Genomic DNA, 60705 nt, shown 5'->3' on the forward strand with positions numbered 1-60705 from the left:
TGCGTGACTGCATCCTAACAAACGGTCTGAAGAAAACCTGGAGGATTATACTATCAAGTCATTGCAAAGTGTAATGTTATTCACAAAGCAAGGTTCAGTAACTAAAAATTCAGGTTCAATCAAAGCTTATCAACAAAGCAAGCTGCTCTCAGAGGGCTAGGTGTGAGCAGCTCTTGCAGTTTGTCATGTCACACTGTTTAAATAATACAGGTTCATTTTTCATTTTATTTTCCCTTTACTAGTTCATACAAGCAGACACTTGTTTATTTCTCTCTGAAAGTCTTTTCTTAGTGAGAGATAAGTTACTTGGGGAGGGGAAAGGTTACATATTCAAACATGTTGTCAAGGTTGTTGCTAGACTGATGAGTTTCAGCTGTGGATCCTCCAGAAAAATAAATGGTCAGACCTGTACTTGTCTTTAAAATTGGATTTACCAAGAAGTTGCAATAAGGAGACAATTACTTCATTAGTAGCTGCCAAATGCAGCAGAACTTTTCTTTATACTATCCTAGAAGGTGGCACTAGAAACATTAATCTCCTACTCATGTAGTTAAGTACAAATTTGAAGAGGAGATTTGCCACAGAATACAGGTAGTTATGACCAGCCTGTGTGGTTTTCATGTAGGTGAATGAATTACTATCACACAATACACTGACTGCTGCATGTACGTTAACAGACTTGTCTACCTGGGCACATTGTATAAATGAGGTTTTTGTTATTGATGTGTGTCTATTTTTTGCCACTGCACATTGTATTAAAGTTTGTTCCAGACTGTCCTTGCTATGTGACAAGATTAGCCGTTAGAAGACACCTTTCTCATCTACAGATTTGTAAAATGATATTCCTGCATCTCAGTGGTCCAACGCAGGGTATTTAAACTTCTGTAACCAACTGCATTTCACATTATGAAGCCACTAAGAAAAAAGCCCCAAAACTGCTTAACTAGGCAAGCAGAAATTGCCACAAAGTGGCCAACCTCTCTGCAAAGTCCCTGCTCTTAATTAAAAGCCAGCGGATGTTGCAAAGCTCCCTTCAGAGCCAGAAGTGCTACAAACCACATGATTTGCAACATAAGCTTTAGGCTTTTATTCCACTCAAGCCACTACATCTCCGGACAAAAGGAGCAGTAACAGGCAGCATCATTGCAGTGCCCCAGTGCACTTCATGTTGCTGCTCCATTCAGCTCCTAGGAGCACAGCCATGACAATGGCAGACACTCACCCCTCCAGTAGTCCAGTGTATCCCTCCCCGCAGATTCTGCTCCAGACAGGACAGTCAGATTGAGGGTTTCTGGTCCTTTGCCTTTCTAACAAATGCAGAACATGTCTTCTTCAAAGGCATCCAGGCAGGCTTCAGCTCCATGCACTCTGAGAAGGGGAGCTCTCAAGGAGGTGCTGTCAGAGAAGCACATGAATTTCACTTTTTGTGTAACAGCCTGCCTGCCAGCCAGCCAGTCATAGTCTTCAGGACATACCTAGTCTCCAGCCACCTTACTCCAGTTTATCTTCACACCTCCCTTTCCTCTCAGGACTACAGATTTCCCCAGTCACTCACACTACCAACTGACCATGTTTCCTGCCAGGCTGCTGAGGAGGGAAAATGAAGCCAGTATCCAAAACTTTATATGTGTACTTCTCCCTCCCTCTTCTCATCACACTCCAGACTGGCTTCTGCCCAAACTGATCTGCTTTGGTACTTGTGTTTTCTTCCTCCCGCCAGCTCACCTCCAGAAACAAGTGAACCTCCCAAGCGGCCGGCCTTGATGCCTTAGTCACTTCTAAATGTGCTTAGTTATTCTGGCAAGACAGACGTCTCAGTCCTTCACCTCTAGTTTCTTATTTGCTGGCAGCTCTCTGCCCATTCTTTACAAACACAAGAAGTGTTCAGATTGATCATATTTTGATGTGAAATTATCTTTGTTCAGAAACATGCCCAAACCTGAATAAATGTTGAGGAAAAGAACTGTTTCATGTAATAATTATAGAAAATTATCTTCCTATCAAATCCTGTTCTTTTCACTAAGGCAGAGATTGTTTGAATCTGGGAAGTGAGGTCAGGTTCAGATTGTGGGGAGAGTGGTGTGTAGTGATAATAATACTTAGGATTTGTGCAGCATTCCTTATCCAGAGATCTGAGCCCTGTCTGCAGTATATTACAACAGCACGCTATGTTATCTTATGCAAACTCCTTCCTAAATTTCACAATAGCTGAAACAAGAAGGAATAATTAAATTTGTGTGCTATTTCTCTACTGCTATGAAGGCTGGAAAACAGCCATATAATTCCTTCTTTACCTTGCTTTAATCTAAATAAATTGGAATACAGTCTGAACAGATGTATTTTTCTTCCTCACTGCTTACCAAGTATCTACATTAAAAGTAATGGTATGTAAATATTAGCAATAATAAAAAGTATGGGAACAGAGACATAGGTAACAGAACTCTCCTCCTTGAAGGCAGTTACCCAGTTGCAAGCCCTACAAAATGCTCAGTTGCCCTTTTACTACATCTGGTTCAAAGGCCACTAAAAATGGGATTCTTTGCACTGACATCAAAGGGCTCTGAATAGGGCTGTCTGTAACAGGAGGGGAGACAGGATTAACTTCAGCTTTCTGGCTATAGAACGCAAGCAGAAAGTAACAAATAATAACCAGAAGAGAAGGTTTTCTTGAGACCCTACTGAATTCGGCACATTTTTTTCACACATGATCTACTATCTATTAAGTTGCTTGATTCATGACAGTGATGCAGTATGCTACTAAATACACAGTCTTAGCAGCTTATTATGATCTCTTTTTTCAGTAACACTGAAGAACATTTGATTGAGAAGGAATCAAGAGAGTGGGAAAAGAGATACGAATGGTTTATAAATGTAATACACAGACTGGTTCCCTTTACTTAGTATCATATCTGTATTGATCAGGCTTGCCTCTTAGCCTGCTGTGTTGCTGCAAGAATTGGTACCAGTGCCAAAAAATTCTCCACTGCTGCAGAAACCCTACCATACCTTTTAAATACAGGCTTTATTACTAGTGTAAATATATCCTAAAAGATTAGCTTTTTTTTTTAGTGATTTCTCTCAATAACCAACATTATTTAAACACATCTGGAAATTCTTTGTAAGTCATAACAATTTTGTGTAGTCACCTGTATGATGAAGGTTAAATGCTGTGGAATTACTGCTAGGGTCTCTGCTTCACAGGCACATGAGTATATTTATAAAGCAGGGATACAAGGGGCAGAGTACTAAACAAAACTAAGATTATGTTCCTAATTGAAATGGCAGTCCAGGGTTTTAAAATATAAAATCTGGAATCCGAGCTTACTTTTCTTAACATCATCTGTTTCAGCTGCTCCACATTCCAAGACTCCTTCAGTCTTGACCTCATCTCTAAGATATATTCTCTCTTCAGTCAATTAAGAGTTCTCAAATATACAATATTTACACCGGGCAACAGGGTAGATCTGCTGATTGTCTTTCTTAAGCTGCTTGGGTGGCCCTAAGAATGAGGAAGTGCCCTAGCAGAGGGGAATTCCCATTTTGTGTAGAGAGCATAGCTAGGACATCCAGCACTGCAGTGCTGCTCCTGCACAAGGGCAGGAAGGACTATGTTGGAGGTGAGAAGATTAGAAATTACACAGAGAAGGACTGACTCTACACACATGTCCACAGCTCTCCAGATTTTTTCAAAGTATTCCTCCACCCTAGACATCTTGAAATTGAAATAGAAGAAGGAACTTACAAGGTTAAAACAATTCCAAAGGAGAAGCTGTAAAATAATAGAAATTAGTTCACTTGGCTTCCAATCTATGCCAGCTACCTCAACAGCTGCTACTCTTTTTTTTTTTCTTTTTTTAATCAAATGAAAATATAATCCTTAAATTGATTTACAAAACCACTTTGAATCACATGTTAATATCACTGACACTGATATCCAGACATCATTTATTACTACTCCAATTCAAAATCTACCCTGGATTTTAAAAATGTATTTATTGCTATTCTCTTCACCAGCATTTAGGTGTTATATTTATTAAATAAAAAGGTCTCGAGTAATTAGGTAATATGTGACACAAATAACTTGATACTCAATCAATCAATAATTGAGAATCAGGCCCACAATGTCCACAAGTATTAATTTATTTGATGAGAGTCTCTTTCTTTCTGTGAAGTCTATGTCTTATCTTTTAAAACCTACATGAGGTCATTTGACCAAAACCTTGCCCTTCTTTATTTCTGAACCCTGATAGCTAATTTCAGAATATATTTTATTACTTGTTTGCACAGCACTCAGTATCAGTGCTGATATGGCTTCCCCTGCCTTTTCAGAGATTAAACAGCATACGGAACAAAAAGTAGAGAAATGTAGAAGAGGCCTTCAAAATATCATTTGAAAAAACAGCACATTATTTTTTTAGGAAAAAGGGGTTAAATCAATTCACAACATCTGACCTATATATATGATACAGGTATATATTACTAATTTTAAACTTTTTGTTACTATGATAATATTACATCATTATTAACAAAAAATATGTTGCAATGAAAAAATGGAATTAATAAATCAGAATTTGGACTCATGTCATTGTTACTTATCACACCAGCAACATACAACCAGTACTTCCTACTCACTGCAGTGAAGAGTTCTGTTAAACAGTAACTGCACAATAAATCTCTATTTTTTTTCCTTTTTCAGATAAGTTAAAATGCAATCATAAGCATTTATCAAAATGAATCCATTATCAGAGTGCAATATCTAGAACTTTCTGATTTGAAGCAATTAATTTTTTTCTACTTATATAAGAACTGGAAATAATTTCAAACCAAATTTTTTTTCAGAATGTTTTCTCCCAATATTTTTTACAATATCAGGAGTTACACAACTTTGAAACCTAACTGTAACTGCTGATTGTTAGAGAGCATGACACAAGCCCATAATACAGCAAAGCAAGCTATATAAACATTCAGGTCAGTGCAGTTACTCATCCTGAAAGGTAAGCAAGCACTTACTTTCCTAGATCAAGCATGAACTTCAATTTAATGCTGAGTTCAGTAATTTTCATGGGATCTATTTCCCCTTCCCCACTGTATTAGTGATGAGGACATTAGAGACTGCAGTGAAACTAGGCAAAATGAGCAGAGCTAAAATCAACAAGGTACTTTCACAGTTCTGTTTCAGTACTCAAATGTTAATACCTGAGCAAACTATTTGCAGCCATGTCCTCATGAACTGCACTCAGTGCAGTTGGTACAAACCTCAGAAATTTAATGAAATCTTGTATTTTCTAACTGGGTTTTGGAAATAGGGCATGATTAATGCTTCTGATATGTCAATTCTAAATATATATATAGCAAAGTCTATATCTATATAGCAAAGTCTTGTCATTTGCGCAAACTATGAGGAACAAAAGCAATTGGAGTTTCCACACAGAGCCATGTTCTCACAAAACCTGAGAAAAAGGAACTTTCTAGCTATTACCCTGTCTTTGATGGCCATTGTGCTTTTGTTACGAGCTAGGAATATGGTGAACTAAAGTTCTCCCACAAAACCCTCAATCTTTAGAAACTGACAAAGGCGAGGTTTGACAAACTGACAAAACATGACACCTTAATGAGATTTTTTTGAAAGTAGCGTTACTGAATAGTCCACACCAGAAGCTGGAACTGGGGGCAGGGCTTGAGAAGAATGCGATGCAGTAGAGAACAGTGTTCCCCCTTCAGACAACATAGCGTGAGTGATCCTGCAACCAATCTGCTACTCACAAATCAGATTTTAATGAGTGTGTCAAACTGGCATGATGCATAAAAGCAATTTTGGTTGCAGCACTTTCTGTTAATTCTGAAACATTAAGTGAAACATTGTGTTTTGATTTACAATATCTACAATTGAATTTCCTAACCTTTCTCCATGTGCTATCTGTAACATACGTTTCCTATAACAGGATATATTACACATGCTACTGAAAGGAAAGATATACCCAATTCCCTTAACCCCAAACCCTTACCTATTATCACTTAATAGCTGATATGATAGCAAATGGGGCCAGATGCAGAAGTGTTTCTCTAAGCACAAGTATCAGGTATTTCACATAAGATGAAATCCCCTTTTACCTTAATTTTTGCACTCGAAGTAGGTTTGTCCGCAAAGAAGTGTTCATAATTAACCGGGGAAAAAGAAAGTATTAATAAACTGGTGACTTAATTTCACCAGGAAAATAACTGGCAGAGTCCTGAGAAAAAAGGCTGCAAGCAGTTCTTAAACCTGAAGCCCAGATTTGAGTAAAAACTTTGCGTTTTTATTGCACAAGCAATCCTCTGGCCTCTTGGAATTACACACAGAACAGGAGCAGATCGTTTAAAAGTGATGGACTAAAATCAGCATTAGCAGCAACAAAAGAGCTGTGCCTCCCGTTCCTGGGGAAGATGTGCGGCTTTATCCCTGCCTTTTACCTGCCGGGGTGGGAAGCGGGGGGCGGCCAGGGGCGGGGAGCTCGGGCCGTGCCCGCCCCCGCCCCGGGGGAGGCAGGCGGCTGTCCGCGGGTGGGAGGTGTCTGCAGCTGGAAAACAGCAGCTCCGGTTTCTGATCAGATTTGGGGGTGGGAGGTGTGTGTGGGAATAGCCAAGCGATGGATCTTCCCGTCTTTTGACAACACTCTCTCCTTCAGGACTAAGTCTGCACTGGAGGAAAATAACTGCAAGGGAGAACCACTAATCACACCTCTGTGTGGGAACTAACTCCGGGGAGCAGCCTGTGCCGCCAGCCCCAGGATATTCCCTGCCTCCAACCTGAAGTGATTCCTCCTGGAACGGTTCAGTCGCCCCTGCAGTTCACCTTTGCCCGCAGTAAACAGGCGTGCAATTTGGGTTTAATGGAGCTGGGTTTATTGTTCCTCTTTGGACTTACAATTACATCGACTGCAGGTAACATGATTTTCTTTCTTTCTTTGCCATTTCCACGCATGCACACAAAGAAAGGCTGGGTTGGGTTTTTTTCTTCTTCTTCCAAGAGGCTGCAAGCAACAGCCCACTCCGATGCGTGGTAAGTAACCAGGCGCCAAAGACATCATTTGGCCGTATGCAGCTTTAAAAGCAAAGCACTCGCTAGCGATGCACCCCAAGCCTGCGGGGGCTCCGGGTGCGCCCCGCCACGCTGCAGTAAATATAAACATAACGGTGCTTTTAACAGCCCTGAAACTTTCGAGGGACTGGCGACGGTTCGGGTCCTGTTACAAAAGGGGCTGCGAGGCACTGGGGGAGGGGGGTGCTCCCCGTGCCGGGGGGGCGCGGGGGCAGGGGCGCAGCAGGGGGAGCTGAGCGCTGTTGTTGCCTTCCCCCGATACAGGGTCCGCGCTGCCCCGGCCTCGCTCCCCGCCGCTGCCGGCGGGCGGAGAGCCGCGCCCGGCGGCGCTGGGGCAGAAGCAGCGGGAGGAGAGCGAAGCGGCGGCGCTGGCGGCCGGCAGCAGGGCCAAGGTGGACGGCGGGGCGCTGCGGCGGCGAGCCCGGCGCTGCACTTGCTACACCTACAAGGACAAGGAGTGCGTCTACTACTGCCACCTCGACATCATCTGGATCAACACCCCCGAGTGAGTGCGGGCGGGAGGGCGGCGGGACGCGAAATGGCGGGCCGGGCTGCGAAGGGGGCGACCCTCGCGGGGAGGGGCAGGCGAGAGGGCGGTGTGGCGGCCTGGCCTCTGCCGGGGGGCGGTGACGGGCGGGGGTTCCGTGCCCGCCCCCGGGGGACCCCCGAGGCAGAGCCCCGGCGCCGCGGGCCCCGCTGAAGGCGGAGCCGTGCCCCGCCGGGGTCAGGGGCGGTCGGGGGGGGCGGCCGCGCTCCCCAGGTAGCCCGTTGTTCCGCTGCCGGAGCGGGGGCTGCTGGAGCAGGCTCTGCCGGCAGGGCCTCCGGGGAGCCGAACCAGCCGGCGGCGGGCGGGCCGGTACCTCGCCGCCTTCACACCTGCCGGGCCGTGCCCGAGGGGCGCCGGTGAGCCCGAGAGCCTCGGGCAGTGCCGGCAGTCCCAGCCGCTCAGAGAGGTAAGTTGCCCACAGACGCACACAGAACACAGCGGCATGGCTGTGCAGAGGTACTTTGCTGTACGCCGCGTGTGTGTGCTGTCTACAGCCTGAGTGGAATTAGTCACAGGGTCGTTACTTTGTAGGAGAAATCTGTTTTAAATAAACCACTCTCATTGGGAAAAGAAGAACAGTGTGTATGCAGCTGCACTGTTTTTGATAAAAATTCATGCAGAAAAAATCCCCTGACATTAAAATAATAATTTTTTAAACCTCAATATGCCAGACTTAAGATGTTACAAAAGGACATCTTTTACAGTTGTGTTTTATGGGAATGGCAAACATAAGGCTTTGTTTCGACTCATACTAAAAACAATTTTTGAAAAGATAACATTTCCCACGAACTACAAATTCTGGGTTTCACAGAGGTCAGTGGGGGTAAAGCACGTATGCAGAAAAGTAGGGTCTAGTACTAACAATACTTAATGAAGTTATCCAGGAAGAGTGACACGTTGTCTACATCCTAAAAGTTAGAGGCCTCCTTTTCCTAGACTGTTGTACATATCCTGTCTCTCTGAGTAAATAAAACAGTCTTAAGGATTTGTAAAGATTTTCAAAGGCTAATAGGTTTCACTTTTGTATCAACCACAGCAATCAATTAATTAGAAAATTATCAGGAGATCAGATGACTCTAAAAGCAGATTTCTTTAGATGAACTTCAAGAATTAAAGATCTTGGGACTGTACGACTGTGAACTTCTAAACACAACATCAAGTATTCCACCAACTACAGTTTGGGAACACATACTAACTTGGATCTGCCTTTGAATGAATTGCAAAGCTTTTAATCAGATTAAAATAACAAAAGGAATAGGAAAATAGAAAGTAGCAGTAAAATGGGTTAAGTCAAATGGGGTTTAGGGCACTTAATTTGTAAATTCATGTGTGTGTCCTGGCTAGAGGCCATGTCTGATGACAAATCTTTTTAACTTCTACCAGCCTGTAAGTATCATGTATTCACACAAGTCATTCAATTGTTTGAGTTCCATACCTGCACTAATCCATTCTAGGATTACTTAGAATTATTTTAACCAAATATTTATGACTCAGTATATTTAAGTCAGAGCTCACCAGTGAAAACAGGGGAATGACATTCCTTTTCCTCTACACACTGGATAAATAGAATTCTGCTAATTTTAAACACCCTTTTTAAAGGATATCCTGTTTTAAGTCTACAGGAATTTTAATTTCCACTCCAGTGGGAAAAGTAGTGTGCATTTATTCAGTCACATGGAGAAGTTTTTCCTACTTGAAAGTTTTATGCAAATATTACCAAAGAAAGAATAAAGAGTACAAAATAGGTAGCAAGATTTTTTTATGCCATTTGACTGGACATTTATATGCAAACTATAGAATGAATATATTAAATTTCAACATTCATTTTGAGTATTAATTTTAGCTACTGTGCTCCAAAGACATGAACCTGTATAACCAATACTGTTGGAAACTGGGTTAATCAGGATGCTGGGGTTGATAAATAGTGTATAATAGTGGAAAGCAGGGGAATTAGTCCAGTAGGAACAGAATTGTCTCAAATCTGTAAATGCTTATCAGAATTGGAGAAAGGAGGCCCTCTCAAAGTTGGCTGGCTGTGATGACTAGACGGGTGCCCGTGGGCTGGCAGAGCCAGGTGTCTGAACTGGGCTGCCTTGTGTTCCTGCTCCTCTAGTTGTTTCTTGAGTCTTGCCTGGTCTGAGCTAGCAAGGTGAGCAGTGAAAGGGAAAAGATCTGTCCACAGGTGAAACAGATGTACAGATCTCCCTCTAAGCTGACAGATTTTTTAAAACATCCTAGGATTCTTCCAAGAAATGCTTCTATATATGAGGGCAGAGGTAGTAATTGACACATGTACACATGTAGCATTAGGCATTTTGGACCATGTTCAGTGCAACAGAGCAGGGATAAGATTTCATGTCATGTCTGAATGAGCAGGCACTAATTCTGTCCTGATATCCTACCTGGACCAATGTCTCATTAAGTCAGAAGGCACTTACAGACTGACTTACAGTCAGGCCTGCATGGGCAATATCCCAAGAAAGCTAAGCTACTTCTTTTAAATGGAAGTAACCAGTGGATCTGTACAGACTGGCTGTTTGTAAATGGGGCATTTATGTTGCTCTCGTATGCGTATTGTTGAAAGTTTTTCTAAAACTGGGAGGCCAGAAAGATGGCGTTAAAGATTGACCTTTTCCTGACCATCTGTTGATTCTGAACTTTTTTCTGCTGATTTTCTTATGCCTTTTTTTGTTTGGTTTTTCTCGCTACATCACACAGTGCAGTTGCTTTTTATTATTTTTTTTCTTTCTTATTTCTTATTCCTATCACAAATTCCTTAAGTTTTTCTGATTCCAGGTTACTCTCTCCTCCATACTTCAGAGACAAACTTAACTTCCTCCTATGGTTTCTTCCCCTGCTCTTCCCAACAGGAGATGCTGTTAAGCATTTTTACAATATGTTCAAAATGAATCTGGTCATGGCCTTTCCTCCTGTTCTGGAAAAGAGCTTAAGGTTTTTATTGAAGCTGGTGGAGGTAGAGTGATGATAGAGTCTGTTCCTATCCTTGCTGAGAAACCACTTAGATCAGCAGGGTGACAGTTGCAGAAAAGCACAATATTGCAGAATATGCAGCCTGTGACTCGCTGCAGCTATTGCCAATTCATGGAGAAATTCTCTCTGCACGTGTCTGAATATCACTTTATACTTGTCCATGAGGCACTGCTGTTAGTCTAGGCCACTAAGTGCACCAGCATTAGTCTGACATAGTGAGTCTTTTATGCTGGAAACAGTGAGAGCCTTAAGAGGAAAAGATGACAACCTAATGAAAGTCTGGTAAGTCAGCACAGAGAAATGCAATTATGTGATGTAGACAATGGTTGCATAACAAAGTTAATTAAAAGTTGGTAAATTGTTCTCACTGATAAGACAGATTACTGAGGAATTAGTTTGCAATGTATTTTTTTTGTCAAGTGATTAATTATGCTTATCTTGATCTATAGCTACAGACATATTTTAAATAAGAATTAATTGTCTTTTAAACAGTACCCACTGCTGTAATACAGCCACAAGTTGATGCTTAATTCTGTAAGTGAAAGAAGAAAATACAGGCAAGCCTTCTAGATCTGCACATCTTCAAAGGGGTCCTGTATTTCAAGATGAACTGAGCTTGTGCATCCAACAGCAACATGTGGTTTAATTAATGACATTGCTCTATGGGGTTTTAGAGATGCTCAGAATTATTAGTAAAAGATTAAAAGGCGACAACTCTAAAAAAGTGATACTGTCATGAGGTTACAGTATCAGATACTCAAGCAGCCTTTAATTCTGAAGTGAAATTTTAGTGAGGATGTATGGTAATAATGCAGACACTTTTCAAAGGAGAATTAGTGTAGAGCCACATGGATAAAATTATTTCCTCACTCAAACTAAGCATGAAAAATAATTTCTTGAAGAGTCTAAATCAAAAGTTTTTGGTTTTGTTTTGTTTGGGTTTTTGATTCTTCTTTTTTCTAGATGAGGTGTTATTTCAGTATTTGCTGTTATGCTTAAAAGAGGAGTAACTGAAATTCTGGGACCATGTTATGAAGACCAGCTTACATGATGATCTAAGAGTTCTGTGTTCCAATTACATGAGATTTTGGATCAGTAGAATTGGATGGACAAAGTGAAAGGAAGAATGTGATCTAACATCTTTGTGTTTGAAGCTCTGATCTGTACTTAGACCTGTTCCATTTCCTCAGTGGAAGGATTAGGACATGCACTGGCTTGTAGTCTGTTGCTTTGCTCTGTTCGGATATGCTGATAGAGGATATGCTGAGTGTTCCACAGTGTGAGGTTAACATGGTGACACTACCAGGATGTGGTGTTTTGTTACTTTAATAAAGAAGAAACTTGTTTATGTGACACATGCAACTCAGATATGCTTAAGTGGCAATCAGACTCTAGCCATAGGTTGACTCCAGATAGTTCTCCTGTAGAAATCTCTTTCCCTGACCTAAAGTGACCACCTGTTAGGGTGAAAAATGCTTTTCAAACACTTTGATTTTTTGGTCTTTCCTGTAAATGCTGCCAAATGGGCCTTTTAGTGGTCCAGGGCTTGTCAGAAGCTAAACAGACAACAGCAGCTGATTCCACATAAAATCAACTCTTTAACAGTTATGGTTAATGATCTTTGCTAACCACTGGCTTTGGTCACCATCAGTAAGTCAACTTAGAATGGAAACGATTTGTACTGTATTATTGCTTCACTCATAGTTTTGCTCATACATAGAAAGGAAGTGGTATCTTGGGATGTTGTTAAAAACAGAGAACACTTAAGACAAGTAATTGAATAGTCATGTTCTAACTCTATGCTCTGCTGGCTAACCTCTACTTCATAACATCTTTTTGTTACCTGCATCTCATTAAGGATTTAATTTTGTTGAATGAAACCCCACATAAAAGATTTAAATGCTTTTCATCTTTCTGGATATTAAATTGTATTATCAAGTGTTACAGTTACCCTATTTTTTGAAAATTATCTTAATCATTAGATAAGTATAGTTGATGTCTCCTATATTACTGGAAATAAAAGTACACAGCTAAAGATCTCTTATTCAGCAAAACAGTTAGGCATGTGCTTATAATCTTAATAGATCAGACTGAAAATACCTGCTAGCCAAAGGCACGATGATAAAACAGTGGCTGCAAGCCAGGCAGTTCAAATAAGGAAGCTGATCTGTTGGTTAAACAGTATGCATGGTTAACCATCCGAACCAAGTGCCAAAAGTGAAATGATGAATCTCCTATAGATTATATTTTTCTGAATGAAGTTTGCCCTGCATTTTGCAGACTTTACTATCCACATGTTCACTGAAACCTTTTTGTCTTACACGTGTGGATACTACCAAGTTTAGAATATGTATATACACTGTATGTCCTAATATAGCCTGAATGTTGAAGGGTAAAAAGAAAAATCTTAACACGCCAGTAACAACTGAAATAACTGAAATAAAGGTATCGAACCTATGGGTATACTCACTAGTAGAAAAAATACCAAGTATAAAGCAGATAATCTTCCTCATCGTAATCCATTCCTTTTAACTTTTTCCTTTTTTTTAGTTGCAAATTTTTGTGAAAATTTAAATGACACATTGTCAATATCTCTAATCCTAATAATTGGAGTATCTTTGGTGTTAAAAAGCTGCACATTTTTTCACATCAAATGGAAAGTATTTAAAATGGATTTACTGAACATAGTAACAGGCTTCTGCTGTATTATTATGTTTCATCACAGACAAATTTGATTTTTTGGCCTGTTATTCAAACATAGTTATTCATGCATATTTAAATTTTGTACTGACTTCATGCTTCCAGTGTCTTAGTGTCTGAAATACACACAGTTTGCATGCCCTCCACAGTCTAAAAGTAGAATATTTCCTCTTAGTGTTCCTGTAAAACTTATTTTCAGTACTCACAGTGTTGATGTTTTAACAGCAGTATTCTCAGAAAGGCTTGAAATTATTTGGCTCTGCTGAATAAAATCCCGTCACTGCAGGAGTTGGCCCTGCAGAAGATGGGGTCAGAAATGAGACACAGGAGGAGAGCTAGTGCCTTGAAATTTACTACTGCTGCTCATGTGGGCTGATTCTAAGAATAAACAGTCTTGAGGGCTGTCAAACCACAGTCACTTTCATCAGTCTTAAATTTTAACACCAAGTGTTTATTTTCCCCCAGGTTTTTGTTTTCTTTGTTTTTAAACCAGCGGTGGATTTTGAACTATATACACTGTGGAGAGTGGTAGAAACACACACTGGTGTGTGTGTTCTGCAAGATCATGGAGGTACATCTTTTTTGATAACAGTAGCCTACTGGGTATCTAGGAACACTTTACTACTACTAAATCAAGCATGTAGAAAATAAAGGTGTAGCTATAAAGGATAAAAGTGTTTCCTCTGGAATGAATTTTAACTGCAAGAAGCTACTCAGAAAAAGTACAGCTCAAGTGAATGGAGTATATGGTTAAGTTGACAGAAGACCAACAAGTCTTCTTTGAAGAAGGTGTTTTACTTCTTAAATTATTACAATGAGGATAAGAAGGAAGGGATAGTACTGGAGATACACCTACTACATTAAAAAATATGCCTGTTGCAGAAAGAGTTTGAGCCAACTTTCAGAGCAGCCAGTGGTCTCTTCCATCTACAGATGTACACAACAGTACTGCAGTAGCTTTATATGGAAGTATAGAGGGAAATACCTGATATTTTTCCAAGCATCTTTCATTCTGAAGACATTTTGTTTCATTTGGAGGATGTTAAATTTTGCTGCCTTTCCACATTCTTTGTTCTCAGTGGTCCTTACAGGGATCTCTTACATTTTAAGATTGTCTGAAAACACTGGAAACTGCTGGGAGCCTTGCTGGCCTGGATGCCTGCCAGAAAATATATTGCTGAATACTGAAATCACAGCATCTAAGATGATTGCTGCAACCCCCTCATCCCTTTGTTTTGGCTGAAACTCTCAAGTGCCCTGGAGGTATCTGCTGTATTTAAGTGGCTGGGAAAGTAGAAAATAATAGCAGCTCATAGGTCAATTATAACATAGCATGAGAAACTCAGCCACATTACACAAAAATTAAAATAAACCAATTGGGTTTGTCTCCCTGAATTCTGAACCTTCAGTATAGTATAAATGAGGACAGCAGCACTTAGGCTAATTAGACTTGGAGGTAGTAATCATTCAATGGGCAGTTTTTCTGTGGGAAATTTTCACTGATATCACTGGTTCAGAATGGTTGCTTCACCATTACTCACTACTTGTCTTTTTCAACAAACAACTACCTATCTCTGTTAATTTAATGGCAAAAACTTGCTTCAAGAGATAGCTGACTTTTAGTGGGCTATTTCAGCATCTAAGTATTCAATATGCAAATCTATGCTTTTTTCTTTTAAAATTCCAGGAGAAACATTGGCTGACCTAAAGTTTGCTGTGTGTTCCTTCCATTGCATTGCATTTCCATCAAAAGATTCTTTCAAGTGACAAGAGCACATTTTGCTTTCATTAGTTTTGTGCGGCTCTATATTATACATGGAATTATCTACAGATAACAGATCTGTTGCACTGATTAATCATAATTTCATTATATGGAATAATTCCAGGTTCTGGAGAGTTGTGTTAGCATCTTATTTTTTGCATACCAAGTATGCAACAAATAGCTTGTACTGAAGAAGAAGCAGATGCCTCACCTGAGATGGAAAGGAAATAAACTTTTGGCCAACAGAAATGTTTGGTGACAATTACATGTTGACAATAATTCCTATTAATCATGTAGAAACTGTGATTCTACTTGCCTCATTTTGAACCTGAGCATTGCAGCACCATAAGAGAAGAACAAAAAGCAGCATTTGTTAATCACCCATAACAATCTAAGATTAAGCATGCTGCTAGGCAAATGCTTCTGATACTTTTAACTGAATCTCTTCAGCATCTCTTCTCACTTCTGAAGTGCTGGGAAAGAGGCATGAACTAACTTGAAACCCTAACATTTTCAACTGCTGGAATGATGACTATACACACACTAACATTTGCTTAAATGTTGTGATTTACGAGTTGCATCACAGTAACTGACAGGCAAGAAAACATCAAAACATCTGTATTTTTTAGCTCCTTTGGAATACTGTTGGAAATACTTGGGGTTGCTATTGAAATTTATCTGTTTTGGGTTTGAATTTTTGGATGAGAAATCAGAAGCAGGCACATTGGGAGAATTATTACATTTCCATTTCAGACATTCCATCATCTGTACATTAGCTTGCACAAAATTTTTTGCTGGGGCATTCTAGTTAAAATTCTTACACTTGACAATGTCATTGCATTGGCATGCATTTCTGCACCACTGAGAATGCATTCAAGTGGTCTTGAATACATTTTCCAAGCTATGAAGCAAACTCTTAGAAGTGTTATAAGTTTCATAGAACATAAGGCACTTCATTAGAAAGATCAGAAGCAGTATCTAAAATACCAGCCTCCCCCTTTGCATAGGACTGTGGTTCTTATCACTTGTAATTATACTCCTCACCCCTTCCTGTTTGCTGGCATCTACTGTCGCCTAGGGAAGACAGCAGACTGGTAGTGGGCCTGTTCCTCAATCACTGTAGTTCACATACTGATGTATTAAGATAAAATAAATGACATTAATTTGCAAATTGCAGCAACTAAGGAATAAAACATGCCCTTCTTCCTTTCTGGCTTTTCAGGCAGAACCTCTGACAAACTGCAGCTCAGTCCTGCAGAGATCCTGATTTAGAGAATTAGAATAAGAAAAGACAGTATCATATTTTGGAAAAGCAGACTTTCTAACAAGGAACCACATTAAATGATGAGAATAACATACCACAGGACATCTTGTTAGCACAATGTAGGATGACATCTGCAGAAGCTGTAAAAGGTTTCTTTATGCCCTGGCAACCTGTCTGCTGTGAAATAGGAGTTTCGTGTTTGGCTAGACCAAGCAAAATTAAACTTTTCATTTTAGTCTAAATCTGAGCAGGAAGTTGAATAACAGAATTTTACCAGACAGTTTTCACAGAGAGCTTGCCACTCTTAAAGAATACCTGAACTTCCTCCTGTGTCTGTCTCTAAATACTGGCTATAATTTCTTGAAAAACATGAATGTATCAAAAATTATGACCATACAGCGATTATTTGTGTCAGAAGTTACCTACCTTAGCCATTCATCATTATAAGTATATGGCAGCATAGAATTATTAATACTCTTCAGCTATAAAATAGGATCCTCCTTAATCCTGAAGGCAACAAAAACTTTTTAAATGACTGTTTGAGAAGGGGTGGCAAAATAAAGTCCTAAAGTCTTGTTAGAGATATCCTTGGTCACACCCAGTGTGCAGACATAGCCATAAGCATGAAGGAAGTATGAAAATATGCAACAGGTTCTGCATATAGGGCTCAGCAGACCAACAACTGCTGGAGAAAGACCATCTTATGGTCTCTGACACACAGAAGTACTGCTTGTGATTTTCTGTCTTTCAGTAGGATTTTATGAGAAATCTATATATAATAGGTGTGCTGGGGCTCAGGCTGTGAAAGACAAGATGCACGATACGTACTTTAAGTACAGAGGTTTGAATAAACAATTTGCATGAACTGATGTTACATCAAAAATTATTACAGAGATTAGGAAAATAATGTTTCTGAACCTTTCAGCCCACCATGAGTGTGGGAAAATGGAAAATTTGCAGCTTTTCAATTAATAGCCTAATGATGTTTTTATGAAAGCAAATGAAAGAAATATAACTGTGTGAAGTTAGTGGTTCCAGACTGATTATTCAGCCTTTGTTCTGTAACCTTTCTGTAACCCTTCTACATCTATTCTTCCTTCCTCTCCCTGCCTTCTCCCCCCCAACTCCTCTTTCTTGCTTTTGAACATGAGAATCTTTTCAGATTGTTGGTATTCATTGGGTTTGTGGGCTGCTTTACCCACCCCTCAAGTATACAGGAACTTTTCTGGGTCTCCAGAAGGTCCATCTGGTTTACACCTGCTATCAATTGAGATTCTTTAACAACTTGTAGGTTAATAGTTTATTACACCAATCTATAGTATCCAAAACTTTTTGGGATGTTAGCAGGCAGTGATGAAGCTGGTCTTTTTCTGATAATATTATTGTCTATAACCCGTTAAAGAACAAAGCATGCCAAGCTGCAGGGAAATAAAGAGAACTACCTCTTAGTATTCCTTGGTTTGCTGCAGTACAGAATATGATCTCTTGCAGAAAAGTACTAGTAGATACATGAGGAAGATTATCTAGCTGTTTCTCATATTTATAACTCCATGGGTCCTGTTTCTCGTATTTAACTCCTTAGGTCATGTTCAAAACATGATGCAGTAAACAAATCCTGCTGATAGTATTCTGAATTTCTCAATAATAAAATTAATGGCAAATCAGGCTCTGAATCATGAAGATGACAGCAATGACATGATTTTACTCATCTGGTGGAAGTCAGCACCTGGAGTCACCATGTGACTTCATACCAGCTATGGCACTGAACATAAATTGTGTCCACTTGTGGAGGGTCACCAACACAATAAAGAAGCAATAACCTTGGGATGTATTTTTCTTAGCTGTTAAGTAATAATTTTTTAGTTTGGTTTTTTGTGTGTGTGTGGTTTTTTTTTGTTGTTGTTGTTGTTTTTTTTTTTAGATAGCCAGTGTATTTGCCAATTAATTCTACCAGCTCAGCTGATTGTCTGCTAATTTATAACTTCATGAAAGCCTGAGTTGATTGAGCAGATATTGTGATCTGCTGTAGGAAGAATTTCTTACATACATATAGGATTTGGTTTTTAGTCACTATTTATTACTTTGTGTCAATAGATCCATTTTCTAAAACAGAACAAATATGGAACATAATTTTATTTGGCTCCTAAAATATACAATATTTATGATTCTTACAACAGGAGGACTGTGCCATATGGGCTGTCAAACTACAGAGGCAGTTTTAGAGGCAAAAGGTCTATAGGCCAGATTCAAAGTACTTTCCAGTCTTCGTTTCGGTGTTCTTGTTTGGATGCTCGTGACAAACAGTGCATGCAGTTTTGCAGAAGAATGCAAGACAGAAGAAGGTCAGTATTTTTCCTTAATATTTCAAGCTGTCTACATGATCTGTCTATTTAATGGAGATAAATTCATCGAGTTGCACGTATCAAATGGGACCAATTAAAAAACATATTGCTTTAAAATAAAATTCTCATCTCCAGTTGTGGTGGGTTAACCCTGGCCAGCAGCCAAGCACTTTGACACAGAGCTTGTTCACTTCCTGTATAAGAGGGATGGGGGAATGAACAGGAAGAACAAAAGCCAGAAAACTCCTGTGTTACAATCAAAAGAGTTTAATAGGTGAAGGAAAGAGCCAGACCCAGTACTGCACTGCTTTGAAACTTCTTTTTGCTGTTTCTTTTTATGATACAACATTTTTGAAACAGCAGTTCTGTCCAGTCAGTGGCATGCTTGATCCTATTTTAGGATATTTTAAGTTTTAGCTAGTCTGCTGAAGAATATGACACTGTCATTTTATGAATGGCTCTGTGAGGGTATAATTGATAAGAACACAGTGACAAACATAGAAAATCTCTCTTCCCCAGAAATCAGGGATCAATGGAAAAGACAGAGGAGAAAGACCAACGCAGGGAAGAGGAACACACTTTCATTCAGTAGCACAGAGTTTGGAGGATTCTGAACAGTCAGGTATGCTACAGATACTTAATGCTGAAGAGAAATATTGATTTTCCATAAATGTTCTTTGTATTTGCAGAACTCAAGTTATTTGAACTGTATATTATCAATTCTTGCTAAATAAGGGCAGAATTTGACTCATGAGTTGTTTGGGTTTTTTAAAATGTATTTTTGTAAATAACCTTTAGTATACATAGGACTACTAAAACCTTTCTCATGCTGATACAGCTCCTTCAAAAGTTGGATTCTTTGGCTATAAGCCAATACATGTTTTGGCAACAGCACCCCGTGTCCTTTTTTTTTTTTTTAAGGCAAGGGCTGTTCCTGTCTGTCATCTTTTTGCTCATTTAGCATTGCAACAACTTAAGCTACATGTCCCAGTGCAGTGCTTCAGTAAAATTGAAATTGCTAAGGTAAAGAAACAGAACAAGCTTGTAGAAAAAGTATTTGGAGGGAAAAATAAATCTACTTTAGGTGTCAGATACAAAGACGACATCAGTGTCCTAGAAGTCAGTTTCAAGCAGTTCCATTTCCAAATCTATCCTTAATAATATTGCTATGTATGACATACAAAATTATGTCAGGATAAGCAGACATGTAATTCTGGGTAAAATGAAGCAGCCATAAGAGCTTGAAAAGTTAAAAAAAAACAAACTCTCAACCATTACCCAGAGATATTCACAACGAAGGGAAGCACTTGGGTAAGAAGTCCCCAAGCTGAATTTTTTGCTGATTATTTGATCAGAGCTAATTGGACAACTGGGTGGCATTCACTCCATGTACACATAATCAAGGGGATAAACCATAGTTCTATCAGGTAATAGGGAGCTAGTTATGAATAATTAAGCCATTTTGTTTCCTTTGTTGTTTGTTTTAAAGCTTTAACATTTATTTGCTGAAGCTCAGAAGCAAGAACTTAAACTACAACTCTCCCTTGAGATGGATAAATTGATGCTTCAGTCTGATGCCAGTGGAGAATTCAGCAGTATGCAACACTTTCATTTCAACAATGCCACTCTGAGGGCATGTGAACCTGTATGAAGAAGCTTTCTCCCATGCTCCCTTCACAAGAGTCTCAGTAAAGGATAATCTATACCATGTAACCTGGCAGGGAATGTATCACTGTTGAAGAAAACTTCAAAGGCAGATCCAAACTTCAGCAACACAAAGCTTCAGGAAACATTTTTCTACATGATTTTAAAAAGTACAATAGAAACATACTGTTCCACTTACTGCTTGCTATGTGTCTGAAGAATCCATGCACAGCTTTATGCAGGCAACTGGAATTGGAGAATGGGATGAGTTAGAGAGAGATTGCCTATACATGAGCTCTCATTAAGAATAAACAGATACAAAATACTTCTCTTGTTAATGTATGCAAGCCTGAATCATCATATTGTAACTTTGTGGCAGATGTTTAAATGACAGTATCTATGCAGAATAAATACAAATGGCTAATATAAATATTATTATAAACTATAACAAGTTAGGAATATACACTGACTATTCATAGATTACGTAATTTAGGCACAAATTATTCCTGCACTTCAAAGTCCCATTCAAAAACATGTACAGTGATTATTTAAGGATGCAGTATAGCTGATGAACAGAACTCCAGTTATTCATCCCAGAGAACTTCCTAACAATGAAAGGGTAGGACTGTGGAACTTCAAATGATACTTCATACAATCAGAATAACTTACTGTACTAGATCATTTGCTATTGCAAGCCCCTACATACATTATCATCCACAGTACATCCGTTCCTCATTGCTAGTACTATACATCAGTTTTTATCTCTTCATTGAAACATCACCACTGATAACTTGGAAACCTTTAAAACTATTGAAAACAATAAGGATTATATCCAACCCTGGACATTTTTCAATATAAATAATTTCTTCAGAAATTATGGACTTTTTTTTGATAGGAGGATGCAAGAGTAAGCTAGGAAAAAGACAGTAACTTTTGCAAATCCTGTTCTATATTATTTAAAAACAAAGAGAGGAAATCCCTTACTTGTGACATCACAGATAGCTTTTTGGTTTGATTGACCTTCACACAGACTTTCCCCAGGGCACATAAGTTAAATTGTAACCTGATGACATTAAATTATATTTTATCAGAAGAAAGATGGCAACCAAAATGAGATTAACAGTGAAGATGGTTATATAGGCTTAAAACAGTGGTAACAGACTTTGTATGAAATAAGAAAGGGAGGTCTCTGCCAAAATATATATGATATATTTTATATATATGTGGATATATTTCATAAATAAATTATTATAGTTATAAAATTAAATATATCTTTCAGTTACTGCATTTGTATTAGTTTCTTACTTGCTGTACAAATTATTTTGTACATTTATAGAAAATAGATTATTTATTGTATGAAAACACCCCACATTCTATTTTCCCATAATTTTTGAAAGACACTGTATAGTTTTGGTGTTTTAAAAAAATAATCAAGCTTTGTTACAAAGAATGTTTCATGTTCATTTATAACTACCAACTGGAATTTTTTTTCTCCCCCTAAGTGCATATGCCCGGGTCATACAAAAACTTGCCTTCTTCAAGAGATTGATCTCCTAACAGCCTAAGAATTTAGCATGAAAACATATTAAAAAGAAGATTTGATAATAATTATGCATGAAAAGTTACATTTCAATTTTGTGTCTGTTTTACTATAAATGTAACTCTTATGAGGCCTAATTTGTATGCTGGGACAAATGAGGACGCAATGGTCTTTTAGTGAACCATGTTCACTAACTTCAGCTTCAGTATTTTTTTTTTTTTTTCCTGGAATTGCACACACATCCCAGTGCTAACAAGGCTGTCAATGCCTCCTCAACTCATACAATTTAGTTTTGAGATTAATTGCTCAGTTTATGTTTGGATTTCTACTGTCTTCCCCCGTGTTAATTCAATTTAAATATTGTATTTGAAGATGGATTCACACCTTTCCCATTTCCACACACTTTCACTCTAATTTAAATATTTATAGAAATCAAACTGGGTTCTTTCTTTGGCATGCAGGTAGGCTGAGCCCTTGACCAGTGGGCTACAGGTTATAGTTGTGCTTTTCCCTCAAGAAAGAAAAATCTCACTTTTTTCTATGTGACTTCCACTTTAAAGTAGATTGGTCTGGGGACTCTGCACAGCAGATGAAAACATTGTGTCAATGTATGGCTAGCAGCAGTGCCATGAATACAGCGATAGAAAGAAAATGAGAAATAACTGTTATATCAGACTCAGGAAGAGGGAAAATCTAAAGTTTACTGTAGATACCGCCAAATAAATCTATAAATCACAGGATAAACCTGAAAATTATATGTGCTGGGTTCTGGAGCTGATGTACCAGTATTCTGGTAGAATTGTTTTAACAAGATGGTTTATATCTAATCTGGTATGTTTGTAGAAAATGTCAACATTAATAATGCTTGGCTCCTAGGGATTCAGTTTACTCGTTTTTAATTTTTAACTGGAAGATGTTAAGCTAATCTGAAATCCTATTATTTAAAAATTATACATAAAATTAATTTTATCTACAACTAAGTAATGTTTTTAGCTAACAAACAGTTCTTAAGATGTGATTAAAACAGTATTATTTTCAGATGCTGGAAATATTCTAAGTGTAACATTAGCATAGTCAGGTGTACTGCAGAATTATTCTGGGATATTATTTTGAGGACACTTGGGTCCTCAAAACAAGAAATGAGTTCCAGTTTTTACTCTGTTCCATGTAAAACCATTCATGTATAACTGCTATAATTCTGTCAGTTGCATAGCTCTCATTCTAGTACTCATTAATAAAAGCTCAGTTTTCAGTTGTTAATAGCATTAAGAACACTAAATGATCAAAAGCCTAGAAAGTAATGGAGAAGAGAGGTTTAGAACAATTTCAGTTTTTTAGCCTACAAAGGAGTAGGAAGAGAGGAGATGTGAAGGCAATAGTTAAATGCAAAGGGCCGTGACGGATAGGAAAGCAGGATTTTGTTCCCTATGTTCCCAGCAGGAAGTACCAGAAGCAGGGGGTGGCGTTACACCAAAGCCATTCAGGTGAAGAGAGCAGAGAGAATGGTTAGGTGCCATGCAGCCACTGGGCTCGCTCACCACCTCCACCTCCTGCTTCTTGGCCGTGCCTCGTGAAAGGCACAGGCTTTGATGTCGGAGCAACAAGGGCAAAGCTGGGAGTGTGAAAGGGGATATCTACGTCTTCCTACAGTGCTAGGTGACTATTCCCTGAGCAGAGCTCATGTCTCATTTCTTGTAATCATAATAAATGGCTCCTTGCTTGCTGTGCTAGCTTTTGGGGATATCATTCTTCTATGCTAATTTGTCCCACATATTATAAAAGGCTCTAAACCTGGGAGTCAAGTTCTTCTGTAGATCCATCTCCTGTTATCTCAATATAGGGTGGATAAAATAAGGCATGTATGACAAAAATAAACTGATTTTTAGTTGACTTCTACAGGAAGATGTTCTTTTTTTGTAAAGAAATCTATGCAAACTAAACTGGCTTGATTTATTAATTAATCTCACCCTTACTAAGGGCTTTCTGTAACACACTGAAGTCAAATAGATACATGATTGGGAGCACGTGATGGGTTTTTAGGGTTATTTTTTCATACAGGCAGAAGTAGTTTTCTCTTGGCTAAACTATGATGACTTAAATCATTCCTCATCTGCTTTAAAAATATGCTAAATGGTATTTACTACATCCTTCAACCTTTTATTACATACATCAGAACTGAATTGTTTTTTTCTGCATAATAAAACTTGAAACTGCTGGCATGATGTGCCAGCAGGGACTGAATGAAATGCTTTTGATGATTTCAAAATCCACAAGTTCATCTAAGCTTTTGTCTCCCAATGCACAGCTGAGCAAAAAGAACTTGTAATTTCTTTCGCTGCAAGAAAAGAATGCAAATATTACATGCACTATAATGCTCTTTTTCTAATGACTAAAATAAATGGTAGCCACAGTTCTGAGATGGGTTCTTATCAGATCCAGCCTGAATTTTTTTAGATACCTAGTGCTCAAGCCTGAAAAATGTGCCCATTGGCAGCACCTAGTGTCTTTCACTCAAGATGTTGCTTTTAGAAGTTGGTTTTGCAGAACAGCCAGGCAAAAATAATTTGGCTGTGAAAGATTGCTGAGGACAACCATAACAATTCAGTTCAAGGTGATTTAAGACAAAATCTTGAGATATGTTTTGATAAAAGTAAAATGCAGGCTAACATAAGTAAGACTGAATAATGTAGCTAAAAAGTTATTGTTAGAAAATGAACAAATTCTAGCCATATGAACATTAAATCTTTAAATCTACAGCTTGAAATCTATTGAATAGCAATTAAACAAAATTGTAAACAGATGAGATAGGAAACAATGTCTGTTTGCACTACTAGAATTTTATGATGGAAAATACATCCTGGAGAGCTTTATGCTACAAAGAAAAGTCAGGATTAAGAGACTTAAAAGACATTAAGCAAGTTAAATAAAGCATATTGAACTTTCTGTTTACTTTGCAGTAGGATCTTGCCAAACTTTGTTTAAAAGAACATTTTAAAAAGTATTTTGACTTCCAAGATTTTCAGAAGTGCTTTCCAACACAGATGTGCCTTGATTTGCACCCCAAGGTATCTCTGTAGCCAAATGACCCATGCTGATGGTAGCTAAGGTGAGCTTCAACAGAGCTTTGGGATGAGATTCAAGTCTCAGCTCCTGTTCTGCCATGGGAAACAACTCACTGAATCCTTGGCCCCTTACTGGGTTTAGCCTAAAGTTGCACCAGTATTGACATTGAACAATCCTCCTCATACCTAGGTCTTCTAGCTTAGTTCTCTCCTTTTATTTCCATGTGATTTCTATCGATTTTATAACAGGCTAGATTGCTAGTTATTTTCTGTATGCACCACTTCTAGAAATTAGAAGCCCATCTAAAAATTCCTTCTGCACCTCTGTGTTACTTTATGCACCTAAACATCTTTACCATGTGCTATCACTTGGACATCAGTAAATGGATACCTTGACTCAAACTTCATGCAGATGTCTCTATCAACATAAATGGAGTTATATTGACTTACAAGTGGTGATGATTGAGAGCAGCACTAAGGCATACGGAAGGTCTGAAAAGCTGTTTCCTTTAGTTATGGCTGCCTATGCATTCAGGTGTATGTTGGTTGTCCAGAAACACTGTTGGTATTGCTTTGGCTGGTTGGTTCAAGTCCCCCTGCCTGCTTTCAGCCAGAAAGCTGGCATGTTATTACCATTATCTAAATAGAGGAACTGTAGTATTAGGTAGAAAACTAAAGAAAACTCACTGGCAATGTACATTCCATGCAAGAATCTTGGGGAAAAACAGTAAACAGTCTCAGAAAGTAAACAAATGTACATAGTGTTCACTATGTCACCGTGATCAGGAATGTCTCAATATTGCAACATCTCTTACTAGTACCAGTAATACTAAAAAACACATCTTATTTGCCTTCACCCTACCCCTGAGGTACAACTTGGTGTAGGATCTGATGTAGCATCAGGCAAGCTGTTCCACCAAGTGTTTACTACAGAAGATGACAATGTGGGCACTAGGCCCCCTCTGTCTTGAGATATGCAACTCTGCAACCCAAGCAAAGGATTCCAGAGGTGGGCATTTTACTGCAACGATTATTTATTTCACTGATGTTGCAAATGTGTTCTCCCAAATATCACAGAGCAAGCCAAGTAAACATGTTTTGCCAGTCACGTGCATTGTCTTCATAAATCGTTCTCAGAGCATTTATTTCCACTATGCAGCACTATCAGCAATTTTTTTTCAGAAGGCAGTGCCTGTTTCCAAACTGTGTTTACCCTGCCTTCCCTACTGTGTGAAAACCACCAATTTCTAAACAAACACTGTATATTGGAAGAAATGTAAATTCCAAACTCTCCTTTCCTAATTTTCAATAAATGCTGGTACAGAAAGCACGTGGCACAGCTACAGTATGTGGAACAGCAAGGATCTTTGGCAAGATTAAGTTGAATACAATCTTTCAACAACTTTTTTTTGTTTGCACAATTGCCAACATTTTTGATAAGTGTGTTTTTTCTGATCTGGCCTGAATAAGGTATGACTTTTTAAAAAAAGTTTTTAAAAAAACAAAACAAAAACAACAAACCAGTCTCTTTAATAGCACTTTTATAGTGGGGTTATCTAACAGCATGAATTGGAACATTAGCTGTGCAGAAAGTTCCTAAGTTAGCCAACTTCTATTTTTCAAGTGTTCTGTTTGCACACAAAACAGTTCTCACACTAATTTTTGTGCTTCATCCGTTTCTCCTACTGCAGATTCTATTTACGAAAAACAGCCTTCAGATGTTTATCAAGCTTGGTTTTCACTTAAAAGCCATAGGAACATTTTATGTTGTACAAAACATCACTTTCTCAAAAAATTCCTTTGGAAATTTTAAATTTCTCTCACAAACACACATATTTACTGAGCTGTGTGCACCCCCCAAAGGCTCTTAAAATCTTGTTCCTACCTCTACAATCCTTACTATCCTCCTCACTCTCCTTCATATTTTAAATGACATGCATATTAGCTCATTCCCTCATGATTCATTAACTTACTGATGAACCTCACTTGGTATGTCGTTAGCACTTGAAATGCATTTTTAAATAATCAACTGTTGTAGATGTAGACCCATTAGAAAGACATTATTCCTATTATTTATTCATATTAAGTTACCACTGTCATATGAATGGTATTGCAAACCAGTTATTGTTCCAGTTTCTCAAATAGAAAACATTCTTTTTCCTCTCCTCCCCTCGTTGATAGGCAGTTGGACTATGTGATCTTAGAGGTCTTTTCCAACCATGACAGCTCTGTAATTCTGTGAAACTATACTGACAAATGCTAACTGTTCACTGCTATATCATGCCCACTTCTATACAGGCAAAGACAGACCTCATTCAAATACAGGCTAAACATCATTAAAAAATGCCTTACATATAATGTGGGGAGGAAATCCTGAGTGACACAACTCAAAGTTTATATATTAAAGCAATACAAACACTAAACTTTTAATTACATTAAAAACAGATAAAAAGTCTGACACCTTGCAGATTTGCATTTTTTAAAATAAAATTTTAAATTTAATTGTATACAATTTTTGTTTTAATTCCTCATGTATCCATAGAACTGTCCTTTTTGCCCCTTAAAAAGCCCTGGTTCTTCAGAGGTTTTTGGTAGAAACAGGCTGCCTTGAATGATTATAAACTTTGGTAGATGGATCATTAAGGACAAACACATGAACGAAGCTTCTGTTACCTGACAGCGTGCTCATACTGAACTTCTGGGCATTTAAGTATATCTAAGATTATTAACTCATCTAGTCATCTGTTGTAAGCAGCAGAAAGTTTGAAAGGTTCCAACACTCACAGCATTTACGTAGAAGGCAAGAGTTTGCTTTCTATAGGAAGTAAGCTAAAACGCTTGGAATTTAAGAATTGTACCAAGTTGAAAGTAAGTATACATAAAAGTATAACCTATTACCTAACTAAACTTTTTACACCATCCTTCCCTCCTAAAAATAGTAAGCACCTCTCAAAACTATAATAATTTTTTATTTTGGTTGCAATTTCATGGAAAATAGCATCTCAATCAACACAAAGGAAGAAGTTTAAGCTTGAGAGACACTCTCAAAAAAACAAAAACCAAAAAATTAAAAAATCCAAGCTAGATGTTTTTCTGTAATGCTATCAAAGGAGCAAGTTACTCAAGAGACTTCACTCTTGTAATGGCCCATAAATATGACGTGCCATTTTCACTGTTTGATATCTCTGTCTTGGCCTTCTCATTGTGCACCATCCTACAGGTAAAGCATCTACACTCTGGCATATTCCTTATTACAAGACAGGCAAAGTTCCCCACCACAGATAAATGAGGTTCCTGTGAGAGATGCCTCACAGACAACAAAAATTCCTGTATGTGGCAGCAATAGCAGAAATGTTGCAGGGTGTCTTTGCTGTTTCAAAGTTTGAGAGAACAATTCATGTGAATATAGTTTAATTTCTGTACTCTGTTGTCCCTTTATTCTGACACCACCACTGCAGGCCAGTGGCAGTCCTGGTTTTGATTATGCAGCTTTATTTATCTTACTCATGGAGAAGTCCTCATATGGGAATGATTTGTGGTCATGAATTATTTGATCTGAACTTAATTGATTTAGACGTTAGTCCAAGAGTATCTGCACAATTATCCAAATAATTTTGCGAGTTACTTTCACATATTGTTACATACCACTTCACACATTCTGGTACATTTTTTTCATGGGAAAAAAAAATTAAAAAGTAAAAGATATTATTAAAAGATATTATTAAAAGATAATAAAACTTCAGTTAGATTTGAGACTATAATACCTGAGATAGACAGATCATGGTCTGTAGCTGGCTGGTAATAATAGGTTCCCAGTATGTTTAAGCCTTGATTTTACATAATGAAGTTTTGGGGCACCAAAATTACTACCTGCATCTTTTTCATCCAAGGAAATTAATTTAAAATTTGTGACTTTTTTTTTTAAATCCAACTTTTGCACTAATTCTTGAAGACTTAAATGCAAATTTGAAGAGTGGGAAAGGGATGTTAAACACTAAAATTACCTTTATGATAAATACTTAATTAAAATGTTTTTATCAATATGAAGTTTTTGTTTCATTTGAGATTAGTCTCTAGAACAGGACAAAGATGATGACTCTATTCTCTTTTACTAATAATGGCAATTATCTTCAATTACAGTCATACAATCTACCCAAACCCTTAAGGCTTTGCTCATTAGTTTTTACAGCACACCTTACTCTCAAAATACTTGGTGCTAATACTAACATCCATTGGAAACAATGGCATACCTCCAGTACTTAGTGTTAAATACCTTTTCTAACAGACAAAGATACACAGAGGATGGCAGAAGTGGCTGTTGACTTTTGAAATGTTGCCAGAAGCAAACCTATTCAGCTTCCTTGAGGACTGCAGAGATTCTATCATACAGGTTAGAAGAACAGTGCTCTCCTGTTCTTACATGTTACGATTTACCTACAGCTCTCAAAGCAATTCACAGAAGTCAGTATCTTCACTTCTGTCTCACCATCAACAAACTAAGGCTGTAAAACAGGCAATGCCTTTTCCAAACTCACCAACTGGAAATAAAACCCTTCCCCCATAAAACTGTTAACTTCTCAATCCGTAAGGCTATCCTGGTTCTCTAGGGATCAGATCCATGTTTCTGTTTTGTGATTATGTTGAATTCAAGCTTTTTTGATTACTGCATAATTCAAGCTCACTGCAAATGTTTCTGTATTTACATAGACTCTCTTGAATGCAGCTAGAAGAGGCTGTACTCCACAACTACTACCAAAGCATGGGAAAAAATGCTGCTCTTGAGAAGTGTATTTTCAGAAGAATAAACAATAGCATGTAATTACTCATCTGCAAAAGCACTGGACAAAGGCGAGTAGCTGTCCCTGAACAGTTTTGTTAGCTTCCAGAGCAGAACATTATGCCTGCAAATATTTATCAGACATGCAACTAGTGTGGTACTGAACCTACAGCACTTCCACATGGACTAGGATTACAGAGAAGCTCAGAAGAAAGGGTGAGCTTTACAAAACAGTAAATCAGTCTTGGACAGAAGCTTTAGAAAGAAAAGTTATAGTAAACAGAAAGGGAGCTCTATTTCATGTTAATATTGCTCAAGTTGTTGAGAAAGATAACCAAGACTTAATTATACTATCCCATTCAACTCTTGCAGTAGCACAGACTCCTGTTATGTAGTTTGGAGGGGTGTGAAGTTGAACATAATTTCATAGCTGCAATGAAGTCTCTGATACAATAAATAAGGATTTTGCAATTTGGATTTAAGGTCAATTTTTAAAAGTAATGTTCTGACTTCCTAAATACTTCTTATTTATTCTGACTCCCTAAATACTGAGTAACATTTTGTCACTGGAGCTTCACTCTGGAATTCCAAAACTGCACTAAATTTGAACAGATTATTTATAATTCTTAAATCAGGCTGCTGTCACAGAAAGGAAAGCATGAACTGCAAGAGGTACACTTCTACCCTTCTCCAGATTTTTAATTGAAATACAGCACTCAATTAACTTGTGGTAAACTAGGAATAAAATAGCTATCTATTCACAAGGATCAAAGCAATGCACTAATGGGATACAAACAGTTATTGATTTAAATGATTAACAATAATAAATGCTACTAACATAGTTAATAATGGTACCTTGGCATTAATAGTAGAAAACTCATTAAAAATATGCTTATATAGAAAAACAGGTCCGCAGTATTAACTGGAAAAACACTGGAAATACACTTTGCGTATGAAAACATTCAACCAAAGCTGGATGATATCAACTTTGTGCATCATAAGAAGTTCTCAGCATAAATACATTCAATAAATTAGAGATTACAGAAGAAAGGTGCTATGACAGCACAAAGGACAAAAAATAGCCATGCCATTGTCATCAATACCTTGTATTTGCTAATCTTAGAGACAACATCCAACTCCAAAAACTCCAAACAACAGGAAGCGCTACCAAGTCCACAGCAGTTTAATCTGTGTTTAAGCACAATAAAATAGCTCTTCCACTCTGCAGTGTAATGCCCCCAGGCCTGTCATTGCCAGTATTCTCTGGGATTTTTTTTTTTTTTTTGAGGTGGGGGGAGAAGAAGAAGAAAAAAGAAGAAAAGGAAAAACCACAATCAGAAAATGGCTACTTGACCTGCTTGTCTGAGTCACCCTGTCTTTTTCTGACAGGGGAAAAAGATTAACAGGATGAAGGGTCTAGAGTACAAGTTTTACGAGGAGCTGTTGAGGGAACTGGGGTTGTTCAGCCTGGAGAAAAGGAGGCTGAGGGGAGAACTTCTCGGTCTCTACACCTACCTGAAAGGAAGTTTTAGAAAATTGGGTGCTAGTCTCCCAAGTAACAAGCAATAGAACAAGGGGAAATGGCCTCAGGCTATGTCAGGGGAGGTTTAGATTTGATATCAGGAAAAAATTCTTCACCTGAAACAGGCTGAGAGGGAAGTAGTCAAGCAACCATCCCTGGAGGTATTTAAAAGAAGTGTATATGTGGTGCTGAGGGACAGGGTTTAATGGTGGCTTAGCTGTGCTGGGTTAACAGTTGGACTTGATGATCTTAAAGGTCCCTTCCAACCTAAGACACAAACTAGGATAAATTCTACTGCTGTACCTTATGGAGAAAAGCGGAGCAGACTTTTGTCCAGACAAGAAGATTTGTTACCATAACAAAGCACAAACAGACAATATTCCAGCATCAGTTTATCATAAATTGTGTTCATGGGCATACTGGTAAAGGCATCTGGAATATTATAGTTTAGATATTACGATTTTGAGTCACAGTGTAGGCTTTTTAGCGAGTGCTATTATTATTTACAAGGAGCAATAAGTCCTGATTTGTACCCTAGCTTACTGAAGTCCAAGAATGACCTAACAGCTAAACAGACACTCTTTGATTACCTTTTTTAAAGAAAATTAATATTGGAAATTGCTAGCTTTTAGCAGTTACAACGTTTTTAAAATTTATTTCCTTATTTTTGTAATAAACTCAGTAAGTCTCCCCACATACTTACCTACATGTGCATTCCATATGTGCTTTCTTCCCTTTTCAAATGCAATCACTGCAGCATTTTTAGTCTGTCTTTGAAATACAGAGCTATAGGATTACACATTGCTGCAATTTTAATTAAGTTGTACATGCTGATGTGATTAATGGAATAATGTCAAAGAAGCATTTATAAGAAGACAAGAGTAAGATTTTGATATTTTCTTTTTTTAGTAGCAAAGCTGGGACATAGACTTTTGATGCTGATAAACCTGGCCCCTGTAGACAGCACTGGTCTACCACACTGTTCTTGACTTTCCATGTAGAACTCTCAGTCCCTAGATGCTGTCCAGATTTAAGCAATTAGTATTGCACAGGATGATCTTCGTCTGATCTCTTGTTCCCATATGGTGTCCATTAAGAAAGTGATTCACAAACTGTTAGTGGTGTGGTGGTACTCTTGGAATAAAGCAAAAATCAAGGACAAACACAAGTAGTGCCTGGTGACACACTCTCACTTTCAATGTGTCCAGCATCAGAGCTTAGCTAGGAAGCTTCCTTTTACTAGTACTTTTCTCACTTTCCACCTTCACTCTTTTTTTTCCTGTCACAGTTTACTGCCCCTACAGCTGTGCTTATGCAGCCATTTGTGGGACCACAGGGTGAAACAGATTGTTAGAAATATTTCTTCCTTCTATAGATGCAGTCCCTTATAATAAAAAAAATATTAGTTTATTATAAAATAAATATTTTAGAGGAAAACTCTGAAAATCATCTGGTCCAATTTCATTGCTAACTTGAAAGTTAGAAAATTCAAAGTTTAGATCACGTTGTTCAGGACCTTGTCCAGTTGAATTTTGAAAATCTCTAGTCTTTCACAACTACTCTCATGCTGTTTGCCAGTGACTGAACACCTTTACATGGAAGAATTTTCTCCTTTTATCTGATCATAATTATTCCTGCTGTAATCCGTGTCTGTTGCTGACCATCTGTGTGCTTCCAAGAAAAACTGTAGCCTGTTTTCTGCATAACCACCCATGAGGTCAGTAAGACAGCCCCTGCAGCCTCAGCTCCAGGCTAAATAAACCCATCTCTCTCAGAATCTGCTTGTATGTTAAGTATTTCACATCCTCCACCAGTAGCTGGGGGACTGGACTCTGTAGGAGTTCATTAGTATCTTCCTTGAGCTTGGGATCCCACTGAAGCCCCCAAACATGATCTCACAAGTGGTTAAACCAGGGGGATAACCACTGCCTTGGCCCTCTGGCAGCTTTCTGCACGCAGATAGCCTTCAGCTGCATTGTCAGAGATGAAGAAGCAGTAAAACTCAGATGTGTAGGGATGCCTAGAATGTAAGTTTCCACTGTGACTTAATTCAAAACTTATTGAAAAATAACAGACATTTTCGTGACTTTACCCAACATTCATTCACATCCTCACTAGGGCCAAATCCTACATGCCATAGGGCTTATCTGTATGAATGTATTTAACTCAGAGCAAGATGCATCAAAACTAAAAAGTGCTTTATGACTGCTTTGATCAAAACATGTAAAAATGAACCATTGGTCTTCATTTTACCACCAATCCTACTTCCCCAGAAGGGGGTGGATTTTTCCCTAGGGACATGAAAGCACTGTAGAAGAAATAGAATGGATTTCTACAGTTCTTTGTGTTGCTATCACCTCATAAAATTAGAAATAATCGGCATATATTGGCATACTACAATGGAGAGTCTGGGACGGTATCTGGTTACAAACTGACCCTAGGACAGACATCACACTTGCACCAACACAGCAGCAGCTTTGACAGGTTTGTATAATAGTATTGCTTGAAAGATGCATGAAGCAATCCTTCCTCTTCTGCAGTCCTGTATCTAAAAAGAACACACAGCAAGAAAGAGCCCAGAAGAACACCACAGATGGTGGAACACCTTTGCAAACATGCTTGTCAGATCAGAGTGGAAATTTGGAGGTGTTCTGCCTATGCTTTTCCACACTTCCCAGTCCAAGAATCAGCTGATCCTTATGCAGAGTTTCTTGGGTTTATTGTGCAATATTCCCATGACTAGTCTATACTTTCAATAAACTAAAAATTAGGCTAACCCTTCATGAATTTAAGTTTAATTAATACTGTTTTTTTCCTCTCTCCTTTGCTTACATGCATATGAATGTGTATAGCTGGTTTAAAAAAATATTGTCTAGACAATTATTTCACAATCTCTCTGCAGGCAGATACAGCTGCCTTAGTGTAAAAATTAGGAAGTCAGGGAAGGACATGTTGGCTACTAGAACAGTGTTGAAATACAATAAATGGTACTCATCTTGAATACTGTTTCATGGCTTCACTCAACTCTGGGTCCAACAAGCAAGTGAGTAAGAAAGTCAAGTCTCAGGAGGATGAAGACAACAGAACCTTTTCTCGGTACAGCTTCACTCCAAGCTGTGCTGCTTCTGGGTCTGAAAAACTAACGAGGCCACCATGTGTTATAATGCTTGTCACACCCCATGGAATTACAAACAGCTTCTCATTCACAATATTTCTGAACTGTATTAGGGTGGCCTGGGAAAATGAAGTCCATACTGTTATGTTTCCTCTTGCATGAGGCCTGTGAGTTCATAAATGAAAAGGTAACAAAGATTGCAGACTTCAGCTAATCACAGTAGGTTTGTTAATCACAAAGCAGCTTAATCTAGGAATATTAAAACAGTAGAATTTTTGAGAGATCTTAATAGTCTTCAATAAAATTAAAGCAAGATGGCTTAGCAATGAGCCATCCATACAGTATTAAAATTACCTGTTGTAAGCAGATTTGATTGTAAACTGAAAAACTAATTGGAACTGCCATGACTAAAAAAGTCTTTTTGTCTAGACTTCTGGTTCACATCAGCTGCAGCGTGACTCAAAGTGTGACTGTAGGGGACTGAAATGGAGAAACAGGGTGCCTAATGGAACACCTGAAACAACAGGTCAGTATCTGCTCTATATTATCATGATGTGTTTGCAGAACATGTGCAAGAATAAAAGACACCACCTCACTGAAGAGCTGGAGAGAGCAGCTTTCAGTATGGTTAAGTTATTCTAAGTGCCATGTGTAGAGGCTCATTTTTCCCTTTAAAAAAAAGCCTTGTTTGGTAGAGTACCCATAGGTTTCTGGCTCTGTCATGTTAATCCTGCATGGTCTTTTGGTAATCCAATTATTTAAGCACAGCAGAAACCAAGAAGTAACTGTTGAGGGCTTGCTATGTGATGAACATGCAGTTTGTTAGAGTATGTATAGATTTCTTCTTAAAATTTAAGTACTGTGTTTTCAAACACTACTTTTTGGAATAGAAATAAGAAAAGAAGGAAAAAGCAAGGGGGAGAAGGAAATCCTTTTTTTCATAATTCTAAGTATCTTCATTTTATGGATCCTGGCTATATGAATCCCTGTCCCAATATTAGTATTCTACTTTAAACACTTCCCTACATTTCTCCTTTGGTATGAGACCTAGCAGAATTTTTCACTGCTTAGGAAGCTGCCTCTGTCAGAAATTTGACTTTTGCACTTCTCAGTGTTTGTGATCTACTTGTGCTCCCAGTTTGTCTATCTAACCTGACATTTGCTCTGCCATGGTTGTTTATTACATGTATTCAGTACAGGAAGGTATCAGTCTAGTGTACAGCTGAAGGCTCTACAGCAAAATAATCAGTTTTTTTTATTATTAATCCCTAGTATATGATCCTTTCAATTTTTTTGGTACAGCTCCCATCTTTTCTGAATACGTATTTTTAGTTACCTTAATGCATAGAAATCCTCCTAGTTTGGTTTTCATAGTGCTTCAATCCCTACAAATATCCATGTACATACGTTCATCATATGACTAACCCTGTTGAAATCACCAGGAATAGCTTCAAGTATGAACTTATGCACCAGCCTGTGTATATGGAAACTGAATGCTGAAAGATTCAAGTTGTTCAGAACTTAAAATCCACATATTATGGCCTCTTTAAAGAGATTGAAACCATATTTTAGGGCTACTAAAATTATTTTAATTTTCAAAATATAATCAGTGACTTCTAGAATTATAGGCTCGGTTGAAAATGAAGCACTCAGGCAGAAAACATTTCTGGGATACTAACAGAATTATTCAATCAATACTTAGAAACATTTCAGGATTACAGTTTGTTCCAACAAAAATCCTTTCCCTCTTGTCATACCAAAATACATCTAAATTTCAAATATTTTTGTATTCTTCACTAAAAGCTGCTGTTCTCAGCACAATTCAGCATTGCACAGGTAAACCCCATAAGCCCATTATTTCCTTGGCAAACAGTTCAAAGACAATATAGTTTTTATTTCTTAGTTTCAAGTCAGACTGTTTCACCTTTCATCTTGAAAAGAGATTGGAAATCTGATAAATGTAATCCACTGAAGAAGATATTTGTGAATTTTTTTCTCTCTAAAACTTCTGGAAGCCTGCTTATTTTCAAAAACATCACCATGTACATTTTGAGGAAAAAAAAACTCCACAAGAAGATCTGAAAAGTGACAGGCACTTCAAAAGTTGTGTGAAGAAAAAATTCCAATGGCAGGGATGGCAAGTTGTTTTTATACCATCCAGTCTCTTTTTCTGTTGTTAAGTTTTATTGAAAATTAAACATGTTACCTGCACTAAAAACTGAGTCAGTCATCTGCCTGGAAGAGACCACTGGTTCTACAGAATATTCCACAGTAGAGACAGCTGGAGCTGAGGGAAGGACTTGAGAAAGCCTCATAACATCTCTTTGTTCTGCCCACAGGAACTTCCCCAGGAGAACTGCATAGCATCTACTAAGCACTCATGGAGGGCTCGAGTGCATCAAGAAATTACCATGGCATATTTATGAGCAAGGCCAAGGATCACCACAAGTAATTTTATAGAACTAAAATAAACAAACATTTCAGAAACTACAATGAGATACGCAAACACACAAAGAAAATCCAGAGACCGCCCCAGCCCCTGATGGTTGATGTGTGGTGATGATCACTTTCAACACCCAGCAGCAGGGCAGACTTTCTTTACTTAGCAAGCAGACATTTAATTATTCATTATTGTCCCTCTGGTTTTGTTAAGTTCTTTTCTTACAATTTGCTTACTATGCTGTCTGTTCTTCAGCCTAGGGATGGATGAATTAACCTAAAAGTTAACTAGCTCAAGAACTTAAGAGTGGTTTAGCCACAATTGCACGTCAGCCAATTTACCCTGCATACACACACAGATAAAACCACTTTTTTTGAACAGTGAATTAGCTTCTGTGGTGTTACACACTACTGTGTCCTAAACTACTCTTACCAAGATGATGAATTTAAAACTAATATGGTAATCTCTATATTTCACAGTCGATCTAGGTCTACACAAGCAAAACCAACTGTTGAAAGTTTAATTTTATACCAACAAAAAAAGAAGTGTGGAGTTAAGCTGTTTGAAAGCTCAACCTGTTAACACGTGAGGAACTCCCCTTCCCCCTCCAAGAAACAGTCTCCAGCTTTGCCATGCAATTGTGCTTACTTTATGGGTTTTTCCTTGGCATCCTACATTACAACAACACAGAACCTTGCAAACATTAGACTTTCATGTCAGATAAAGCCTTTATTTTTTTTTTAATTAGAAGGAATTGCCAAACACTAACTCACAACAGCATTCTTGTCAATTTTTAAAGGCATTACAAAGGACAGTTAAGAACAGCTTTGTAACATGTTTGTTTCAAAGCAAAGAATTCCTTAAAAAATAAATGCAAACTTTAAAAAATGGATCACAGAAGTAATAGTGTTCAGAACAAGCTTCAAGGTCAACAGAATATGTTTATGAGACTGCAATTTGTCAATACAATTTAAGAACCAAAAGGCCATACTGTCTACTGTTTTCTACCTATTGGAACACATTCATTAAAAATTTGTGATAAAGAGTGATGAAATCTCTAACTTCAAATAAATTAGTGACACCGAATCTACTGATTTTTTGCTATTAAATCCTCTCTTTATTATTTTTTTTAAGCATGGAAGTGTATTAGCATCTTGAATAAAGAAGTATCTTCCTGATACCTGCATCAAATTAAAAGAAATTTGAAGGCATAGGAAGGCCTTAAAGCCACACCACTCCCCTCAGGTGCAAGAAGTTTCTGAGAACTTTACAACATGTATTGTAGTTGTATGTGTTTTCCAAATAGTTAAAGAAAGATACCTTCAGGAAATGAAGACATTTGAGATATTTAAAGCATGGTGGTAAAAATAAAATAGATGAGTCTTTCAGTATTACACTCCAGATCAGCAGAGCCAAAGGAGTGATTTCACTCTCTTCAAAACACCTGACGTAGCACAGGACTTTAAATTTACAGAGGGAGAACAGTGACCTGAGAAAGGTGGATGTGGAGACCTGTCAGACCAAATGCTCTTGAAAATTGCTTTCTCTGAAGTGTTTAGTTTTAAATAACATATTGCCTTTCAGAAACAAGATGTGTACTGTAACGCTGCTTAGGACAGAACTGCAAGTGTTGACCTGACCCGTTGAAGGAGATCATAATGAACGACAGAGGTTCAGAGCCTAAGGCCTCTGATTGGAATGACACTCTATGGAACTCTGTATCAAGAAAGGTGATGGCTGGAGGCTTAAATGGGGCTCCCTGAAGACCATGAGCAGGCTCAGCAAGGCATTTTATTTAGGAATCATCACACTATTGACCAATGTTCTTCATGGGTTAGACTCATCACTAGCTTGGCAATTCAAAGTCTGCAGTATAACCCCACTTCTGAGCACTCTTCTGCCTTGTGATCAGCATGCTGCCAGGGCAAAAGTGTGGCAGGAGACTGCCATGCATAATCTGCCTGTATGGCTCACAAAAAGCAGTTTTATGAAAAATATACAAGCCACTATAAGCAAATTGACAAGAATACTTCTGAATTTTAAAGATTTGTCACAGGTATTGTCATTATATAAATTCTAAGCTAACACTCTAACAGGACTCTGGAGAATTCCTCAGCAGCTTTGTTATGATAAAAAAGTTCTTTCCAGGATTTGATTGCCATTGTGAACTCTGAAAGGCTGATTATGGTACAAGATATAGATGCACTTCCTGCGCTTATATGTAGAACAAACAACTCTTACCATAAAATAGATTTAAATATATATAAAAGCAGTAGATGCAGTTGCCAACACTTAGTTAATGATTTTTACTTTGGAAATGAACAGAACCCATTTGTCTTTGTAACAACACCTGCCCCTCCTAAAACCATAAGACTAGGCGTTGGCTCAGAACTGAGAAATACATTCATTAAAAAAGCAATAAGCAAGAATACTTACAGAAGATTAGATGTAATATAGTGTAATGATGGAAAAGAACCAATTTATATAAAGATCCAACAAGTCTGTTGAAAAGTGGGGTTTTATTTTTCCAATGCTTGTTGTTGTAGAATATGTAAAATGCAAGGTCTTGCTCTTTCATACTTATGATCTGATTTCAGATTGGTCTACTGAGAATCACTAACAAGCATGAGCACAAGAGAAAAGTTAGCATTGTGCGGTGAACGCAAAATAAAATACATGGCCCAGTACTTGGTACTGAAATGTTTTGACTGGCTATAACTGATTTTTCAGGAACACTCAATGTTTTAGACAATTTCTTCCAGAATCACAGAATCACAGAATCACAGAATCACAGAATCACAGAATCACAGAATCACAGAATCACAGAATCACAGAATCACAGAATCACAGAATCACAGAATCACAGAATCACAGAATCACAGAATCACAGAATCACAGAATCACAGAATCACAGAATCACAGAATCACAGAATCACAGAATCACAGAATCACAGAATCACAGGGGTTGGAAGGGACCTCGAAAGATCATCTAGTCCAACCCCCCTGCCAGACGCAGGGTCACCTAGAGTACATGACACAGGAAAGATTATATTCAACCATACACCCCATTAATCACTCAAGATACAATTATTATTTTATTTGGTTTACTTTGTCAGGATGTTTTCCACTGTTAATCACTACTGTATTCCTAGAGGCACTAAATGACTTGTGTCACAGACTTCATTGAGACTCCTTGTACCATTCAATGAAGGAAAAGCTCATAAAAACTACCCCAAGCACTATACTCTACAGATTAAAGTTCCTTCTATTTCAATATGCTTCAGATCAGAACTTGAAAACGAAATAATTTTCTTCTGGAAAATTCCGAGTTTAGTAACTATTTTTAGTTATTTTGATATGCAGTCTTCACCCAGACCTACAAAGAATTTTCTGTGGGGACACCCATGCCTATTTGCAGGTCTTAGTCAATATTCTAAATTTAATTTCAGAAATTTTCTGTATTTTTCATCCTCTTCTATACTAAAGGGGTCCATTTAATCCAAATGATGGTCTAAGTATCTGTCCTTCCAGTTAGGTTCATATACATGATGTTCAAAAGCAGCAAGGGACTTGGAAGCACAAATTCCTTGTGCTCTTAAGCATGTGGAAGCTTTGAAAAGTCCCTCCCCTGAAATCAATGTTAGCACAACTTTAACGTCATAAATAAGGAAGTGCCTAGAAGTCTCCCAGCAACACCTTTGAAGGGAGTCTTAAAAGCCTGTTTGTGTCATAAAAGCAGCAGCAGTTAGATTTTTTGTTTTGTTCTGTTTAATATATACAACATCTGTTCAATCAATAAACACAGCTTATTTAACTGGGAGTGAACACATATGGCTCAACAAAATTACTACTGGTTTGTGTACAAGAGATTCAAATCAGCATTCAAAGAATTTAAAGTGATTTAATTATGTTAGTGATAGCCTTAACAAAACTGCAAACTGGAAAACTTTAAATGTTGCAAAGGATTTAAGGAATCGTTTATGATAAACGTTAACAAAACAAAAAGTTTGGATTTAGAAAGAACATGCTCTTGTGCCAGAAATGCCAGACTCCTTGCCCTGATAAGAAAAAAATGAAAAGGAAATACAAACTCTGAGAATAAAGTGTTACAGAATACGAGCATCTACAGCCAACAATATTACTGACAGCCTGCATAGATGCAACCAAAGAAGAACCGTATTGCATTCAGTACCAGCAAGTCTCTCATGTGAAGAACATCATGCACTTCACATCACTGATTCAAGACTGAGAATAATCTGCTTCATAATTTCTAAACACATTTATGAAATACTCTGTGCAAAACATTAATGGTGTGTTATTCCAGAACATTAATTCAGAGCTTCCATTAACGTACAGACATGTCAGTAACACAAGTCCATAGCACACGTGCATGTTTTGTGGATATGACGGGTTTTTGACAGGTTTTGCATTTTTGCCAAAGGAAAAAACCAGAGCAAATAGATTATCACAAATTGCACAGTGGGATAAACTGAAAATTAATAGTAGTGAAATAAACATTTCAGACTTGCTGCCATTTGCCAAAGTAGCTTTCAAAGCCATAGAAGTATTATAATAGTTTATTATTTCAACTGACAGAACAAATATCTACAGATATTCCCCCCCACCCCCCCAGGATTCATGAACCGGTCAAACTCAAACCAACTAAGGAAGCAGGAAATTAGGGTCAGAAAATTATAACAGAATAAGAAAAAAGGATGTAGACTCCATTCCAATTACTTTTACAGATGGGCCTAAAAAAACACTCAAGGAGTTTATCACTAAATACACTAGGAGATCAAAACTCAATAACCTTTTACCAGGCTGCCTCCTTTAAAGAGACCTGCCATCCTCTCAGTGGTCCCGAGTCACACTGCTCTTGGAAACTACCTTGGAACTGCTTTCAGCATCCTAATTTTGTTGAATGCTTGGGACTGGTTTCTCTGCAAGAGCTGCTGTTCCTACTGCTACAAGAAAATAGTATTCTTGGCTAACTGCACATATCTCATTTCTTAATTCTGATATTTTTGGCTACATCTCAATCTGCCTTCTCTCTGACTACTGAAGGTAATGTTATCCATTTCAGCCTAACAGCAGTACAAGAAAAGCAAGGGAATCTAACTAAAAACATAGTGAAGCCTTTTGTTCAGAAGTTATTTATTCTGTGGAAAAAACAGGACTCAGTCCCATAACCTTTGTATAGTGGGATATTCTAAAGGCTTATGTTAGAGGACAGATAATCTCTTCCACTTCAGACAAACAAAGAAGAGTATAATAATAAAAAGAAACACTAGATAGGAATATTAAAAGTTTGGAATACACTACAGTAAATTTCAAAGACTACACATAACCCAAGGCAAAATTTGTTACGTAATGAAATCCAGTGACTTACTTGCATTTAAACAAAAGAGGTTTCTTTCATGCTGTGGGAATATTTATGAGTGACGGACACAATGCAGGCTATGGTTTGGCATATGGATTCAAGGAGAAAGCTTGAGAAATTTGATTACTGCCGTGAAAAGTCAGAATCAGTGCTAGATAATTCAATTAGTTCATCAATATATCTCAGAAGCTTTGATACAGACTCACCTCACCTTCACCAGAAATGCAGTAATGTCTGTAAGACATTGATCAGAATTTTCTCGAACAACTGGACCACAATCCAAAAATTGGAGAATCCACTGAATTCTTTGGTTTTAAGAATATGAAACTGGATAAAGGGCCTTGCCCAAACAAATCTCCAGTAAGATTTAGTGGTAGAGAGGAGGGAGGATATTAGTTAAAATTATTTAAGATCAGCACAACTTAATTTAAATATTTGCTTCAATCTTTTGTGAGGATAGGAATTATAAAAATAACAAAAAAATGAACTTTTTTTTCCAACCAAGTCCTAATAGTTGCTTCTTCATTCCTGGGTCTCATACCTGGCTTTCATATAAAGTTTCATTCTTTGTTGTGGGGAAGGTCTGGAAAAGGGTTTTACTACATGCACAAGATATTTAATTCAGCCTTCTTTTGGTGAAGCCTGTTAATTGCCTTAACGTTCTTCATCTTTAGATTCTGATTTTTCCTCTTTTCTCTAAAAACTCCTCTCAAGAAAAATGTTTCATCCCTAATGAAGTATTTACAGATTATTAACTGGAACTTTTTTCCCTCCCCTCTTTTTCTCTCCCCCACCCTTCCCCTTTCACCTCAGATCAGGCAATTCATGACGTCTGAATATTTTCTTTGAAAGTAAATACTCTAGGTTATGCCAGTGCTGGGAATATTCATGCTGTTATACCTTTGGCAATCCATTGCTGTAAGAAATCTACCTAGAGAAGACTGGGCATGCATCTCAGAAGCAGTAGCTGGGGGCAGGGACTTGTGTAAGTTGGCCTACCATGCTTCTCCCTCTGGGAAATGCCTTTCCAACGGATTCTGATATTTATTTTTAAATCCTCCTCCCTTAATTTTAATGACAACCCTTTGCTTAATATCTTCAGGCCCAATTCCTTCTTGAAATATTATCCTCACTCTGATGGATTTCTAAAATGAATGAATGTGGCCACTTCATGAAGTCTGGGTACTTTGTAGATAGTACTGAGTAGCAGCCTCTCTGGCATCCAGCAAGTGGTGAGAGACTTTGCATCATGCTGCAGGTTCACAACAGGCACAGGAACTACCCAAATGTATTATGTGCATGTAGTTCTTTTAATACACACAGAATGCATTATTCATTAGAGGAGTGCCCACCTTTCTCAATACATGGCAACCAGGTGTCCAGGAAAGCAGCCAGTTTGGTTTTTCCCCGTATTTTATGACATGTTACATATACTTTCTGCAATACATGCATGCCCTCTAGGTATCCTCACTGAATGCATAAGTGCCTTCCTAATTTTGTCCCTTTATATAAGATAAGAATTCCTATGCTGCATCTTAGCACTAGCTGATAGGTCACACAGCCTCTTTGAAATGTAGGCTTGGGGCCGGGCCCTGTTTGCTTATTGAGTTTTGTAATTTTTGCAGTTCTTTAGAGTCTGCTCATCCCCTTAGGCAGTTCAAACATGTTAAGCTCTGCCTGTCACCAAGCAATTACCTCCAGTGCTCTGAAACAAAGCAGTCTTCAACCGCTGCTTCATGGCCACGGGAAGAACTTGGTAGTAAGCCATCAGTGTCTCTTGAAAATGGGCTACTGTGTGCTGAGTAGGTGCAGAGGCAGAAGTGTGATTGGAAATATAAATGCACCTGCAGCAGTAGTTATCTTAACTTTGTTATCATAATCAATATTGATCAAAGTTCACAAATTCAAAGAAAACAAAAGGGAAACCTCTTAAGAGATGCAACATGGAAACAGCTTTCAGGGGGAACACATTGCAACAACTCTGTATTTATCATGCAAAATTTATGGGAGGCAAGCCCTGGAAGATCCAGGGGTGGCAAAGTGATACAAAGACAAGTTTTCAAGAATTTTTTTGGGTTTTTTGCTTGTCGTTTTTGGGATTGTGTGTGTGTGTTTAGTTGTGGGGTTTTTTGGGTTTGTTTTTTTTTTTCTTATATAAAAAAATACATTTTATATATATATATATATATATATAAAGCAAAAAAGCAGCATGCACCCTAATAGCTGCCACAAGATTAAAGAACTGGCCCAAACATCTCAATTCAGTACAGGTTTTAGAGTCTGAGCTTCACTTTCACAGTTGAAGTTCCACCATTTCTAGCAAACATCTTAGGTGACCTTGCTGAACTGGAAGTCATGCTAAAAAGGAATGAAAAGATAACGTAAGCAGCTTGTATATTGTGTAATGATGACATAGTAAAGAGCCCTGCAGCCACTATGCAATGTGAACTCCAGGACGGCTATGATAAACTCTTCACCATCAGTTCAGCAGCTGACAGACCACCCACCAGGCTGGATCATGGACAGGGCAGGAGAAAGCTCAGGAAACCATTCAGACAGTTCTACGTAACTTTGTAACTTATGTTTTTTAAAAGCTGAGTCTGTTGTAGGTTAAAGAGTAGACAAGTCAACAACAATCAGGTCTTTTACCATCTGAAAGGGAATTAAGGACAAGAAGCAATTTGCAGAACTTGTTAGTTCAAATTAGATATAATCCTACAGGAAAACAAATTCCTGACAATGCAGTGGGCCTGCTTTCAAGGAAAACTATTGTAGAAAGGCTTTTGAGGCTCCAAGAAGAGCAAAAAGCTCTTCTGTTTCAAAAGGGAGATTCAGAGGTAATAACGGCATGCTGTGATAGACACAAATTCTTCCAAATACATTCCCTAATATATGTTAATAATTACCTGCGGCTAAATTATTAAAACTTAGAAAGAATTCTAAATTAATCAACATATCTATAGATTTCCTATATAATTTACAGATAATTAAATTAATGCTTGAACCAAGCTACAGCTGAAATTTTATTTAAGATCTGTATCATCTAGTTGGTCCCAGATAGCTTCCCTGCTAGCCTGCTGTACAGGGCTGAACTTCTACCACAGAAGTATCTGAAAAATTGTAAAGGAGTCTTGCTCCATCTCTAGCCTTTCTGGTAGCCTCTACAACCAAAAAGCACTGTTTCTTTATTTTGTGAACTGAAAAACCTGAAATCCAACACCGCACAAACTGAACCTTGCATCTGATTCCTCACTGCTTCTCTTGCCCCTGCTCCCCAAGCAGACATGCTGCACTGAAAGTTCTTATCAGAGATTTACTTTTCTCACATTATCAACACTAGTACTGAAAGGTCTTTATTCATCCTCTAAGTCTCTCAGTGTTGACCAATCAACACATCTGATTTAACTTCATAGATCACAATTTTTATTAAACATAATTCACATGGCTGTTACTAATTCTTCATGTACAAACCAACAACAGATTTAATAACAGCATAATTTTAGTCATTTGTAGTCCTGTGCTGTGATTTACATACTCCTCATTTTTCATACAACATTCCCTAAAGGAACTCCATGTAACAATGAACTGCCATGCTGGCAAGACCTAACACTGCAGTGATCTGCAACTGGAAGCTGAAGGGCAGTGTATAAAAATGCATGCATTATCTGTGTATAAATATAATCTGTGCTATTTGGACCTTTTAAGGAGAACAAAAGACAAAAAACAAGACGTAAACTATCACAGAATCATTCAGGTTGGAAAGGACCTTTAAGATCATCAAGTCCAACTGTTAACCCAGCACTGCCAAGGCCACCACTAAACCATGTCCCTCAGCACCACAGCTACATGACTTTTAAATCTCTTCAGGGATGGTAACTCAACCACTTTCCTGGACAGTCTCTTCCACAGCCTAGAACCCTTTATGTGGAGAAATTTTTCCTAACATTCAATTTAAACCTCCAATGGCATAACTTAAGGCCATTTCTTCTTGTCTTATCACTTGTTAGTTGGGAAAAGAGACTCACATCCACCTCACTACAACTTCCCTTCAGGTAGTTGTCCTGAGACCTTATCATATGGTAGTTCTTAGATCTATGATATTCCTTATTTTAAGATGCTTTAACATTTCTTTTAATAGAGAGAAATTACTGGCAATATTATCCTTTCAAATTCTTAAGCAACATGAATTCAGAGGCAGCTCTTCCGGTTTTAAGTAATCAAATTATATGGGGTAATTTAGCAAACCTAGTAAAAGAAACCTGCTCCTCAACAAAAGATGGAAAGCTATCAGCAACGGAGTGGCAATAACAAAAAAAACCCAGCACGACAAGTCAGCTGCCCATCCTTTCTCCCAGGTCCCGAACGTTCGAGCCGAGCCCACCCGCGGGTCCGCCCCCCGCGAAAGCCTGCCCAACAGCGCCACCTAGCGCTGCCGGCCCGCGGGGCTCCAGTCGCTGCGCATCGGCACCTCCAGGGAACAGTTTTACAGGCTAAATAGTCAGGAAACAGATTTCCCCAAGATAATTACACTCAATAAAGAAAACCTAGTTTTAGGCCCGAATAGGAGCGTATAATTCCCACAGAGGCGGTTTGCAAGCTGTATGAACAAGTAAGAGAGCCGGGGGTTACACAAGAACAGAACCCTTCACACGCTTTCTCTTGGTGAAATCTTGTTCTCAACATGTACAACAGGGATGATATCAACTATAGCACCCTTTGGCATCAAAACCTCAAGTTACACATACTAGCCTAGAAAAAAAGATTTAATAAAAGCTATTAAGATGGAAAATCTTAAGTTTTTAATATTAATTTTAAATCATTTTCTTAAATACAAAACAGTTGTCTTCTTAAGACAGTGTAAGAGGAGTCACTTAAAACTATGTCGGTTTATGAGTCTATTAATATTTTATTAATAGAAATAATTAACAGGAAAATGATGAGTGGTACCTTATAGTTATGGAATCAGAATTTCTTGTATAACTATAGGTAGATAAGCAATCAATAATACTGAAGGTAGGTCTCATAGTAGTACAGTTAGACCGAGGTTTTACTTGAGGTCTGCTTTGTTCTCATCTGGAACTTTGCATTAAATGCTTGACCTCATTTTGATCACATGCACACATCTTGAGAATCATGTTAATGTTGCACCATCCTTTGCTTAACCCAAGCGAAGGAAAAGATGACCCTCTTATCTGGAGGGCAAAAGTAAGACTAAATGAAAAAGAAGTTTTCTATAGCAAAAGCCAAGAAAGAACTCTCAAATACCACTAGAGCAAGGATGTTCATCCCAGTACAGGCTAGATTAATTACTTGGATATTCAGTGCACACTTCACCTAAAAGAAGTCCAACAAATCTAATGGTCAGGGAAAAGAATTTAAGCCTTCTGTATAAGGAAAAATAATCTCTACCAACAGTGTACATAACTAATAGTGTAAGCTTCTGGACAAAAATCTACTGGTAGCAAAACAGGAAATCAGTGATAACTCAATTTATCAAAGATTCTTCTAGGTTTACTCACACATGCAACTAGTTACAATAAATAAAAAATAGCTTTAATGCATAGCCCCACCCATATTTTAAAATCTGAAATATTTAAGCAACCTTCATAATACCATATGAATACTCCTTGCCAGACTGTGTGATGCTTTTTAGAACAGGATACAAGAACTTTTCATTTATTTAGAATTGGCTCCAGTACAGAAGCAAAGAAAAGTTTAATTCTGTTCTTGAGTCTTTTGCTTGAAGGGCGACATAAGAATCAGATGAAAAGTATAATTACCAGAGAAGTAAAAATAAATCACAAATAATTGTGTTAAGATTTGATTAGTATAATTATCTTCAGGAAGGATTCTCATAAGCACAAGATAATGTAAGAAAGATTACAAAGCCAGATTTGAAACATTCAGTTTTCAGAGTAGGCTGTATATTTGGCATAGTAAATTTCTAATACAAAGTGACAATTTTATCATATAGTCTAACACTAAAAGATTACTACTGTGAATCAGCAGCTTTGCAGTAATGCAAAGTCACTTTCCTACCCTAAGAGGTACTTCAAGTCACATTCTTATCATGATACCCTGCAAATCCATCATATGTGGGCCAGCGTAACTAATCATTCACATGATGGTTATCTTATGCCATTATTGCTCAGCCATCACAGATGAGATTGAAGCTACATTCCAGGAAGTACTACAATATATAAAAGACCTATCTTACATTTTACATTTTAGAGACAGGCAATAATAGTAAGTATACATTTTAAATATATAAAAATGTGGCACAGAGAGATGAAGTAATCTACTTGCTTGGAAACCAAACCAAGACCTCTTAAGACAACCCATTGCTTTAAGAGTAAGGGCATGTCTGTTCTTGTTGAGTTCTCCTAATAAATACAAGAGGATATTATCAATTGTATCATTTGTATCAGTTTTTCATTACTGCAGTCTGGCAGAATGGACAAAGAAGAGAGCTTTCTGAGCCTCCTGAAATAAAGTCAATATAAAATCAATTTGAAACATAAAATTATAAAATCTGACAACAGTATAATGTATATACATTTATACTCTGTAGCACTAAGTCCCTTTTCTGAAATCTCAGCTCTCCCTCAACACTCCATGTTCAATGCCAAACTTTAAACAGCAGAACACCTTGCTTGATACTTACAGAAATGAAAAACTTTCAGTAAATGTTATTATGAAATATTCTTCAGGTTATAAAAAGAGGGGAGAAAACCCAAAAACAAACAAATGAAAAACCACAAAAAAACCCAACCCACACCATAATAAATCTCTCCCCTAGCCATTACCTTGATTATCAAGATTTGGATTAATGTGGGAACATACTGGAACAAGAAATCATTTGAGCATTCTGAGTTAAGCCTGCAACAACCAAAAGCCAATAATAATAGACAATGATAGACCTTCTTTGGCTTAGCCTTGCTTTCTACTCTGTCTGCTTTACAGACTGTAATTGCTGACTTCACCATAATGCCACCACTGATCCTTATTTTTCAGCCTTCCTGGAAACGTGCGTTAATACAGTAAGTACTTTGGAAAGCTTGAGGCAAAGCTGAATGTTAGACAAGAATGTTCGTAAATGAATTCCCATTTACTCATAGTCTTTAAGATCAGAAGGCACTTAAAACATCTAATAAAGCGGTTTTCAGTTTCCTTCCTCCACAGCACTTCTACAAATGCAATTCTTAATTTTATGTATGTGGCCTTTATATCTTTTTCTTAGATTAGGGAACTTAATAGACTTGCATAACTATCCTGTCTTTCCTAATTATTTACCATTCCACAAATCACTGTAATGCACAAAGATTGTTGACACTAATTCTGCAATTGCTCATGACTGGCATAGCACGCTGTCAGAAACCACAGGAAATGGATTGGTGCGGGCATCTCCCAACTCACCAGTGCCTTCCCCTACTGCTTCTGCCAGTACCAAAAACTACTGTCCCACTTCACTCCTACTCCTGCCTCTGCTGGTAGGCACAGCAGCAGCAAACGCCTCTAGACACTAAGACTTGATTAATAGGAACAATAACGCAGCCATTGCAACAGCAATCAGAAAATACAAAGAAAATAAAATATGTAAATGCTATAAATGTTTGAGTTTTACCAAATGGCTCTAGACTCACCTTAACCCTGCTCTAGGGACTGGAAAACACTGGGGAAAAAATCCAGAAACTCAGCTAGCCTCTTCAGTTTCCAACAACTTCTTCTCAGTAGTAATTCTCAAATTACATGCTTTCTTCATTATAGTGTTGCTAACCTCATTTCTAAATGAATATTTTTAAGTCCTGGTTACAGAAGTGGCAGTGAAAAGACAACATCCTAGGTCTAAATCATTCTGTGCGCAATGGTCATCGGACATCTGTCTACAATGAAGACTGAAACCAGAACTGAATTGTTAACACTGCGTATGCTTGCAAGCTACAAAAGCAGAGCTGCTGCTCATACTTTAAACAAAAATATTTACTACAGACTTTTCAGAATACTTCAAAACACAAACACCATATGCAAGATGCAAATGGAATTATTACAAAGTAATTAGCATTATTTCAAATGTTTAACCACCTTAAAAGTTAAGCCAAAATTTAATGCCATGCCTCTTTTCTAAATAGATTGCCACTTTGCTAAATGTAGTAACTGAATGGCTTCTGCACCAAGTGGTGTAGGAATTGTGCAGTACAACAGCCTCGGTGCCTGTAAGTATAAACTAATTTACATTAAAAAGTCTATTCTCTCACTTTCACTGTTATCTTTGATTCAAAAGGTTTTGCCAGTGACAACTCCATAAAATGTACATTAAGTTTACAAAAAATATTCTAGCAAAAGGATTTAACTCTGGCTAATGAATACATACTACCTAAAAGAAGAAATGAGTTTGTGTAAGTCCATATTGGTAAAGTCTCCCATATAGCTCAATGTACTCATTTCAGTTACACGCATCATTATGAACTCAGAATGGAGGGCTTACCACTGCAGATAAATACATTAAAGATCACAAAGTCTCTGAATGCCTATGTACTGGGGTGCTTAAAATTGCATGCAAGTTGTGCCTTCTCTTCTTGGCTTTGCTTTCTCCAGTTACGAAATGCTTCCTCTGCATTTTCTTCCATGAAGTCTGGAATTCTCATCACTGGTGGGCTCACCCCAAGGATAAACATGTATAAAACAAATATAAATAAACTCAGTCCAAAAGCAGCAAAAGATTTTAGCTGAAGACTGAACTTCTTACCAGACAGAGAACTGGACCTGTGTTTCGGGAATAAATAGAAAAATGTGAAGGGTTTTGTTTTGTGGGGGTTTTTGTTTGGTTTTGGTGTGGGGTTTTTTTGGTTGTTGTTTTATTTGTTTGTTTTTAAATAATGAAAAACACAAACAGAGGGTTTCATCCACTTTTTAGCTCCTATAAATCTTGTGTTCACTTATACTTAAATTCAGCATTTTTTCAGGGAATTTTAAATGTTCTTACAGTAGGATACTAATTACTTTACATGCATTAATTTATGCTCACTTCTGAAGAGATGAAGAGTTAATGCAATTAACACTTAGCAATTTTATCTAGTTAGGATCAACTACATTACTATACTACTCAGTACTATACATTTCAGAATGATTATTTAATTGTACTGCAGAAGCTCAAACTCTGTATTATCCAGCTCTGTGGCAATAAACTGTTCTGCCAATGGTCTGCTGGAAAGCCTTGGGATAATTTTGATTAATCAGAGACTTGAAATTATAAAAGCTATGCCAAAGAAAACACACAAGTACCAAGACAGACCATAATGTAAGCCCAAATTCAGTAGCTGAGCAGGGAACAAACCAGACTAAATCTGCATGTGATGTAAGCTAATTTAGCTGCTTTCTCACCCGTGACAATACATGCTTACTGAGAAAAGGAACTGAGAGAAAATTATGAAAAAAGGCCTCAACTACAGGAAAAAAATTAAGAACAGGCTAGAAACTGACTGGCCAAGTAGCAGCTCTGCTGAGAAGGGCTTTTGTATGCTGGTGCAAGACAGCTGAACAGGAGCCAGCAGTAAGCCCTTGCAGTGGTCAAGGCTAACTGCACAAGAAAATGTAAAGCCAGCAAGCCAAGGGAAATGACTGTTCCCCTCTACTTGGCACATATGAGGCTGTGTCTAGTTCTCCAATATTGTGTCCAGTCTTGGAACACTCATTACAAGAAAGAGATGAACAAACCAGTAACCAGAGATGAGCAAACCAGTAACCTGATTTGACTTACAAAATAACCCTGCTTTGAGCAGGAAGCTCAAGGCCTAGATAACCTCTGCAAATCCCTTCCAGTCTAAATGTTTTTAGGGTTCTGTGATTTCTAAAGAGAGATTAAATTAAAAAAAAAAATAAAAAAAAAATATATATACACACACACAAGAGATCTTTGAAATGCAATCATAACATTGCTGCTTTTACATGTCAGAGAACTAATAAGAGCCAGTTAAAACATACAGTCCTTCACTGTATGTGAACTTAGAATGACCAAGCATATTTCTTTACAGGTAAATAATAACTGAAACTCTTTCAGAACACAGAACACGCTTTCAGAATACAACTATTTTAAGGATAAGAAGTGAAAAGGAACCTTTCTTATGAGCCTTCATTCTGTCTCTTTCTCACAGAACTTCCCAGTAGGCCCTACTTATAGCTCAAAAGTTACAAAAGAAAGACTTCTGAGGACTATATACGGTAAAACTAGAGCAAAACACACTCAATACACAAAATTGTCATGACATTTAGTGAAGAACTGGCTTGGGCAATTTGTCTGCCTGGCCCCTTAGAACTGATGGAGTTCAGTGGGTCACCATCAGCAGTGCTATACCAAGACAAAAAGTAAACCTCAGCTGGGTGAAACGCTGACTGGGAACTCCCCTATCACAAAACAGTGAGTGAATGCATCCTATTATGATTCAAAGGGACAGGAACTGCTGTACTTTCAACCTTTCCTTTACATAACTGATGCTAACTATTTTTTAAAAGCATTGGCTTACTTTCTAGAGAAGGAAAATGTTCTTGCAGTCCTGTATACAGGTAAGAACATGGTTTCAGCACAACAGATTCTGCTAGGATTGACAAGCACAGCTCTGGGCCATACACAAGCTATTTTATAATCTGGGCACGGAGAGAGCAGCATATTCTATTTCTTATAACCAGGACAATAGAGCTATTGCATACACCAGAGATACAAATTCTATTGTGGATTCATTCTCCCACTTCTCACTAACACTGGAACAATTTTATTGAAATTACAGACAGAAAATCTGCAGAACACTTATTTTTGTTCTTTACCCTTTCTTACGAGTTTTCACAGCAAAGTAAAGAGTAAAGAGCTACAGGAAAGCAGAAATCATAAGTGTGCTAGGTTTCTTCATAATCAAAAATTACTCAAGTTCACTTTTTGACAACAAATTTAGAGGATTTTTTATTAAAATACTTTGTTGCTGTTCTCTACATAAATTCTTACTTTGTCTAAAAACCAAATTCTTTTTCATCAATCCATTTAAAATGTTTACATTAATCACGCAATGACTTGCTGAGACTGATGTACAGAAAACTCATTCGTTCAACAGGTTTATTTTTATTACACTTCGATTCCTAAATTAACAGTGTTTTCTCTGCGTGAAGTAGTAAGTAGCTGTGGTTAAGTAATCAGAATTCAAAGGGTTATTGTTGGTATGTAACACAGGAAATTAGTAATATTTGGATCGCCACTGTGGCAAATATCACTGCTAATACAAATGTTTCTTCATTCTGGGACATGAAAGTAACATGGTAATTTTACAGTGTAGTGAAGAACGAACATATAGTTGGAAACTTTCTGTATTATGTGATAACCAAACAGACTAAAGCAAAAAAACACAAGCACCTATAGAAATCTTTTAGCTCAGCTTTGTAGATAAACTGTTCCTGATTACTGTTCTCCAGGATATATAAACACTTACGGATAGATGTCCCATGTTTTAAGTGAGTTAGGCTAAAAGATAGTATTTGTATCTGCTTATTCCTAGGACTTCCTTCTTACCTCACAGAAGGAAACAATGAACTGATTGTAAAGTAACAGTAAAATGCATTTCAAAAAGCCACTGTCATCTCTCAGATGCCTCATCATTAGTGTAAGCCTCTTGGCAGGTCAAACAAATTGGAGATATTCCATTATGTGAGTTGAGAAAGGGATAAACATGTAGTAGTAGAGAACATAGAAGGGAATATCAGAACTAGAAGATGGAGTAGTGGGAAAGCAAACAATGAAACTTGTTAGCTCAAAAAAACCCCACAACACTGATAAGATTCTTTATCAAAGTGAACTGTCAGCCACTGGTGTAGTGCCTAAACATAAAATAATGAAATAAACTTGAGACTACTCTTCAATAGGCTCAGTGGAGTAAGATTTTAAGAAAATAATACTTATTTGGGTTTTAATGTCATAATATTGACAGATATGACTAAAATTTCTAGCATTTAAACTACAGGAAGAAGATACACACTCTTATGATAAAACTCTTAATCTTTATTATTCCAAAATCTTATAACTTTAAAGCAAATATTTTTTCAAGTCTTAGAGGAAATTATGTTATGTAAGGTATCTTCACATCTTTTTATTTTCAATCTAAAAACAAATAAGGAAAAAAAAAAAAAAAGGTGCCCCTAGTCATACTGTCTATCACCCACAAACCACTGTTGATTTTTCTGGCTAAGTTAACCAAAATTAATAAAGTGGCAGAAGTTGGTTTTTTTCAATTTTTTTTTTTTTAAAAGGTTTGCAGAAAGGAATTTCTGATCATAAATGCCAGAAATGAGTGCTGGTTTTGTGTGAAGGAACATTTAAATATCTTTAGTTCAGGCAGAATATAGGAAACGTGAAATAAAACAGAGCACTAATTGCTTATTGCCCATCTGCTAGTCTGGGGAGTCAAGAGGGAGCTGTGGATACAGTGGGAATATTTTGTGTGTGAGCAAGAAAACAGGAGAGGTTTTGGTCACTGAAGTGAAAAGCATTTGATAATGAAAGGCCTGGGAACTGAGCAATGCCATTAATACAGTTAGTATGGAAAAGAACAGAGTAAAATTCTACAAAAAATTAGACCAAAGCAATTCCACTTTTCAGAGCAATTTGCTGCTCGTGTTCACCCATTTGTGATTTGGGCTGCAAACTGGATGAGTGTCAACAGTACAAGGAAAATTAAATCTACAGGCAGGTGGTCTGCAAAACTGAAGATCTGCTAGAGAAATGCAAATCACTGACTAAAAAGGCAGCCTTTCAGATCTCCTTAGAATGCAACTTAGGCAAACAAAGTTTTGCAAAGTAAGCTTACTACCTTTAACTGTTCCCCCTTTGATATACAGTTTACTCTGTGCACAGCCCACTAAACCAAACCTTACTCTTGTAAAGTTGCAGAGGGCATCAGTATTTTCCTGTTTGTCATTACACCATTTTGGTTTGGAGGTCGTGGTTTTTTTAATTGCTTGGGTCACGGGTTTTTTTTGCTTTGTTTTGTTATCATTGTTTTAAACACACACTGCAACCTGGCCTAGGCATTGACAACATAATGATCCAGACAGTTCTGCATTTCATTATGTCAACAAATTAATTTTTTTTTTTTTTATAAAAGCTGATTGATCAATTTAGACAATACAAAGCCCCCAATTGAGAAGTGAGCAGTGTAATTTATAGGCTGTCATATAATTAATCACAAGAACATTAACCTTTAAACTGTGACTAAAGCAATTCCAATTTCATTACTCCCTAGAGGATTTACCTTGGTAATACTCTGCAACCCTTCTGGGCTTTCCTGCATGGATGTAGGATGGATGTAGGGAGTCTTCCTTTGATCTTTGTCCTCAGTTCCAGACAGAGTGCAATAGCTAACTCACAGTTTATGACTGACTTGCAACATTAAGCCCAAGATAATTCATGTTTTTAAACCTATTTCTCATCTCTACCTCCTCCAATTCATTTATATCATTCATCTTTGTCTCCCCAGAGGAAACTGAATTGCATTTCACCAGTGAAGAAAATGGGCTTACTTCAAAATTCTTACATTACATTAATAGCAATACAAAACAAAATAAGACTCCTAGAATGAACACAGAAATGTAGATTGCAGGGAAAACTATGCCTTAAGAACAGTTAAATAGCAATACATTCAGAGATGCTTGAGCTAGATGAGGAAAACTAGCCCCATACCTATTGCAGACAAACTAGCAATGTGCTACACACAGTAACTAACTTGCTTCAAGTGAGCTTCCAAAGTGCTAGCACAGCATTTTCTGCTCAAGGTAATGCACATTTGATGCACTGTGCCCAAGTCACAAAGAAAGCCACTAGGTTTTGATTTTAGGACCTTAGAAGAGTGACTATAAACTCTTTGTTACACATATCTCACGGGATTTATATGCTGAGTGTAGCACGGTGCAACCCACTCTAATGCTAACTGCTATTTGTAGAGGAAGAAAACGACTACTGCTGCACAGGTTGCTTTTAAGTTTTTTTGGCTCAACGGATAAAACTTCGCTTGTGAGTTTACTTTTATTTCAAAAGGAGTGAAATGTTACTTTTGCACACCTGAGTTCCCGAGATCAGCTCTGAAGTTTGTTTTATAGTAGTTATGGTATCAGTTTAATTAATGTCAGAGAGAAGTTCCATTATTTACTGAGACTACGCATGCCAGATGCCTTCACTTAACTTCCATTCATGGAAATATTAAAACCAGAGAAAGCTTAAACAGGATATTAAAACTTTTCCTCTTCTCAAACACACAAGGAGTTCAGCCATTTTATTATGGTAATTAAAGTGACAAAAACCAGCTGAGCTCAAGTGGTCTGGAGTATCCCAGTAACGAAAGAACAGAAAAAGGAACCTTCAAAAGACCTAGAAGAGAAGCAATGCCTGCTTTCAGAGATAGCTTGTTCATTTTCTTCACAGCCCTTGTCACATTTTGACACTGAAAACACAATCCAAATTAACTTCTCATTTGAATCAAGATTGGACTAAATGTTTAAAGATTTGAGAATCGGCCTTAATGTAAGATGCTTTCAAAATGCCACAGTTCTCATGCTATATCAGAGAACCAGAATCCAGAAGCAGGAACAGTTTTGGTTAAGGAGCTGCCAACCATGAAATGAGCATTACATAGGAAAAAGCATTATTTTTGAGCACTGACATCTTAGCCAAACAAAAGGAAGAATATTTCAAGAGTTAAAAAAAAAACCAACATTACTTTGAGGGGATAAAAAAATCTGATCATTTCTAGTTGTCAAAGTTTTGCATTTCTGGAATATTACAGGTTTTCAACTGAAACAAGTAATGTTTTAATAAAAAAAATATAATTGAAAACTTAATTGATAGGGTAATAAACAGACTTCCAAGAGGCTGCATTGAAAACATACAAGAAACAAAACTGGAAGGATGCTTCCCTTCACATCCATAGCCCAGCATGCTACTTGGCACTCCAGAAGGGATTGTGCAATTCTGCTGCAGCAACGCAGCCATGGGCTGGGTTCTTCCCTCTACTGGATTAAGACAAATCAGAAGTAGCTCTGCCATCACTGCTTTTATGCAAAACAAAACACTTAAATGTGTTAAAATTAAAATGTGTTCAGTTAAATTACACAAATCCGACCTTCAGCTGCTATCCCTACTAGCACTTTGCTTTCATGCTAGGTATAGTTAGATAACTACAATTAGTGTATCTGCCATCCTTCACTTACATTTTCTAAGACAAGTGTAAAAGCTCTAAGAGGCAAAGCAATATTATGGTAGATTAAGAAAAGTTCCTTTCCCATGAGTGGTAACAACAGGAAATACATACAGAAAACTTTGATTTACAGGGAATGAATGTGAACTATTCAAAAGTGTGTTGAGGCAAAAGATGCCAGGCAATTCCAATCCACTCTCTCCAATTATGCTGCAACTCATTTGGCAGGACACTTGTTTGCCCACCTTCAGCACTTTGTGGTATTAATTTGTATCCATTATCAGATCCATCAAAATGTTCAGATTTTCTGGCATATGTATTTGCTTAGGAACAGGCTGTATAAATGTTTTGTCAATTTGTACTGCAACTGGTACGAGGACAATTTGGCTTTTTGATTTCCTCCTGTCCTAGATAGTCTTAAAAGAGGGTTTGAAGGGGTCAGTCAATGTTCTAATTGCAATATTTTTCCACCTGTCCTTACATTATTACAGAATTTCAATGTTTTGTCTCTTTTATTTTGTCTTGAGAATAAGAACTAGAAGGCGCACTGGTTGTTTGGTGTCTTGAGGAAATCCTATCAGCTTTTGATGCATAATACTATCTTAGTAGCCTGAAATGCTGGTTAAATTTGTAACCTTCACTATGAATGAAATCTGAATCACTTGCATGGTCTCTATTCTGTCTCAGAGAGGACACCCGTATCCACATATTTTAACTAAAAAAATCCAGCATGAGAAATAGTTTCCAAAAACATCCAAATATTTTAGTGTTGTTTTTTTTTCAAAACAAAACTAGACAGCCAACCGCCCTAACTCCAAGCAACCACATGTGCCAGTCCTAATTATAAGAATATCCTCAGCTGCTCCAGAAGAGAAAAGGACATTCTACAAAGTCCTCTCAAAGTGTTCAATTATTACCTGTCTCCTGTACCCAAAGTCCACAATGATGCCCCAGCATTCACACACACTCACTGCATACTGATTTGTGTTGGCACTGACTTTAAAACAAGACATGTTCTTATAAAGCTGGGTTCTGTCCTCTTTGGGTTTTTAATCTTTTGAGTTGGTTGCCTGGCTTTCTAGAATAACTGGTTTTGGCTACTCACTACGAGAGGGGAATGCACATCAAAACAATGTTCTTGCACAAAAGGTCCACCCCATTCCCCTGCAACCCTCATGATTATTGCATAAACTCCGTCTTAACACATGAGGAAAAAAACTCCCAAATTGGGACTGAAGTATGTTACTCACCATTCACATTTTTATCCCCTTTATACACACTTCATTGTCAAAAGGAAAAGTATCAGCTGATGACTAGTTATTAAAGCACAAGAAGCAGCATGTTGGGCACTACAGCTTTTCTCAGCAAGTTAAGATGCTGCTGACATTGGTCTTTTATCCTCTGTTGCCTACGGGCTCCCTAATCAGACTCTCTTCCCCATCATTCATAGCACTAACAAGTCACACCAGATGCAGCATGTTTGAACTACTTGGCTGAGGTTTAATTATTGCATTAGAGGACAACTGCATGATACAATATAATGCTGTTACTAAATATTAACTGCTTTCTGAAATATAGAATATAACATGTATACAAGAGCATAAAAAATTATATTCCACCTGCTTAAAATGTCTTAAAAAAAGATATATATTATTTTCCACACTATCACTAAGCTAGTGAAACAGATAGTGTCAGTTCTTTGCCATATTTTCCACACTGTCTTGTGCTAAAATTTGCTAATGTAAGCTTCAGCCACCTGTATAACCAGCAGTTATCTGGTGGTCAGACCTTTATCTCCTATGGAAAGTTCTTGATTCTGTTGGAAGGACTAGATGGAGGATAAGTCTCAGTCTGAGATCAAATCAACACATCACCTCAGTTAACAACCTGCATGTACCTTACCTTGGCTATACCTTGCTTGGAAACTATATTAACATGATAAAATACATTCTTAAGCTTTTTTCCAAATAGATGGAAGTTAATCTCCCTAAAAACTGAAGTAAGTCTATGCACATACATTGCAAAGTCACATTTTAAATAATGGGTTGCTATGATCAGTAGAAATGCCAGTGCTTGGCTTCCTAAGGAGCTGTGTCTTACTGGGATGCAGCAGTAGATGGGCAGCTTCAAAATTTCAGAGGAATTCCCTTTGCATTGTCAGCTCCCTTTCCTTGTCTCCTACAGCTCTTGTTCTATTGCAGTTGCTTCAGCATCTCGCCACACCTCAGCAAGTAGCACCAGGTAAGTCAGGAATTAGCTATGCTTCTGAACCATAGTTCAAACAGCAACAGTACAGCCAAATGGTGCAAAAAGTGAGGGAGGCAAAAGATTCAATCAAATTAACACAAGTGCAGTGGAACAGTCCAGAATAAGACAAATCTCCTGACTTCAAGACCAGAGCATGAACCAAACATTAGATACTGCCTGTTGAACTTGGTAAGAAAGAATTATCTCCCAAAACTCTCACAATTTAAAATAGAACATAAACAAGAGAATATTAATGAAGCGATACAGCTCTATTACAACTAAATGTGTATTATAGATTGTTTCAATAGGTTATTACATAGAAGATACTAAAGGTTACTCTCACTACCAAAGAGAATAATTAGGAATGCAAGTATAAATAAATCACGAACAAGATTAAAACTACTTGTGAGCAGTTCGACAATAATTTCTTTCTTGGCCACATATCAAGGCCACAAGGGTAAAGTATGTCAGATGCATCAAGCACTATTTCTTGGATGGTAACTGAGAGAACAAGTGACTGAAACCACAGGGCTGACCACCAGCTCAGCAAGACACTTCATAAATATGAAAGTCCACTGTGTTCTTGGGCTGCCTTTGCATTACCCAGTGAATGTCCTGATCTGTAAACCATTGCATTTCTTCTTCATGCTTGTGGAAGTGAAATCCTCAGTATTTCCAGTGCACCCTCAAAGGATCAACACCTAAAATAATGATACTGAAGTAAAATGGTAAATTATATTATTTCATCCGGAGATTAAAGACAACTTCTTTCCAGCTACACGCTTGACATTTTCCTAGACTTTCTCCAAAATTCATACAGTAATGAAGAAGAATGATTTGTCTAAAAATTCTGTGTTTCTTCTGAAAAAAAACATTCCTGTTACTCAAGGCCCATCTTACCTCTTCACCTAAAAAGAAGTTTCATCTTTACTAGAACCATACTCCATTTTCCTCTGTCATCTTCTGTTACTTAAGGCAAAAGGACAGAACTATTACAATTTACCATGTCCCCCATGCCTCACAAAAAGAGAAAACTAATTTTTATCTCCTAAAAGATAAGCAAAAGTTAT

The 60705-nt window shown here is 37.6% G+C and overlaps 1 protein-coding gene across 3 annotated transcripts; it reads left to right on the forward strand.

The window, feature by feature from the left end:
* Positions 1-6619: 6619 nt before the first annotated feature.
* On the forward strand, positions 6620-38446 carry EDN3 (endothelin 3). 3 transcript variants are annotated; one of them, XR_007890974.1, is made up of 7 exons: positions 6620-6921; positions 7343-7583; positions 18520-18684; positions 19204-19306; positions 34774-34870; positions 36684-36792; positions 38369-38446. XR_007890974.1 is itself a non-coding variant. In XM_051633058.1 (5 exons), exons 1-4 carry the CDS (start codon positions 6870-6872, stop codon positions 19274-19276), a joined length of 531 nt encoding a protein of 176 aa, XP_051489018.1. In that variant the 5' UTR covers positions 6620-6869; the 3' UTR covers positions 19277-19306; positions 20174-21961. The 3 variants fall into 3 exon arrangements, 1 of the variants encoding a protein (XP_051489018.1); XR_007890973.1 differs by lacking the exon at positions 38369-38446 and having other exon boundaries at positions 36684-36861; XM_051633058.1 differs by lacking the exons at positions 34774-34870; positions 36684-36792; positions 38369-38446 and adding an exon at positions 20174-21961.
* Positions 38447-60705: the final 22259 nt, after the last annotated feature.

This window comes from Apus apus, chromosome 15, assembly GCF_020740795.1.
Source record: "Apus apus isolate bApuApu2 chromosome 15, bApuApu2.pri.cur, whole genome shotgun sequence".
In the NCBI taxonomy this organism is placed as follows: Eukaryota; Metazoa; Chordata; class Aves; order Apodiformes; family Apodidae; genus Apus; species Apus apus.

Bases quoted from the DNA above. Each gene is read 5' to 3' on its own strand.
- EDN3 (XM_051633058.1), top strand. From the start codon at position 6,870: ATGGAGCTGGGTTTATTGTTCCTCTTTGGACTTACAATTACATCGACT. The intron at 6,922-7,342 runs GTAACATGATTT...CCCCCGATACAG, and splicing joins TACAATTACATCGACTGCAG to GGTCCGCGCTGCCCCGGCCT. The intron at 7,584-18,519 runs GTGAGTGCGGGC...TTCTTACAACAG, and splicing joins ATCTGGATCAACACCCCCGA to GAGGACTGTGCCATATGGGC.